A 72,089-nucleotide genomic window follows, 5' to 3' on the forward strand; every position below is an offset into this window, starting at 1 on the left:
ATTACCAAGACAGTTTCAGCAGCCATTACACTGTCCGTTAAACCTTCAGCTTTAACAAATTAATAGTCTCTCACTGACCCCGGTCAGTATCACACAGACACCTGTCCGTTACCTGTTGGTCTCGGCCACACAGGTTCCCGGATGCCTCTTATCTTCAGAGGTATCCAGTAAACATAGCACAAAATATAGTCTCTTCCTGACCCCGGTCAGTATAACTCGGACTCCATTCCGTTACCTGCTGGCCATGCAGGTTCCCGGATCCCTCTTACCCTCAGAGGTATCTTATAAGCACTTCTCACTGACCCCGGTCAGTATCACACGGTTTTCAAGACCGTCCGCTCCTTTAGGCTATGCGATGTCTGTTCCTGGAACATGGGAGCCCTATCCAGGCTGACAGACTCCTAACACACTCTGTCACATGTGCAACACACCTTCCTTAGATAGCTGTAACCACTCCCAGTTACCGATCACATGGCTAGTCACATGATCATGACCTCATCACAGGTCCTCCCAAATTTACAACCACACAAAATGGGGTACAGTGAGCCCCCCTCACCACGGAGTGAGGTACATGGGTAGCCAGACCCTCCCAACTCTCATAGCTACCCGTAGCCCAGACACAAATATGAACAACTACTGAAAAATTTATGTACACTTAAGAAAAACACTCCGGGCTACATCACAGGGCACTGCCATCCCTGTGATACATACCTCCTATTAACCACGTGACCACCAGTCACACCACAAATCGTATAGCATCAGTGTGTAATATACTAAGACATCAGCCAGAAGAGAATGCAGTCCATGCTGTCAGACCTTAGTAGAGGGTGGGGTAAATTATTTTATAAAGTGAGAGGATATTTTTGTGGTTACTGAAGATAATACTTGGATAATTACGCAAAATGCTTTATTAAGTCATGGAGCCTATGGAAGACATAGGCCTTATTCAGACAACCGTTTTTCACGCACATGTTCTGTCTCTAATTTTTATGGATAAAACATATACATCTTGTCCTCTATGGGGTTGTTCAGTGGGTTATTGGTTTTGCAAATGGAGTGTTCACAAAAACACTCTAAAAAAAGGGACATGTTTGTTTTTGATCCGTCTCAGATCAAACTTGACAACGTTCCCCGAGTGCTGTTCAGTTTTTTTCTGTTTAATGGGTAGAAGCTTGGAAACATTTTTTTTACATACCCAAAATCTGGATGCAAAAAGGATTGTAATAATGGACATAGCACCAAAACTGATGAGAATCTGATCCAAAAGATCGATGAAAGAAGGTCCATTTTTTTCATGCACAAAAAAAACAAAAAACAAATATCTGGATGAAGCATCATGGTCTAATAATCCGAACAAGAGGTGGTACCAGCGTAGTAGCAAAGTGACATTGCCTTTTTCTACTACATAATTACCTAATTCCATCGGTGGATGTCCTGAATCCTGATGCAATCAGAAACGCGCGTTGGGGTACATGCCGCACCTGTATGGTCTCAAGGTAATCCTGCATCTTTATTTCGCAGATATGCTGACTTCGGCCATATTATCACTGGTACACGTGTGATATGTTAATGTGTTGTTACTATCTTGTTCTGACTTTTACATGTATGCATTTTTTCAGTGTATCTTGCATACTTTGGCATGTGTCTACATCCATCCCTGGGTTCTTACATTTTACTGACGCTTCTTATCACAGCATCTGATGAGCATACACCATTTTTATACACATCTTTACATTTATTGATTATGGCTACTCAATATTTTGGTACACATTGGTACACCTTATACCAGAATCTTTTTGACACCTGACAAGTCTGACGCACTAGGTCCTCTATATATAATATTAGAATTTTCCATCCAACTACCAGCTCTACCTTTGGTGTATTCATTTACCTCTGTGTTGCATCTACTTCCTCCATGGGATGCTGTGTTGTACTTCTATGTTTCATTATCTGTATGTGCAGGCACCTCCGTTAGTTCTGCCACAATTTTACCAATTGTCCTAATAAAGGTGTTTTACTCTAATTTTTTTCTCTCATCTTTTCTTGACCTATATTTGGCCTCTCTCTGTTGAATTCTACTGTATTCATCCGAATGGTCTACCATTCCCTTATATGCACATATATCACTAATGATATGTATATAGAGAACACAAATTGGGATATATATGTACTGCTCTGGTTCAGTTTGTTCTGATCTTTATGCATTTTATTCCAGTACGTGTCACACGTGCTGCCTGAAAAAATAGACATGTCTATGTGTGGGTTACATCTAGGAGTGTGTCTCCAGTGTAAAAAAAAAAAATGTTACCATACCGAAAACACGGACATGTGAAGGGGCCTAAGGGAATTAATTAGAGAGGACATAGACTGTCACTGAGTGTCCTCTTTTACTCCATCACAGACTGCATCTGACCGGGGTGTTAAGAATTTGTCCAGTTTTCACCGTGGTTAGATTTGCTGACTGACCGTGTCAGAGGCGTATCTAGGCTATCTGGCACCCGGGGCAAGAATTCGGTTCGGCGCCCCCCCCCCCCCCCGCCCAAGTACATATGCGACTTGAACACTTAGCCATGTACCCACGAGCTGCTCTTCCTAATGCTCTCAATGTTCAGTAAAAAACTGAGAGAAGCAGGAAGAGAAGCTCGTTGTCACAGGACCATAACTATGAAAATCGCATATGAGTGAAGTGTCTATGTGATGACTACGGCAACCTGCAGAGCTGAATACTGACATTGCAGCTTCTGACTTCTCACAATGAATGCACTGCAGACTTTTAGGATTCTCCCTTGCTGATGTCAGCACAAGTATGTGGTTTATATACTTCTGGCCACACTCCGACTAGACGTGCCCGGCCTCGCTCTGTTCATTTTCATTGAGTGAGGCCACACATGTCTAGTCAGCATGTGACCGCATGTATGTAAATTACCGGCACAAGAGAATCCTAACAGCGTTCAGCGAGCACTGTGAGAATTCAGAAGTCTGCAGTCACATAGAATGACTGCAGACTCGGCACAAACCTGGACAACCCCTATAATGTTCCTAACAAATAAAAACATGAGAATTAGTCAGTATCACAAATAACATTTACATCCAAGTACCTTATAGATGACTTCGTCTCTGCAGTCAGTCACCTTTTCTTCTAGACCCCATGATGAGTTTTCTCATCCACATCTCGTCTCTGTAGACTTCCATCTTCTCCGGTCTTCTGCAGCAAATCTCGACACGATGCCCTTAAAGATAGAAGTATCATTATAATGCCCCTAAATACAAATATCTGCAATATACTGTCTCCTCACACTATTCCCCTCTAGCATCCCACCTGTTCACTATACTGTCTCCTCATATATTTACCCCCTCACTCTCTATACTGTCTGCTCACACATATCCCTGACTCCCCATACTGTGTCCACTTACATTAACCCATTCGCTCCCCATACTGTCTGCACCAATCCCCCATACTGTTTCCTCATACAGTGGGGCAAAAAAGTATTTAGTCAGTCAGCAATAGTGCAAGTTCCACCACTTAAAAAGATGAGAGGCGTCTGTAATTTACATCATAGGTAGACCTCAACTATGGGAGACAAACTGAGAAAAAAAAATCCAGAAAATCACATTGTCTGTTTTTTTTTCATTTTATTTGCATATTATGGTGGAAAATAAGTATTTGGTCAGAAACAAGCAATCAAGATTTCTGGCTCTCACAGACCTGTAACTTCTTCTTTAAGAGTCTCCTCTTTCCTCTACTCATTACCTGTAGTAATGGCACCTGTTTAAACTTGTTATCAGTATAAAAAGACACCTGTGCACACCCTCAAACAGTCTGACTCCAAACTCCACTATGGTGAAGACCAAAGAGCTGTCAAAGGACACCAGAAACAAAATTGTAGCCCTGCACCAGGCTGGGAAGACTGAATCTGCAATAGCCAACCAGCTTGGAGTGAAGAAATCAACTGTGGGAGCAATAATTAGAAAATGGAAGACATACAAGACCACTGATAATCTCCCTCAATCTGGTGCTCCACGCAAAATCCCACCCCGTGGGGTCAGAATGATCACAAGAACGGTGAGCAAAAATCCCAGAACCACGCAGGGGGACCTAGTGAATGAACTGCAGAGAGCTGGGACCAATGTAACAAGGCCTACCATAAGTAACACACTACGCCACCATGGACTCAGATCCTGCAGTGCCAGACGTGTCCCACTGCTTAAGCCTGTACATGTCCGGGCCCGTCTGAAGTTTGCTAGAGAGCATTTGGATGATCCAGAGGAGTTTTGGGAGAATGTCCTATGGTCTGATGAAACCAAACTGGAACTGTTTGGTAGAAACACAACTTGTCGTGTTTGGAGGAAAAAGAATACTGAGTTGCATCCATCAAACACCATACCTACTGTAAAGCATGGTGGTGGAAACATCATGCTTTGGGGCTGTTTCTCTGCAAAGGGGCCAGGACGACTGATCCGGGTACATGAAAGAATGAATGGGGCCATGTATCGTGAGATTTTGAGTGCAAACCTCCTTCCATCAGCAAGGGCATTGAATATGAAACGTGGCTGGGTCTTTCAACATGACAATGATCCAAAGCACACCACCAGGGCAACGAAGGAGTGGCTTCGTAAGAAGCATTTCAAGGTCCTGGAGTGGCCTAGCCAGTCTCCAGATCTCAACCCTATAGAAAACCTTTGGAGGGAGTTGAAAGTCCGTGTTGCCAAGCGAAAAGCCAAAAACATCACTGCTCTAGAGGAGATCTGCATGGAGGAATGGGCCAACATACCAACAACAGTGTGTGGCAACCTTGTGAAGACTTACAAAAAACGTTTGACCTCTGTCATTGCCAACAAAGCATATATCACAAAGTATTGAGATGAAATTTTGTTTCTGACCAAATACTTATTTTCCACCATAATATGCAAATAAAATGAAAAAAAAACAGACAATGTGATTTTCTGGATTTTTTTTCTCAGTTTGTCTCCCATAGTTGAGGTCTACCTATGATGTAAATTACAGACGCCTCTCATCTTTTTAAGTGGTGGAACTTGCACTATTGCTGACTGACTAAATACTTTTTTGCCCCACTGTACATACTCTTTATTTTGTGTCCTCAAATCTCCCCACACATTAAATCCCCCCATCCCCAACACACATTAAGTACCCCCATCCCCAATCCCCCCCACACATTAAATAACCCCCCATCCCCACTCCAAATCCCCCCACACATTAACCCAATCCCCACTCATTAACCCCCATCAGCACTCCAAATCCCCCACCCCTACTCCAAATACACCCACACATTAACCCCAACCCCACTCATTAACGCCCCCATACATTAACCCCCATCCCCATTCATTAACCCCCGCACACATTAACCCAATCCCCACTCATTAACCCCATCACCACTCCAAATCCCCCCACACATTAAATAACCATCTCCACTCCAAATACCCCCACAGATTAACCCCCATCCCCATTCATTAACCCCCACACACATTAACCCCCATCCCCACTCATTAACGCCCCCACACATTAACCCCCATCCCCATTCATTAACACCCGCACACATTAACCCAATCCCCACTCATTAAATAACCCCCATTTCCACTCCAAATCCCCCCACACATTAACCCCATGGCATCCCCACTCATTAACCCCCACACACATTAACCCCCATCCCCACTCTAAATACCCCCACACATTAACCGCCATCCCCTCTACAAATCCCCCCCATCTCCATTCATTAACTCCCCCTCAGCTCCACAGAGCACACTTACCACCAGCGTTTGCTTTGGGCGCCGGGGAGTGACGTCAGCAGCGTGATCACATGACCTGATCACACTGCTGACGTCGCTCTGGCCCGGCGGTCAGAGCTTCAATTGTACTGGCGTCTGTATAGACGCCAGTACAATTGTTCCCTGGGAGCCGGCACGCACTCCTTCTCTGCGCCGGCTGTCAGCTTGACAGCTGACAAAGAGAACCGCCGACTCTCAGGCCGGGGGGGCGGCAGAACACAGCCGCCAAGGAGGACACTGCGGACCGCTGCATTAGGCGGCCCGACTGCGCCCCCCTGCTGGCTGCACCCGGGGCAACTGCCCCGGCTGCCCCCCCCTAGATACGCCCCTGGACCGTGTGACATCTAACTATAGGTTTGGTTCACATGACTGAAAGGGTTTTCCACCCCTGAATTTGCCAAAAAAATGCAGCAGACTCTAAAAAAATAAAATAACTAAAGAAATCATACTAATGCACCTCTCCTCTTCTCTCATGTAACCACTGCAGCCAGTTACTGGCCGCAGCCTTCCACAACTAACCCAACGTGGTGGGTTGCAGTGCACAATTGAAACATGCTATATAAGGCTAGTTTCATACTAGCGTTTTTGAGCGCAGCAACAGCCTGCGCACGGCCGCCGCTAAGCCCCGCCCCCTGCCGCGCCTCCGCCGGTAGCTCCGCCTACCGGTGCATGACGCTGCATGCGCCCTGCGTCCCCTATCTTTATCACTGGGGGCGCAGGCCGTGCGCAGTATGCGTTTGGCGGCGCATGCGCCTTTTTGACGGTGCGCCGGCGCAACCAAACTGCAGCAGGTTGCGTTTGGCGCAGGTTGGCGCACCGTCAAAAGGACGCATGCGCCGCCAAACGCATACTGCGCCCCCAGTGATAAAGATAGGGGACGCAGGGCGCATGCAGCGTCATGCGCCGGTAGGCGGAGCTACCGGCGGAGGCGCGGCAGGGGGCGGTGCTTAGCGACGGCCGTGCGCAGGCCGTCGCTGCGCTCAAAAACGCTAGTGTGAAACTAGCCTTAGAATGCTGCTCGCCCTACCATTCCCTCGTGGTCCTCTTTTCATGCTGTACTGCTAAACACAGGGTTTTTTTTTAGCTTGGACAAAATGTGAACACTGCGGCCAATCAGGGGCTACTGACAGCCTGCAGCGTTCACATGAAAACCCAGCGAGCTGTTGATCACAGCAGACCAGCACACTGACTATAGAGAGGCATTTTTCTTCTGGTCAGGGTCTCCCATACAGGACAACCCCTTTAAAGGGAATCTGTCACCCCTTTTTTCGACTATGAGCTGCCGGCACCGACATCAGGGGCTTATCTACAGCATTCTGTAATGCTGTAGATAAGCCCCTGATGTAACCTGAAAGAGAAGAAAAAAGAGGTAAGGCCCCGTCTCACATAGCGAGATCGCTAGCAAGATCGCTAATGTGTCACCGATTTTGTGACGCAACAGCGATCTCGCCACATGTGACACGCAGCAGAGACCGGCCCCTCTGCTGGATATCGCTGATCGTGCAGGAATGTCCTGGGCCATTTTTTCACCGTCGGCGTCCTGCTGGCCAGCATGCATCGGTTTTTGATCGCTGGATCGTTGCTGCGTCGCTGAAGAGATCTGCCTGTTTGGCAGCTTACTAGCGATCATTTAGCGACGCACCAGGTCGTATCGTTTTCGGGATCGCTGGTGCATCGCTAAGTGACACAGGACCTTTAGATTATACTCACCCGGGGATATGGTGCCTCCCATCTTCTAACGGTGACGTCCTCTTCTTTGCTGCCTGTCGTGGTTCCGGCAGAGGTGCACTGCTCTGCCCTATTGAGCACAGCGCAGCGTCCTGCAGGGCGCAGGCTCCGGAAGAGGTATGGCGCCTGCGCACTGCAGTATTCTGCTCTGCCCTTAACATGAAAGAGCCGTGCGCCTGCGCAGGAGCAACGACAGGTAGCAAAGAAGAGGACGTCACCGTTAGAAGATGGGAAGTGCTGGACCGCAACACCCATCGGACCAAGACAGGACCGCGCCCCCCGATGAGTATAATCTAACTCGTTTTTCTTCTGTTTCAGGTTACATCGGGGGCTTATCTACAGCATGACAGAATGCTGTAGATAAGCCCCTGATGTCGGTGCCAGCAACTCATAGTCGAAAAAAGGGGTGACAGAGTCCCTTCAAGGCATTGTCAGGCGCCACAGGTGAGATATTAGATGCCATTTTTTTGCTTCTATACCGCTACAGAAACATGTAATTCCTAAACCCAGGTGTGAACCCTGCCCTCTCCCAACAAATCAGAAAATAGCAGAAAAAGTGCAATCTTGTTGCCTCTAAACTACAACGCTAAGCAGCCAGCTCTGCAAACTACAAGTCCCAGCATGCTGTGCGAGCGGCAACGTGTGATACCATTCCGACCGGGGCTCACAGCAATGAAACAAAAAGAATGAACGTCGGGATGAGCGTGTGTGGTGGAAGCCAAGCCAGCAGACGAGTCACGTGAGCGGCGGGGAGGCACCATGAGATGCGGAAAACTACAATTCCCGACATCCTTTGAGAAGTTGTTTTCCTCTGGTCGGTACATTCAGGAAGCATTTCTAATGAGTAGTACACCTAGGTGGACGTTGTTATGGAAACTGGAGCAGCCCTCATCACTGCGCCGGCTGCCCTGAGGGGCCCTGTAATCGGAGACATCGGTAGGAGCACGTATCTCTGTAATTGCGGGCGCAGTGCTGTCATGATGGAGCCGAGTGCGCATGTGCGGTCTTTGCTAGTAAACATGGCGCTGGCTAGGGCTTGGGGATAGCTCTGGTTTAGTCCTCTACCTGCAGCGCTTCCTGACGCTGACCATAGTAATTACTATTGCAGGTTTCTATGGTCTCAGTTTCTATTTGTGGCTGGACAACAAGAATCACTAAGTGCAGATAATAAACCGCAGTGATCATCCCCCTTCCCACAAACGTTATCATTACTGTCAGTTTGTATCTTCACACTTTGGTTTTTCCCCTCCTTTCTCCCAAGAGCCATCATATTATTATTTTTCTTCCATCGCCATACTGTAGATCCACTGCTTTATAACTTACCCCTCTATAGAGCTGTGTGCGGGCCTACATGCAAAACTGCAGTTTTCATAGGTGCCATGTTTTGATTGCATTTTTTGAGAGAGGTGCAAAAGAAAAATAGTTTTTGTGTGTTTTTTTATATGCTTTATTGTGTTTTTGATGCAGCGTTTGTTCTCTTTGGTGCATCAGGCTTTAAATAAAGCTGCTTTATTATTGACACTTTATGGTATTTGGCTTTGCCAAAACCTTATTGATAGAGTCATGTTTGGATTTTACCTGCTGATTTTCTGAATCTAATGCAAGTTTATGGGGAAAATCCACACATAAAACTCTACTCCTAAGAGATATTGACTTTGCTGGAACTGTAAGACACTGCGTTTTTGATAAAGCGAAAATATGCAGCGTAAACAAAAAAAATCACCAAAAATTCATCGTGGGCACACGGAGTTGGACTTGTGATTCATTGATACCTTGTACTATAAATGGCGTATATTGTCCAAATAACTATCTCTTCTGAAGTGTGGTCTGTGGCTTCACAGAGGCACCTAGATGGCAGCGACTGGGGGTATCAGCAGGCCCCCGATTGTCAAGGCAACCCACCGGCATCGATACTGATCCATGCTTTCCAATCTTGTTCTTCATACATCTGAATTGCCTGCTCAGCCAAGTAATGGCAGTTTTGGATCACTTCTTTTCCACACTTTTTTTTTTTTTTTTAACCTTGGCTCTAGTGGTATTTGGCAGGAGACAAAAAAGCTCACTGATTGGCTACTGTGATCATTTGGGGTATATGGGATTCTTCCACAGCTATATCCAAGGTAAACAGAAGACCAGTGTTCTGCCCATTTATGTGCAGCAAGTAATTTATAAGTGCTGCTCCAGCTATTGCCATTAGATGTCTGGAAACCCTGTCTTATGAGGAAAGGTTGCAGGATTTGGGAATGTTTAGTTTGCAAAAGAGAAGACTGAGAGGAGACTTAATAGCTGTCTACAAATATCTAAAGGGCTGTCACATTGTAGAAGGATCAACTTTATTCTCATTTGCACAAGGAAAGACTAGAAGCAATGGGATGAAACTGAATGGTAGGAGACACAGATTAGATATTAGAAAAAACTTTTTCACAGAGTGATCAATGAGTGGAACAGGCTGCCACGAGAAGTGGTGAGTTCTCCTTCAATGGAAGTCTTCAAACAGAGGCTGGACAGACATCTGACTGGGATGATTTAGCGAATCCTGCTTTGAGCAGGGGGTTGGACCAGATGGCCCAGGAGGTCCCTTCCAACTCTACGATTCTATGATTCTATGATGTCATAGTTGTCGTCTTTTTTCTGTTCTTGGATTTATGATCCTCTCCCCTTAATAGCTTGTTCTGATGAGAACCACCCCTTCAGTTTTCCCAGGTTAGGAAACTTGTAGCCATTTTTTGCCCAGATCTCTGAGTTATTCACACACTTGTTTTTGGCTCTCCCTACAAATCGCTGCTTCTGTCAAGTGGATTCCGGTGAGGGTTTAATACAGTTATGTGTTTGTGCAATGTATCTGTGCTAGCTAGCCATTCTTATGAGATGGGTATAATGTGCAATGTATTCTCCAGCTAGTTGTGATGTTCTTTGCACTGCATGTGGATAGATGCTTCTCTGTTTAAGGTAGTGCAGTGCTGACAGCCTAAGTTTGCCTTAGATGTCCCTCTTGACTGCATTGTGTGTTGTATTGTTCAACCTCTGTAATGCTCCTGTTACTGATGCAATAGCACCCTGTATTATTGTCTGTTACTAATGTAATAGCACTTTGTATCATGCTGTTATCTGCCAGTACTGATATACTGTCTGTTTCTTTGTAGTTTTTACCTGATTTCATCCACTATATCATCCGATCTCATCCACTATATCATCTGATTTCATCCACCATTGATGTTCACTGTTACTAAGTTCATCATCTCAATAAACATAAACTTAAGCACCCATACAGTCTTTTTACTGAGAGTGGATGAAGGGTTTAGCCGTATGGTGGAATACACACAGCGTCATACGTGGAGGAAGGCAGAACAACCAGCGAGGAGGGTAGGGCATGAGCCACTGGATCACTGGGGAAAATATGGCGGAGTATACATTAACCTATTTTGCTTTATTGGTTTTTGTGTGTAAAGTTGAAAAATCCATTTAAGACACCTGGAAATACTAGAATTGTGGCACAGCGATCCCTGGCAGCACCATGGCTGAAATACTCCTTTGTATTTCTGTGCAACTGGTAACTAGAGCTGCTGGAACTATAGAGAGAGATTCGGCTGCGTCCTGTAAGGGCCTGCTAGAGTGAATTTATTAGAAGGGTTGTTCACTGGTTGGATAATGCCTTCTTAAAAGCTGTAATCCTTATATTCACATCCCTCACTCGTCGGGTCTTCAAGGGCTCACGTGGCGTAACAATCAGGGACCGCTAATGGGCAGCAATGTTCACAGATCTCCTGGACGTTCGAGTTTCATATGAACGAAGTGTCAGTGAAGCAGTCACGGACCGTCTGCAGCCCTCTCGCGACATAACAGTGTAGCGTAAGTGCTGAAATCACTTGACCGGCACCAGTGTGCCAAGTGAGTACAAGGTTTTTTATTTTGCTTAGGAGTACAGCATTTAAAAGGATAGTATGACATGCAAAGTACTTTATAATTAATAAATGTTGGAATAATAATTTCCACATTTGGATGTGTTAAATAAAATGTTCCTGTGCTGGGATAATCTTATAAATGTGCCCCTGCTGTGTACTGTGTAATGGCTGTGTCAGACTGTGCAGGAGTATAGTCTGATCATACCACAGCTCCTGGGCAGGGGAGAATGAAAGGAGTATACAGATACTAGGATCGCAAATGATTGTTGCTGTGAGGTAAAACATATTTTTAAACAGGCAGGGAAATGTTTTACCTCACAAAAAAATCAGTTGCAATCCCCTGGTGTAATGTCTGTATACTTTTTTGCTTCCTCCCCTGCCCAGGAGCTGTGGTATGATCAGACCATGTTCCTGTATGGTCAGACACAGCCATTACACAGTACACAGCAGGGGCACATTTATAAGATTATCTCAGCACAGGAAGATTTTATTAACATATCTAATGATGGAAATTATTTTATATCAAGATCTGTTGATTAAAATGTACCTCTAAGATATTAGACAACCCATTTAAGTTTTGGTACAATATTTCTTAAGGGCCTGTCACACTAAGCGATATCTCTATAACTTGTGACGTTATAGCGATATTGCTAGCGATATCGCTGTGTGTGATACTTACCTACGACCCGCTCCCCCGCTGGTTATCGCTGATCGCGTGAGAACGTTCAGGACCGTTTCTCGTCGTCAGCTTGCTGCGGCGCTTCCTGTGGAGAGACGAGCATGGAGCCGGGCGGGAGGACGCAGGATCGCCTAGTGTGACAGGTAAATAGCGACCCCCGTCCCCAGCGATGTCGCTGGTGAGATCTGCCTGTGTGGCAGCTCACTAGCGACCACTTAGCGATGTACCAGCGATCCTGACCGCGTCATATCGCTGGTACATCGCTAAGTGTGACAGTACAGTCATGGCCAAAAGTTTTGAGAATGTCACAAATATTAATTTTTACAAAGTCTACTGCTTCATTTTTTCTAATGGCAATTTGCATATACTCCAGAATGTTATAAAGGGTGATCAGCTTAACAGCAATTACTTGCAAAGTCAATATTTGCCTAGAAAATTAACTTTATCCCCCAAAACACATTTCAACATCATTGCAGCCCTGCCTTAAAAGGACCAGCTAACATCGTTTCAGTGATTGCTCCATTAACACAGGTGTGGGTGTTGATGAGGACAGGGCTGGAGATCAATCTGTCATGATTAAGTAAGAATGACACCACTGGACACTTTAAAAGGAGGCTGGTGCTTGACATCATTGTTTCTCTTCTGTTAACCATGGTTATCTCTAAAGAAACACATGCAGTCATCATTGCACTGCACAAAAATGGCCTAACAGGGAAGAGTATCGCAGCTAGAAAGATTGCACCTCAGTCAACAATCTATCGCATCATCAAGAACTTCAAGGAGAGAGGTTCCCTTGTTGCGAAAAAGGCTCCAGGGCGCCCAAGAAAGACCAGCAAGCGCCAGGACCGTCTCTTAAAAGTGTTTCAGCTGCGGGATCGGGCTACCAGCAGTGCAGAGCTTGCTCAGGAATGGCAGCAGGCAGGTGTGAGTGCATCTGCACCAGGGCTGTGGAGTCGGTAAGCCAAACCTGTGACTCCGACTCCGACTCCTCAATTTCCCTTACACCGACTCCGACTCCACGACTCCGACTCCAACTCCCACACATATTGCTTATATTTAAGTGAAAAATTTATTGTAGTACAATGTGAACCTCAGACATTTAATCATTTTTATGATCCAATAATCAAGATATTTAGATAGAACAGAATATATATTGGTGTACTACCCGGTTTTCATTCTTTTTGGTACAGATACGATATGGATAGACAGATATGGATAAATGGATAGATAGAGCAGATTTCTAATCTGCTTTTGCTATTGAAAACATTATCTATGAGCTCAAAAACCTTTCAGGTGATGCAGTTTTTTAAAAAGATGATCAGCTTTTGCAGCTGAAAAACGTATCCTCAAAAAACACAGGAAAAACGCTGTGTGTGAATGTAGCCTTAGATCAGGAATATAACAGCCATTTATAGGACATTTCATAACTTTCCCAAACTCCTATGAAAAAATATTCAGCACATCCTGCATTGAATTACTGTACCCAATTTATTATATATTTTAGGAGTCGGAGTCGGTCCATTTTATACCGACTCCAACTCCGACTCCGACTCCACCAAAATGAGCACCGACTCCGACTCCACGACTCCGACTCCGACTCCACAGCCCTGATCTGCACGCACTGTGAGGCGGAGACTCTTGGAGCAAGGCCTGGTCTCAAGGAGGGCAGCAAAGAAGCCACTTCTCTGCAGAAAAAACATCATGGACAGACTGATATTCTGCAAGAGGTACAGGGAGTGGACTGCTGAGGACTGGGGTAAAGTCATTTTCTCTGATGAATCCCCTTTTCGATTGTTTGGGACATCTGGAAAATGGCTTATTCGGAGAAGACCAGGTGAGCGCTACCACCAGTCTTGTCTCATGCCAACTGTCAAGCATCCTGAAACCATTCATGTGTGGGGTTGCTTCTCAGCCAAGGGAATGGGCTCTCTCTCAGTCTTGCCTAAAAACACAGCCATGAATAAAGAATGGTACCAGAATGTCCTCCAAGAGCAACTTCTCCCAACCGTCCAAGAGCAGTTTGGCGATCAACAATGCCTTTTTCAACATGATGGAGCACCTTGCCATAAAGCAAAGGTGATAACTAAATGGCTCAAGGAACAAAACATAGAGAATTTGGGACCATGGCCTGGAAACTCCCCAGATCTTAATCCCATTGAGAACTTGTGGTCAATCATCAAGAGACGGGTGGACAAACAAAAACCTTCAAATTCAGACAAAATAAAAGCATTGATTTTGCAAGAATGGACTGCTATCAGTCAGGATTTGATCCAGAAGTTGATTGAGAGCATGCCAGGGAGAATTGCTGAGGTCCTGAAGAAGAAGGGTCAACACTGCAAATATTGACTTGCTGCATTAACTCATTCTAACTGTCAATATAACCTTTTGTTACTCATAATATGATTGCAATTATATTTCTGTATGTGATAAAAACATCTGACAAACACACATAAAAACCAGAGGGCAGCAGATCATGTGAAAATATAATATTTGTGTCATTCTCAAAACTTTTGGCCATGACTGTACCTTTACAGTCTAGAAGTATGCCAGTATATTATTATTAAGTCTCAAAGTCCAATTATGAGATGTTACAAAAAATAATGTGCGGCAGGAAAGCCTTTCGCCATTAAGGCCTCTTTCAGACATCAAATTTTCATATATGATTGCTATCCTTGGCCTTTACTGTGGGAAATTGCAGAGACATGTCAGATTTTGATTCAAATTTGCAATGCAAGTCTATTGGTCTGTGAAAAAATCAGACCGCAGTCATATTCTGTCTGTGACATAAGGAAAAGGTGAAATCCATGGATGAGGAAAAATAATGACACAGACTGCACTCACTCTAGATTCTGATCAAAGTCTAATAAAAATAATTTGACCATTTTTTCTCATACCTGAGAAAAACGGACGTCTGAATGGGGCCTAAGGGTATGTGCACACATTTTATTATTCAAGGACATTCTGCTCTGAAAACCACCTGGAAAGTGGTAATTAAACTTTCAAAAGCAGTGCTGTGGAGTTGATATAAAGTGGACCAGCTCCACAGGATGTGCTGTAAATTTTTTCATAAGAATTTGGGAAAGTTCTGAAATGTCCTATAAATGTCTGTTCTGTTCCTGATCTAAGGATCTTGAGTTTTAGTGGAGATGAATCTGTGCTGCACTTTATTCACATAGTGACCAGTGCTGTGGAGTCGTAGATGAGATGAATCTATGCTGCACTTTATGTACATGCTCAGTAGTGACCAGTGCTGTGGAGTCGTACATGAGATGAATCTATGCTGCACTTTATGTGCATGCTCAGTAGTGACCAGTGCTGTGGAGTCGTAGATGAGATGAATCTGTGTTGCACTTTATGCACATGCTCAGTAGTGACCAGTGCTGCAGAGTCATAGAAGAGATGAATCTGTGCTGCACTTTATGTACATGCTCAGTAGTGACCAGTGCTGTGGAGTCGTAGATGAGATGAATCTGTGTTGCACTTTATGCACATGCTCAGTAGTGACCAGTGCTGCAGAGTCATAGATGAGATGAATCTGTGCTGCACTTTATGTACATGCTCAGTAGTGACCAGTGCTGTGGAGTCGTAGATGAGATGAATCTGTGCTGCACTTTATGTGCATGCTCAGTAGTGACCAGTGCTGTGGAGTCGTAGATGAGATGAATCTATGCTGCACTTTATGTGCATGCTCAGTAGTGACCAGTGCTGTGGAGTCGTAGATGAGATGAATCTGTGTTGCACTTTATGCACATGCTCAGTAGTGACCAGTGCTGCAGAGTCATAGATGAGATGAATCTGTGCTGCACTTTATGTACATGCTCAGTACTGACCAGGGCAGTGGGGTCGTGGTTAAGATGAATCTGTGCTGCACTTTATGCACATGCTCAGTAGTGACCAGGGCTGTGGATTTTGAGTCTATTTTCGTTTGTAATGTTACTGATTTCTGTTTCACAGGAAACTGGGCGGAGAGGACTCCCATTCACGATGCGTCGAGACAAGGTCAAGCTCTACAGCTGAGACAACTGATCGAAAGTGGAGTCTGTGTGAATCTGGTTACAGTGGACTCCATAACACCACTGCACGAAGCCTGTCTTCAGGGCCACATTCATTGTGTTAAGCTGCTGCTTGCTGCTGGTGCACAGGTTTGTAACTCTGTGGATTATTAAGGAGCTGGTTCATCAAAGCAACATCATCAGAATTATGGCTTAACCCCTTCACTACCAAGGGTGGTTTGCACGTTAACTCCCGGGCCAATTTTTACAATTCTGACCACTGTCCCTTTATGAGGCGATAACTCTGGAACGCTTTCATGGATCCCGGTGATTCTGACATTGTTTTCTCGTGAAATATTGTACTTCATGTTAGTGGTAAAATTTCATTCATATAACTTGCGTTTATTTGTGAAAAAAACGGAAATTTAGCGAAAATTTTGAAAATTTCGCAATTTTCCAACTTTGAATTTTTATGCCCTTAAATCACAGAGATACGGCACACAAAAAACTTTAATAAGTAACATTTCCCACATGTTTACATCAGCACAATTTTGGAACCAAAATTTTTTTTTTGTTAGGAAGTTATAAGGGTTAAAAGTTGACCAGCGATTTCTCATTTTTGCAACACCATTTTATTTTTATGGACCACATCACATTTGAAGTCACTTTGAAGGGTCTATATGATAGAAAATACCCAAAAGTGACACCATTCTAAAAACTGCACCCCTTAAGGTGCTCAAAACCACATTCGAGGAGTTTATTAACCCTTCAGGTGCTTCATAGGAATTTTTTGAATATTTAAAAAAAAAAATGAACATTTTAACTTTTTTTCACAAAAAATACCTCGGGTTCAATTTTTTTTTATTTTACCAAGGGTAACAGGAGAAATTGGTCTGCAAAAATTATTGTGCAATTTGTCCTGAGTACGCTGATACCTGATATGTGGGGGGAACCACTGTTTCGGCGCATGGCAGAGCTCAGAAGGGAAGGAGCGCCGTTTGACTTTTACAATGCAAAATTGGCTGGAATTCAGATCGGACGCCATGTCACGTTTGGAGAGCCCCTGATGTACCCAAACAGTGGAAACCCCCCACAAGTGACCCCATTTTGGAAACTAGACCCCCCCCCCCAAGGAACTTATCTAGATATGTGGTGAGAACTTTGAACCCACAAGGGCTTCACAGAAGTTTATAACGTACAGCGGTACAATTAAAAAATCATATTTTTTCCACAAAATGATCTTTTCACCCCCAATTTTTATTTTCGCAAGGGTAACAGGACCCTAAAAGTTATTGTGTAATTTGTCCTGAGTACGCTGATACCCCATGTGTGGGTGTAAACGACTATTTGGGTGCATGGCAGAGCTCGGAAGGGAAGCAGCGCCATTTGACTTTTTTTGGCTGGAATTGAGATCGGACACCATGTCGCGTTTCGAAAGCTCCTGATGTACCAAAACAGTGGAATCCCCCCCACAAATGACACCATTTTGGAAACTAGACCCCCCCTAGGAACTTATCTAGATGTGTGGTGAGAACTTTGAACCCCCAAGTGCTTCACAGAAGTTTATAACGCCCAGACGTGAAAATAAAAAAAATCATATTTTTTTCCACAAAAATGATATTTTTGCCCCCATTTTTTTATTTTCCTAAGGGCAACAGGAGAAATAGGACTCCAAAAGTTGTTTTGCAAATTGTCCTGAGTAGGCTGATGCCCCATATGAGGGAGTAAAACACTGTTTGGGTGCAAGGCAGAGCTTGGAAGGGAAGGAGCACCATTTGACTTTTTCAATACAGAATTGGCTGGAATTGAGATCAGACGCCATGTTGCGTTTGGAGAGCACCTGATGTGCGCAAATAGTGGAAACCCCCAATTCTAACTCCAACCCTAACCCCAACACACCCCAAACCCCAACACACCCCTAGCACTAGCCCTAGCCCTAACCCTAACCCTAATGGGAAAATGGAAATAAATACTTTTTTTTTTAATTGTATTATTTTTCCCTAACTAAGGGGGTGATAACGGGGGGTTTGATTTACTATTTATGGCGGTTTTTATGTTTGGCAGCTGTCGCACGCTAAAAGACGCTTTTTATTGTAAAAATAGTTTTTGCATCACCACATATTGAGAGCTATAATTTTTTCATATTTTGACCCACCGAGTCATGTGAGATCTTATTTTTTGCGGGACGAGTTGACGTTTTTATTTGTTCCATGTTCGGGCAGGTGACATTTTTTGATCGCTTTTTATTTTGTTTTTTGGGACGCAGAATCTACAAAAACCAGCATTTCATGAATTTCTTTTGGGGGGTGCGTTTACGCCGTTCCGCATGCGATAAAATTGATAAAGCGGTTTTCTTCTTCGGGTCAGTACGGTTTCAGCGATACCTCATTTGTCATTTTTTTATGTTTTGGCGCTTTTATGCGATGAAAACAATTTTATATAAAAAATAATAATTTTTGCATCGCTTTATTCTGCGAGCTATAACTTTTTTATTTTTTCGCTGATGATACTGTATGATGGCTCTTTTTTGCGGGAGAAGATGACATTTTCAGTGGTACCATGGATATTTATATGCGTCTTTTTGATCGCGCGTTATTGCACTTTTTGTTCGGCGGTATGATAATAAATCATTATTTTTTGCTGCGTTTTTTTTTTTTTAATTTTTTAAGGGGTTCGCTTAAGGGGTTAACTAATGGGATAGTTTTATAGGGTGGGTCGTTACGGACGCGGCGATACCAAATGTGTACTTTTATTGTTTGTTTTTTTTATTTCCAAAAAATGAATTTATTGGGGAAAAAATATATATATATATATATATATATATATATATATATATATATATTTATTATTATTTTTTTTTTTTTTAATTATTTTTACACTTTTTTTTTTTTTACTTTATTACAATGTCCCAGGGGGAACATAACTGTCATGTGACAGATCGCTGATCTGTCACATCACAGATCGCTGTGACAGATCATCGATCTGTCACAGGCACTGCTGCAGGCTTCCTGCAGGCCCCGGGAGGTCCCCGCCATCATATTAGATCCGGGGACCTGCAGGAAAGGAGCCCCCCACAGCAGCGCTGCACATTGCGCTGCCGTGGGGGGTTCAGGGAAGAACGGAGGGAGCCCCCTCCCTGCCGATGCTTCCCTTTAACCCCCGGTACACCGCGATCGTGTTTGATCGCGGTGCACAAGGGGTTAACGTGTCGGGGGCGGTCTGTGACCGCCCCTGACCCATTGTGCCGGGTGTCAGCTATGATAATTAGCTGACACCCGGCCGCGATAAGCGGCGCTCACCACTATGACATAATATTCCGTCCATGGTAGTTAGGGCCCAGGTCACATGGACGGAATATTACGTCCAATGAAGGAAAGGGGTTAAATTTCTTTGAAAAGTCACAAAATTTTGGGTCAACTTTGAGTTTCACGAAAATGTTGCGACTTTTAGCATTTTCATGCCGGTTTCTCGCGACTCTGCCAAAATGGACTGCGCTGGGACAGGACGAGAGCTTGATGTGGAAATGATGCCACAGCTCGTCTAATTCATGACATGATTTGGTGGACACACCAATGGTGCAACCTATGCAGTTGCACTAGGGCCAAGAGGTAATGGGACCCATTTTCCCTCGAAAGCAGGTGGAATTTTACATTATGATGAACTATTGTATAGCATAAGGTCCACATACTCTTCTTGCACAGAAGCCCTTTTCTGTCTTTGTCCTCCAGTGGTGGCTTTTCTTACTTCTGTCAGGGACTGGAGAACAATTTCTGTAGTGGCAATACTGGATGTATGGGCGCACTGCTGGTACAAACCACAAATAACCAATATAGATAGCGGGGGTGCAAATCAGTGGTCACATGAATATAAAGTCAAAACCAAGGCGAAAGAAGGACCACTAAAGAGAAGCACACCACCAAAAATCATATGCAAGGAAAAGCTTTATTGGCAACAATATTAAAAACATGTAAAAACAGTGAAAACACACCCCACTACATTACCCTACATCTGTACAAATAGGAATAATAGAAATGTGGATGACGCACCTGCAAGTGGGAGACAATATAAGACCATTACAATATACAGGATATAGAGCTACAATATGCTGAGTATTGTCCCACCACAAAACAGCCAGTTATAAAAATCCAAATATATGTGTATGGTCCTCAGTAGGAAAAATTCAAAACTCATAATATACAATATGATAAGGATTAACTTATCCACCAACGCAATAAATAATGTCAAAAATTGCCCAAGAAGATCAGGGCTAGACATAAGAAAAATACCTGATTGCCGAAATGTATGCACCAATTATGCACAAATATGGCCTGAATGCCACCATGGGTGAATGGAATAAAGCACATAGAAAAATGCACTAATAAATCAAACCACGGTTGTGGCAAAGGAAAATGCCATAAGGACGTATGAACGTGCACATAACCAGTGCATATAAGTTATACCAAACAGCCCAGGGCTAAAGAGGGAGACAGGTGCTGGTGGAACCAAAAATTACATACAGAATCCATACCAAATACCAGTACAGGAAGGGTAAATGAGCGGGGCGACCCAACGTGTGTCACCGTTACACGGACGGCTTCGTCAGGGGAATTGTGCATAATGTTGCTTTAGAGAGCTTTACCTGTATCTAATACCTGTATCCAGAGTACTTAGCGTTGCCACCTGTGAGGTAGTGTTCTCGGCCGAAAGAGGAAGTGACGCGGGAGGCTGGAAGAGCCTGGCAGACGTCTCTGCCCATAGATGTCCAGTGCACACGCGCTGGTACGTGAAACCAGCGCGACGTATGGGACCAGAAGAAATGACAGAAGGAGCGCATGCGCGGCTCCCGGGAGCCTGGAGGAGAGCAATGAAAGTTGAAAACAGAATAAAGGCCATTAGTACATGAAATATAAGGATTAGAATGAACAAACAATGCACAGAAAATGTGTATTGAATGGTAGAGTAGCTGGGAGAAGGTTGAAACATGCGGGGAATATATCCAAATAGCAGAATCACTAAAGAAATAAAGAAACAATGTCTTTCTTTCTTTTCTAATGATAATGAGAATGCTTATAAGAAATGCGAACCAAAAATGAAATATGAAATGTGTAAAAAAACAAAACAGAAAAAATAATAAGGAATAAAATAATATAAGTGCAATAAAGTAATATAAATGAGAAAACACAAAATAATAAATAAAAAATAAACAAATAAAAATTTTTTTTTTAAAATAAAAAACTACCAAAATAATAAAAAAATAAATATAATAAATGAAAAATATATAGAAAATGAAAAGTTATATAAATAGAAAATATGAAAAATAAATAAAAATAAAAAAAGAGTACAATAATAACTGAATAAAGAAAGACGAAGGGGTGCTATTGAGCAAAAGACTGCGTTACCCAATAACCCTGATGTTTGAATATCTCAAAAAATAGGCAAATGCCATATCATATCCCTGGACCCCAAAATATATAAATTAGGTCCTGGTATACAAGAGGAGATATTGTGGAAATGTAGGATGTCACCTGCAAAAGCACCCACAAAAGAAATAAAATAAGTGAGCCATGCCCAAACTCATTAAATAATTGCAAAGATGGACAGGCCCCGCCACCCAGCCAATAGCATGTACCCATATGCTTCATGTGCCAAACGAAATATAGGGGCCAAAAGTAAAATAAGAACAATATTAGACAAAAAAAAACCCATACAGAAAAACCTTCATAATCAACCTGTACATAGCTCAGAAGCAAAATTTAATTAAGATAAGTAGAAGAAACCACAAGTCATCTACATAAGGTAAATAGATATAGATACAGTATAAAAGTGTCTCCATAAGGATGGTCCAATAGTCTTCCAGATGAGCCAACAGCAAGTCCAGTGAAATAAAGGTCAGGCAATCCCATGAGGGTGAAAGAGACAACTGCACAATCCATTGTTCAAGCAGGGAACATGTCAATCAAAAAGATTGAAGGTAGTATCCATCTTAGGAATCAACCAAGGAAACCTGTGAATAAGACATCCTCGTTGATATCAGAAGGCGCCATGGAATTTAACAAGAAAATCCATCGTGACTCCGCTTGTAATAATTTTCTATTTAAGGAGCCCCCCTTTCCAGAAGTTTTTATGTGTTCTAAGCCCAAGACCATAGTGTTGCGATAGCTACCCCATGATGGGTTAAATAGTGGGAAGCCACCGAGGTAATAGCCTTAGGGCCCCGTCACACATAGCGACGCACCAGCGATCCCGACAACGATATGACCTTGTCAGGATCGCTGGTGTGTCGCTACATGATCGCTGGTGAGCTGCCAAACAGGCAGATCTCAGCAGCGATCAGGACAGCGACGACGCGGGTAACAAGCGCGCACGTCGCTTAGTTACCCGCTGTGTACCTTAGTTACCAGCGTGCTGGTGCAGGGAGCTGGTAACCAAGGTAAACAGCGGGTTTCTAAGCGCTGCGCGGCACTTAGAAACCCGCTGTTTACCTTGGTTACCAGCTCCCTGCACCAGTGCGCTGTTAACGAAGGTACACAGCGGGTAACTAAGTGACGCGTGCCCTTAGTTACCCGCGGTTTACATTGGAAACCAGCGTCCAGATCGCTGGTCTCCCGCCGCCTGCCACACGCAGCGATGCGTGCTGGCCAGCGGGAGAACAACGATCAAAAGAAGGTCCAGGCCATTCGAGCACGATCAGCGATACCTGGGGGGGGGGGGGTGGTCGCTGATGCCTGTCACACACAGCGATGTCGCTGGTGAGATCGCTGTTGCGTCACAAAACTTGTGACTCGGCAGCGATCTCGCTAGCGATCTCTCTGTGTGTGACGGGGGCTTTACCTTTGTGGACATCCACCGAGGCTGTATTGATGGTAGAAAGATGCCTTTGTATTCTGCGACGCAATTCTTGTGAAGTATGACCCACATAAATCTGTGGGCAAGGGCACACAATGGCATAGATGACATTAGCCGTTTTGCAATTGATATATGCTTTATAACTATGCCGCACCTGATCAATGGGATTGCAAAAAACATCACGCGTGGGATGCATAAATGAGCAAATGCTGCAATCCCCACAAGGGAAAGAGCCCTTCAAGACAATGCCCCTATTTAATCTATTGGTGGGTCTAGTATAATGACTAGTGGTAAGAATGTCTTTTAGGTTGGGCGCTCTCTTGGCAGTGACCAATGGCTGTTTGCTCACAACCTGAGATGTCTGTAGATCGGTTGTCAATATCATCCAATGTTTCTGTAAGATCTTTCTTACCAGTGTCCAATGAGAATTAAAACTTGTGATAAAGCAAACATTGTTGTTTGCAGGCCTCTTCGTAGGAGTTAATAATAAAGTTTGTGATATCTCTGGTACGCCCGAGATATGCACTTGCTGGGATAGTTCCTCTTCTTAAATCTCTGTGAGATCAGGGGCCTCCCTCCGGAAATCTGAGTCTTTAGTGCAATTTCTCCTAACCCTCATGAATTGCCCAACTAGAATACCCCTCCTGGTGTGTAATGGATGGAAACTTCCATATTCAAGCAAGCAGTTGGCTTGCGATAGAGGCAGGTAGACAACACACCATCTTGACGGCTAATGCTGAGATCCAAAAAGTTCACTGAAAGGGAAAAGATAGTGTGGGTCAAATGAATGTTAAAGGGGTTGTCATTTAGAAAATTCAAAAATGACACGCATTCCTCTGAGGAGCCAGACCAGATGAAAAAGACATCGTCAATGAATCTCAACCAATGTCGTACCTTGTCCTGAAACAATCTTGAGGGGAAAACAACTGTCGCCTCCCACCATCCTAAAAACAGGTTTGCGAAGGCCGGGGCACATCACCCCCCCATTGCCACACCCGAGGTTTGTAGGAAGAACGTCCTGTCGAACAAGAACAAGGAAAAAGAGCACCGCCTGCATACCGTCATCATGGTTGATGTTTGAATACAAGGATTCGACATCACACGTGACCTTGATGTCATCCGGTGACAAGGTAACACCCTGCTACGTTGTAATGAAATGTCGAATCCTTGATGTAAGCAGGTAATACCAGAGGCTGCAAGAAGAAGTCAATATATATGCATGCTTTTCACAGAGGCTGCCAATGCTAGAAACGATCGGCCTGCCAGGTGGTCTGTGAAGGTCCTTGTGAACTTTGGTCAGCATATAAAAAGTAGAAATGATAGGATGCTCTACCCAAATGAAATCACGTTCTCCTGAATTAATAATGCCCAATTCGAAAGCCTTATCAACTAAGGACCTCAATCTGATGGAATATACCCCAGTGGGAGCTTGCGGTAAAATTTGTGATCGTCCAATTGCCTGTGTGCCTCTTCCTGATATAGATCGTGGGGCCATAAAACTATGTTGCCCCCCTTATCTGCTTCCCGAATAATAAAGTCACTGTTGGATTTAAAAAGAACACGTTTAACAGATGGATTTAAATTCGGCTTAACAGGACTAATTGGAGACAATGCTTCAATGTCCTTTTTAACCATTTCGAAAAAAAATCCTCAGTGGGAACAATGGAAAAGGGGGGGGGGAGACACTGGACCTATTTCTGTGTGGAAACCTAGGCTTACCTGTGTCCATTTCACCCTCACGTAGGAGATCCATGAGCTCTTGGAAAACCCTTTGATCAGTATTGTTAAGAAAAGGAGACATCTGCGGCTTGTTATGCAGTACCTGGAGGATAATTTTCCTACAGGACAAAAACAAATCTTTAATTAAAGTAAATTTGTCCATCTGATGGACTGGCGAAAAGGTTAAACCCTTGCTCAGGACAGAAATCTCAATAAGTGACAGAATATTGCGACAAATTAATAATTTGCAGTGTGTCAGATACACAGGGCATATTACACTCACCGGTACCCGAGGGCAATGATGGTATTACTTCCGATATTGCCTCCGTTGATTGTAACGTGGGGTTCTGTATCCCTTGTTCCTGGTAATCCGAGTGAAGAGCCCTGTGCCGCCTGCGCGCTCGCCTGGTCCTGGATCTGACTCGCTTTCTGCCGAGGATAAAAAATCACTTGAAGTGTGTCCTTCAGTTGCTTATGTATCTTTAGTAGTCCCCATGGGACCACATTTGTTGGTAGGACCCCTTCGCCTATTTCCTTGATGTGTCCATCTAAAAATGTTTTTTTGATCAAAATCCAGCTTGTCCTTCAAGAATTTGGATCTTTTCTTATTCATTATTTCTTGATCATATTTGTCAAGCCTCTAAAAGGTTGAACCTGTGATGTCTCATCAAAATTCTTAAGTTTAGCTTCCAAGTCCTTAATGTCAGATTTAACAGTAAATAAAAGCTCTCTGTCATGTGTGATGAGCATATTAATTAAAATTTGGTAACAACGGAGCAACCCATGCTCCCAATTTCTGTAGTGGGACACAGGTTAGATGCTCCTGATTCATAGATATGCGTGTGCCTCTTGCTCAGGAACACCTGACTCCCACATGCTGTTTTGTCAAGAATAGTGAGAAAATCAGGGAGCTGGTCATGGGATGTGCTTGGTCTTTAGAAAATTATGATGTTTCCAGCTTTCAGGATATCTTTGCCCCTGGAGGTCCCAGGTGGAAAATATTGTGGTCAAGTTTCCTATCATGGCTTAATCTTTATATAGAAATGAAACATGGCTTGGTTGGGATCATCCATCATCAGCCGGTCTTATGGTGATGTGAGTTGAATGTGTTATATTTTCGGCGACATGCTGAAGTTATGAACATATCTCCCATAAATATCGGATCATTGTAAACGCCAGTGTTCATCACTGACCACTAGCTCTAGAGTTCCAAAGACAAGAAGGAAAGGCTGATGGCACTCACTAAGTTGGACAATCGTTCAAAAGTCCAAGGAACCACTTGGAGGATTAACCCCTTAGTGACAGAGCCAATTTGGTACTTAATGACCAAGCCAATTTTTACAATTCTGACCACTGTCCCTTTATGAGGTTATAGCTTTGGAACGCTTCAATGTATCCTACTGATTCTGAGTGTTTTTTGTGACATATAGTACTTCATGTCAGTGGTAAAATTTGTTCGATATAACTTGCTTTTTTTTATGAAAAAAGAAATTTGGAAAATGTAGCAAATTTCAAACTTTTAATTTTGTACACTTAACCCCTTCACCCCCAAGGGTGGTTTGCACGTTCATGACGGGCCAATTTTTACAATTCTGACCACTGTACCTTTATGAGGTCATAACTCTGGAACGCTTCCATGGATCCCGGTGATTCTGACATTGTTTTCTCGTGACATATTGTACTTCATGTTAGTGGTAAAATTTCATTCAAATAACTTGCATTTATTTGTGAGAAAAACGGAAATTTGGCGAAAATTTTGAAAATTTCGCAATTTTCCAACTTTGAATTTTTTGCCCTTAAATCACAGAGATACGGCACACAAAAAACTTGTTAACTAACATTTCCCACATGTTTACTTTACATCAGCACAATTTTGGAACCAAAACTTTTTTTTGTTAGGAAGTTATAAGGGTTAAAAGTTGACCAGCGATTTCTCATTTTTACAACACCATTTTATTTTTAGGACCACATCACATTTGAAGCCACTTTGAGGGGTCTATATGATAGAAAATACCCAAAAGTGACACCATTCTAAAAACTGCACCCCTTAAGGTGCTCAAAACCACATTCAAGAAGTTTATTAACCCTAGCATTCACATGGTATGTCCATCCACCCAGCTCTCCTGCTCTCCTGCTGTCTGTCTATGAAGGACACACAGTGCGTCACCCAGCTTTGCACATAGACTTGCCTCTGCACCTAGCATTCACATGGTATGTCCATCCACCCAGCTCTCCTGCTCTCCTGCTGTCTGTCTATGAAGGACACACAGTGCGTCACCCAGCTTTGCACATAGACTTGCCTCTGCACCTAGCATTCACATGGTATGCCTTTCAGCTAACCCCAGCTTACCCCAGTGTTATTTATGACCTTGTTTACTCTGGCTTGATCATATACATCTGGTCCACTCTTAATTGTCTGGCCAAGATGAGCAGAGACCACTCCTCTCTGCTTCACACCTGACTGCACTTAGTTGTACATATATTGCAGAGTACAAGTCTGCATAGACTTCAGTCTGCATTGTGATTGCTATAAGTGTGTGCTAGAAGTGTGAAGATTAATTTAAGAATTAAAACCAGAATTGAACCAGAAGGGAACTGAAGGGAACTGGACACAGTCACTGTAAACAATGTTTCTGTTTGTTTTCACTTTCACCCCAATAATCCTTCACTTTCTGCTAATTCCCCTAATCCCTACTCCTAGTAAGGAACTGTTCATCTCTTCTTCAATCCTCCCCATCCACCTCACCTCCGCCTCAAAACTGTTCCTTAACATACAATCCTCTGTCTCCAAACACAGACAGCCCCCTCATGCCCTCTCCTGCTCCCACCTGCTAACACTTTCTCTGCTCCTTCTCACTGCTGGTGATATCTCTCCAAATCCTGGTCCTCCTCACCACATTCCCACAGTCATTTCTACCTCCCATCCACGCTCTATCACAACCTTCCGTAACCTCTCCAACCTTATACCCATTCACCCAGCCCCCGCTTCCCCAGTCCCACTAACAGGAGCTCTGTGGAACGCTCGCTCTGTCTGCAACAAGCTTTCCTACATCCATGATCTTTTTGTTACTACCAAACTCTCCTTCCTCGCCATCACCGAAACCTGGCTCACCCCTTCTGACACAGCCTCTCCTGCTGCACTTTCGTATGGCGGCTTCCACCTTTCTCACACCCCCCGCCCCAGCAGCAAACATGGTGGAGGAGTTGGTTTTCTCCTGTCAGATACCTGCTCCTTCACCCCAATCCCACTGCCACCCTCTGTTACCCTCCCTTCCTTTGAGGTGCACTCTGTGTGCATCTACTCCCCCTCCAACCTCCAACTGGCTGTCATCTACCGCCCCCCAGGGCCAGCCACCACCTTCTTTGACCACTTCACCACCTGGTTACTTCATTTCCTTTCCGCGGACATCCCTACTATCATCATGGGCGACTTCAACATCCCCATTGACACTTCCCTCTCAGCTGCCACTAAACTTCTATCTCTCACTTCCTCCTTCGGCCTCACTCAATGGTCTTCTACAGCCACCCACAAAGATGGCCACACACTGGACCTCATCTTCACCCGCCTCTGCTCCCTATCTAACCTCTCTAACTCACCTCTTCCTCTCTCTGACCACAACCTGCTCACATTCTCTTCCCTCTTCACTCCATGTCTACAATCCCCACCCCACAAACTTTCACACCCTCGCAGGAATCTTAAACACCTTGACCTACACTCATTCTCCGAATCCCTCCTCCCTCTTACAGATATAAGTTCCTTACACAATGCGGATGACGCTGCCGCTCTATATAACACCACAATAGCTGTAGCTTTGGAATCCGCTGCCCCACTTACACATACCAAAACTCGCAAAATCAACAGACAGCCCTGGCACACCAGCCTGACCAAAGAGCTGAGGCGAGCTTCCAGGGCTGCTGAGCGCAGATGGAAAAGATCCCACTCCAACGAGCATTTCATCGCATTCAAACAGTCCCTCACTACTTTCAAGACCACACTCGCCACAGCTAAACAAACCTACTTCTCATCTCTCATATCCTCCCTGTCTCACAACCCTAAACAGTTATTCAACACCTTCAATTCTCTCCTCCGCCCCCCAGCACCTCCTCCCTCCCCACTCATCTCAGCTGAAGACTTTGCCTCATTTTTCAAGCAGAAAATTGATAACATCAGGGACAGTTTTGGTCAACAACCCCCAGAGCCCTTCCTCCCGACTTCCCAGCCCTCCACCTTCAAAACCAACTTCTCCACCATTACAGAAGATCGACTCTCCACTCTACTCTCAAGATCACATCTCACCACCTGTGCACTCGACCCGATCCCATCCCACTTCATCCCAAACCTCACCACAGTCTTCATCCCAACCCTAACCCATCTCTTCAACCTATCACTAACAACTGGTGTTTTCCCCTCAAGCTTTAAACATGCCTCCATCACACCTATCCTCAAAAAGCCCTCTCTTGACCCATCCTCTGCATCAAGCTATCGCCCTATATCACTTCTCCCATACGCCTCCAAGCTACTGGAACAACACGTCTACCTTGAACTGTCCTCCCATCTCTCTTCTTGCTCCCTCTTCGACCGCTTACAATCTGGCTTCCGGTCACACCACTCCACTGAAACTGCCCTTACTAAGGTCACCAATGACCTCTTAACTGCCAAGAGCAAGCGACACTACTCTGTCCTCCTCCTCCTGGACCTGTCGGCTGCCTTTGACACAGTGGACCATTCCCTATTATTACAGACCCTCTCATCCCTCGGCATCACAGACTTGGCCCTCTCCTGGATCTCATCATACCTAACAGACCGGACATTCAGCGTCTCCCACTCACACACCACCTCCTCACCTCGCCCCCTATCTGTCGGAGTCCCACAAGGTTCAGTCCTAGGGCCCCTGCTGTTCTCTATTTACACCTTTGGCCTGGGACAGCTCATAGAATCTCATGGCTTTCAGTATCATCTTTATGCTGATGACACACAGATCTACATCTCTGGACCAGATATCACCTCCCTACTAACCAGAATCCCTCAATGTCTGTCCACTATTTCATCCTTCTTCTCCACTAGATATCTGAAACTCAACATGGACAAAACAGAATTCATCATCTTTCCCCCATCTCACGTGACCCCCCCTACGAACCTATCAATTACAGTAAATGACTGCCCACTCTCCCCAGTCCCACAAGCTCGCTGCCTCGGAGTAATCCTTGATGCTGATCTCTCCTTCAAACCACATATCCAAACCCTTTCCACTTCCTGCCGACTTCAACTCAAAAATATTTCACGCATCCGTTCATTCCTCACCCAAGAATCTGCAAAAACCCTAGTCCATGCCCTCATCATCTCTCGCCTTGACTACTGCAACCTCATGCTCTGCGGCCTCCCCTCAAACACTCTCGCACCCCTCCAATCTATTCTAAACTCTGCTGCCCGACTAATCCACCTGTCCCCCCGCTATTCCCCAGCTTCTCCCCTCTGTCAATCCCTTCACTGGCTCCCAATTGCCCAGAGACTCCATTACAAAACCCTAACCATGACATACAAAGCCATCCACAACTTGTCTCCTCCATACATCTGTGACCTCGTCTCCCGGTACTTTCCTGCACGCAACCTCCGATCCTCACAAGATCTCCTTCTCTACTCCCCTCTTATCTCCTCTTCCCACAATCGCATACAAGATTTCTCTCGCGCATCACCCCTACTCTGGAACTCTCTACCACAACATATCAGACTCTCACCTACCATCGAAACCTTCAAAAAGAGCCTGAAGACCCACCTCTTCCGACAAGCCTATAACCTGCAGTAACCACCGATCGACCAAACCGCTGCACGACCAGCTCTACCCTCGCCTACTGTATTATCACCCATCCCTTGAAGATTGTGAGCCCTCGCGGGCAGGGTCCTCTCTCCTCCTGTACCAGTTATGACTTGTATTGTTTAAGATTATTGTACTTGTTTTTATGTATACCCCCCTCACATGTAAAGCGCCATGGAATAAATGGCGCTATAACAATAAATAATAATAATAATAATAATAATAATAATAATAATAACCCTTTAGGTGCGTCACAGGAATTTTTTTGAATATTTAAAAAAAAATGAACATCTAACTTTTTTTCATAAAAAAAATACTTCAGGTTCAATTTTTTTTATTTTACCAAGGGTAACAGGAGAAATTGAACTGCAAAAGTTATTGTGCAATTTGTCCTGAGTACGCAGATACCTGATATGTGGGGGGGAACGACTGTTTCGGCGCATGGCAGAGCTCAGAATGGAAGGAGCGCCGTTTGACTTTTTCAATGCAAAATTGGCTGGAATTCAGATTGGACGCCATGTCACGTTTGGAGAGTCCCTGATGTACCTAAACAGTGGAAACCCCTACAAGTGACCCCATTTTGGAAACTAGACCCCCCCAAGGAACTTATCTAGATATGTGGTGAGAACTTTGAACCCACAAGGGCTTTACAGAAGTTTATAACGTACAGCGGTACAATTAAAAAATCATTTTTTTCCACAAAAATGATATTTTTGCCCCCAATTTTTTATTTTCCTAAGGGTAACAGGAGAAATTGGACCCCAAAAATTGTTTTGCAATTTGTCCTGAGTAGGCTGATACCCTACATGTGGGGGTAAAACACTGTTTGGGCGCATAGCAGAGCTTGAAAGGGAAGGAGCACCATTTGACTTTTTCAACTCAGAATTGGCTGGAATTGAGATCAGACGCCATGTTGCATTTGGAGAGCCCCTGATGTGCCCAAACAGTGGAAACCCCCAATTCTAACTCCAACCCGAACCCCAACACGCCCCTAGCCCTAACCCTAGCCCTAACCCTAGCCCTAACCCTAACCCTAATGGAAAAATGGAAATAAATACATTTTTTTTATTTTATTATTTTTCCCTAACTAAGGGGGTGATAACGGGGGGTTTGATTTACTATTTATGGCGGTTTTTATGTTTGGCGGCTGTCGCACGCTAAAAGACGCTTTTTATTGTAAAAATAGTTTTTGCATCACCACATATTGAGAGCTATAATTTTTCCGTATTTTGACCCACCGAGTCATGTTAGGTCTTATTTTTTTGCGGGACGAGTTGACGTTTTTATTGGTACCATTTTCGGGCATGTGGAATTTTTTGATCGCTTTTTATTCCGATTTTTGGGACGCAGAATGAACAAAAACCAGCGTTTCATGAATTTCTTTTGGGGGGGTGCGTTTACACCGTTCCGCGTGCGGTAAAATTGATAAAGAGGTTTTATTCTTCACGTCAGTACGGTTACAGTGATACCTCATTTAGGTCTTTTTTTATGTTTTTGTCGGTTTTATGCAATGAAAACTATTTTATATAAAAAATAATTATTTTTGCATCGCTTTATTCAGCGAGCTATAACTTTTTTATTTTTTCGCTGATGATGCTGTGTGGCGGCTCGTTTTTTGCGGGACAAGATGACGTTTTTAGCGGTACCATGGATATTTATATGCGTCTTTTTGATCACGTGTTATTACACTTTTTGTTTGGCAGTATGATAATAAATCATTATTTTTTGCTTCGTTTTTTATAGGGCGGGTCGTTACGGACGCGGCGATACCTAATATGTGTACTTTTATTGTTTTTTTTTTTATTATTATTTCCAAAAAATGGATTTATTGGGGGAATATTTTTTTTTTTTCTAATATATTTGGCGATTTTTTTTTTAAATTATTTTTACACTTTTTTTTATTTTTTTTTTTACTTTATTAAATAGTCCCAGGTGGGACATCACTGTCCTGTGACAGATCGCTGATCTGTCACATCACAGATCACTGTGACAGATCAGCGATCTGACACAGGCACTGCAGAAGGCTTCCTCATGCCTGCGCTTTGCAGGCACTGAGGAAGCCAGCTTCCTCAGGCCCCCGAAGGCCCCCGTCGCCATCTTGGATTCGGGGGCCTGGAGGAAAGGAGCCCCCCCGCAGCAGCGCTGCACATTGCGCTGCCGTGAGGGGCTCAGGGAAGCACGGAGGGAGCCCCCTCCCTTCCAATGCTTCCCTTTAACCCCCGGTACACCACGATCGTGTTTGATCGCGGTGTGCAAGGGGTTAACGTGTCGGGGGCGGTCCGTGACCGCCCCTGACACATTGTGCCGGGTGTCAGCTGTGATAATCAGCTGACACCCGGCCGCGATCAGCGGTGCTCACCACGTGGGCGCCGCTGATCGCGGTAGACGTACTATCCCGTCCACGGTCATACGGGCCCGGGTACCGTGGACGGGATAGAACGTCGGATGTCAGGAAGGGGTTAAAGGTGGTGTCACACTATTTTGGAAACATAATTTTTTTGTTAGGATGTTATAAGGGTTAAAATTTGACCAGCGACTTCTTATTTTTCCAACAAGTTTACAAAACCATTATTATTATTATTTTTTTTTTTTTTATGAACCACCTCACATTTGAAGTGAGTTTGGTGGCGTCAATATAACAGAAAATACCCAAAAGTGATACCATTCTAAAAACTGCACCCCTAAAGGTGCGCAAAGCCACATTCAAGAAGTTTATTAACCCTTCACTTACTTCACGAGAACTAAAGCAATGTGGAAGGAAAAAATTAACATTTTACTTTTATCACAAAAATTTACTTTGGAACCAATTTTTTTTTTTTTTTTTTTTTATCTTCACAAGGGTATTGGGAGAAAATGGACCACAAACTTTGTTGTACAATTTCTCCTGAGTACGCCGATACCCCCTGTGAGGGATCTCACAGGGGAAGGGGGGGGCATCGACTTCGCTCACCTTGGGGGAGGGGAGAGAAGGACCCATGGGGATCGGCTCTCTGACGCCACCATTTGTTACAGGTCAGTCAGGGAACTGCACCGAGGGCAAATAGTCGGCCGGTAAGGCTTCCCTTATAGGTACGAGTTAGTAAGGCGCTCCCAGTGAGGGGGGGTTATAAATTACCCAGTCGAGGCTGGGGATATATATTTAATACTCCTGGCCGTCACTATTAGAGTTCCTCACTAAAACAAAATGGTATTCTGCCACCAGTTCCTCGTCCGACAACAGGCTTATATCGGGTCAGAAACCAACCCGTGTAGCGTACAATTGACCATCTGAGGGTGCGGATGTGAAAATTCATGAATCGAGATAAAAGAGCATCCCAAGATTAATTTTATATTTAATCGCTGAAAAGGTGCACTAGAAATATTTAGATATGTATTTACAAGAACAATTTACAGGTGTATAGTCGCAAGTGTTGTACAAGGATAGGGTGGATCACAGGTCCAAATCTTAGTTACAGGGTTTCCTGGCTGCATTGGCTGTTTCCTCACACACTCTGCTGCCACCCCTGGGTTGGGCCGCCTCCCTCCTCCCATGTCCTGAGAATAAGATTTTCTGTCCAGAATCATGGATGACCCATTACTTTGCGCCCAAAGTTATGAATGGGTTGGTTGTGTCGCAACTGGGTTCCGCTGGATTTTATCTGCGCATAGAGACCAAACATGCCTACCTTATGTAATTCCTGTTAGCTATGCTTTATAACTCCATTATGCGGGGTTCTGGAGGTGGCAAAATAATATGGGTGCATGGGGAAAGGAATGCCGATTCCGATACGTGCTCGGCTGAGCTCAGAGATATTGCATTCTATTATTATAGGTCATTTTCCAGATTCAATACCTCAAAGCCTGCTGTGACTAGTTGTACGCGCTGTCTCCTTGTGCTTCGTTAGCACAAAGAGTCAGCTGGCTGCAGCTGCAACAAAAGTTTGCGCCCTTGTGTTAAGAACTTCGAAGAGTTTCTTCCTAGCTCTTTTAATTAAAGCAAAACATTGCATTGCCTTTTATGGCCTGGGGGGACACAAGGGTTGGGGGCACATTCCAGGAGTAGACAGAGATGTCCTGAACTTATAATACAAAATGGATTCTCTCTCATCCCTCACACCCCCGTATTTTGGGAAAAGCCACTGTTTGGGAGCATGACCGGTCTCAAGGGAGGGTGCACCGTTTGACTTTTTGAACACAAAATTGGCTGGAATCGGTGGCGCCATGTCGCATTTGGAGACCCCCTGATGTACCTAAACAGTGGAACCCCCGCCAGTTCTAACTCCAACCCTAACTGTAATCCCAGCCCTCATTTTAGCCCAGCTCACTTTAGCCCAACTCTAAGCCTAATGGGAAAATGGAAATAAATACATTTTTTTATTTTTCCCTAACTAAGGGGGTGATAAAGGAGGGGTTGATTTACTATTTCTTTTTATTTTGATCACCCCAGAGAGATTCCGACTCGGGGGTGGGGGGGCGCTATACCCTTATTCCTCAGCTCCGGCTGTGGTTTAAGTACCCTTAACTACTGCCGTTAAAAGGCGTATTGGCAGTTGTTGAGGGGTTAACAGGGTAGAGGCAAATAAACAGCATCCAGTCCAGGACGATGCATTCCAAGAGTTGGAGTTTATTCTGCCATCATATAACGTTTTGACCTATCATAGGCCTTTATCAAGTGATAAAAACTTGTTGAAGACCTATGATAGGTTGAAGCGTTGTTATATGATGGCCGAATAAACTAAAACTCTTTTTATGCATCACACTGGATTGGACGCTGTGTATTTGCCTTTAAACTAGCTCTACAGTGTCTGTGATATTTTCTTTGAACAGAGGAAGCTCTTGCCTTGTAAGTGTACTTCTCTGCCTCTGAGTATCCGATTCCTAGACTTTGTGGCTGTCTCTCAGCAGATCCCCTGTTGTAATTATCTGTTCACAACAGGAGGTCCTACTTCAATGGAGGTTGAAGTGTCAGCTCTTTCACACTTCCCTAGTTATAATTAATCCCATATGCTCAATGTGAGGGTGATATATCCACTATCCGGAAATGTCTTAATGGATTTTACAGTTTTTCTCTACGATGGTAATGATGATCTTAAAATTCTATAATTTTCACATCTCTATTGTCTTGTTCACATAGGTGGATGCCAGAAATATTGATGGAAGTACTCCTCTCTGTGATGCCTCTGCTTCTGGCAGTTTAGAGTGTATGAAGGTGCTTTTGGACTATGGAGCCAAAGTGAACCCTCCACTCTATACTGCATCTCCTCTTCATGAAGCGTGCATGAGTGGTGAGTGTTTCTTCAAATATTGATAGATGCACTATAGTTACTGTCATAATTTGTTTTCTTTTTTTTTTTTTTGGGGTGGGGGATGCTTCTCCATTATTTTAGCCCTTTCAGGACTGACTAATTTTGGATTTTCAGGATGTATCGCTTCCTCTTTCCCTCTTCCTTTCCTTCCTCTTAGGTCGGGATCACACATACGAGAAACACGGCCGAGTCTCGCATGTTAATACCCGGCACTGCCGCTGGCACTCGCGAAGGGAGCGTGCGGCCGCATAGCAATACATGGAACTGCGCGCTCCTCTCCTGAGTGCCGGCGGCAGTGTTGGGTATTAACATGCGAGACTCGGCCATGTTTCTTTCGTGTTATCCCGGCCTTACCTTCTAGGTGTATACAGGCTGGCGGTACAGGGCATTCTGGTGCTCAGGGCAGTTAAGGCCAATGGCTCCCTGACACCCACCCCCTCCTCAAATGGGTCAGGTAACAAGCTCTGATGACCGCTTACACTAGAATTGTTACCTTTTTTAATGGAAAATTCTGGCAAAATTATAAACTAGTGGTGTACTTTAGGGGTGAGGCTTAACAGGGGGTGCAATTTTACAGTTAGATATAGTAATCACTTATGGTTTGTGGACCGTTTACACAATCCTGGGGACAAATGGAGCCATTCTATATTTTAAATGCGAAACCCAAATCGTTATGGAACTAATATCGCTCATCTATAATGAGAGCTATTTGTTTTTAATAAAGGTGTCCAGCATTTGCAAAAAAACTTCATCACTGAGGCCCAAGCACATGTGTGAATCTTGCCTAAGCATTTTGAGTGATACTGTCTGCTGAAAAACAATAGCTAAGCCACATGACATAATGAAATCATGCGGGTTCCAGAAAACCAGGCCTTGAATGATGTCAAGCCGAGTTTATATGGTGGAACATATCGAGATTGAGAAGGGGTTGGCCAAGGCCTTTAACCCCTTCACACTGCGGCCCTTTTTCGTTTTTGCTTTTGTTTTTTCGCTTCCCTTTCTATTTTTTCTGTTAGTAAGGCCATGTGAGGGCTTGTTTTTTTGTGAGACGAGTTGTTCTTTTGAATGACACCATTGGTTTTACAATGTCGTGTACTCGAAAACAGGAAAAAAATTCCAAGTACGGTGAAAACAAAAAGTTTTCTTTACCATGTTCACCAAATATTAAAACTAACTTGCCATTATGATTCACCAGGTCATTACGAGTTCCTAGATACCAAATATTTATAGGTTGTTTTTCATTTAAATGTTGAAAAAAAAAAAATCCAAAGTTTGTTTAAAAAAAAAAAAAATTGTGTAATTTTCCGAGACCCGTAGTGTCTACATTTTTCACGATCTGGTGCTAGATGTGGGCTTATTTTTTGCATACCGAGCTGACGTTTTTAATGATACCATTTTGGTGTGGACACAATCTTTTGATTGCCCGTTATTACATTTTAATGCAATGTTGTGGTAAACAAAAAAAGTAATTCTGGCGTTTTGATTTTTTCGCTATGCTGTTTACCGAACGGATCTCTTATCTCTTGATAGATCGGGCGATTCTGAACGCGGCGATACCAAATATGTGTATTTTATTTTGAATGGGGGGGTGGTTTGAATATGAATGAATGAATGAATGAATGAATGAATGAAAATATATATATATATATATATATATATATATATATATATATATATATATATATATAAAATATATTTTTAAACTTTTATTTTTTTTTTACTTTTTGCATGCTTCAAGAGTTTCCATGGGAGACTACAAGCTGTGATAACCCAATCGCCTCTGCTATACATAGGCAATGATCAAATCGCCTGTATGTAGCAGAAATGATCACTTGCTATGAGCGCCTACCACTGGCAATGACAACCATAGAGATCTGCTGTAGACCCCTGGTTGTCATGCCAACCCATCGGTGACCCGCAGTCATGTGACAGGGTCACCGATGAGCGGGAATAGTGACGCACTTCTGGCGCGATCACATTAAATGCCGCTGTCAGTGATTGACAGCAGCATTTAACGGGTTAATCGAGATTCCACCCGCGGCTGTTAGGGGCACATGTCAGCTGTTCAAAACAGCTGACATGTGCCAGAAAAGTTGTGGGCTCAATGCTAGAGCCCACATCAAAGGGTGGGACATAGTACTAGTACGGCGCATGTCATGAAGGGGTTAGTTGTGCTGTAGCTATTCTTTTAAAGTCTCAGTCCCATTTGCAGTTTTCTAATGCAGCAGCAATACTCACTCAGTTTGAAATAATAGGTGTACGTTTGTTTTTTTGTTTTTCACTTAGCGCTTACGTTATTATCATTACATTTGTATTTTTAACTATAGGTAAATCTGAATGTGTGAAACTTCTAATTGATGTTGGGGCAAATCTCGAAGCTCACGATTGTCATTTCGGTACCCCGTTACATGTAGCTTGTGCAAGAGAGCATTTGGATTGTGCTAAAGTATTACTCAGTGCAGGTACGTAAATAACTTTGAACTCATGTCTGTATATGAAACTACAATTGAGCTAAGCAAATTAAATTTTGCTCTATTTGTACGAAATAAAAGTCATGTAACATAAAAAAAAATGTATTAATATGCTAAAGAAATTCAGCAACTAAAAAAGTGAAATAAATGGTCAGATACAAATCTTGTGACTGCAGTGCCTAAGCAAAGAAACCCCAAACATCTTGCTGCACCCAGGGCTGTGGAGTCAGTCGTGTAGTCGGAGTTGGTGTCCATTTTGGTGGAGTTGGAATCGGTATAAAAAGGACCGACTCTGACTCCTAAAATAATATAATAAATTGAGATCATTGCAGCATGTGCTATAAATGTTTTTAGAATTTGAGAAAGTTATGAAATGTCCTATATTTCGGCTTTTAGTGGAGATGAATCTGTGCTGCACTTTATGTATGTGCTCAGTAGTGAGGCAGTGCTGTGGAGTCGGAAGTCAGGGAAATTGAGGAATGGTTTTGGCTTATTGACTCCACATGACTGGCTGCACCCTGTCAGCCTAAAAGAATGTTTTCTATTTTGTAAAAGTAAGAAAATATAACAAAACAATATAATTTTTATATCACCGTAACATTATTGACCCACAGATTAAGCAAGTTGTAAAAACATAACCCCAAAAAATACCCCAAAATTGCTGTATTTTTTTTTTTTTCCATTATGCTCAACAAAATTTTTTGTACAAGCCGTCACCAAAAATGTCTGACACCAAGGGGGTTAAAAAGTAACATAGTAAGCAAGGCCGAAAAAAGACATGTGTCCATCCAGTTTAGCCTATATTCCATCAGAATAAATCCCCAGATCTACGACCTTCTAAACAATCTAATAACTGTAAGATACAATATTGTTACGCTCCAGGAAGACATCCAGGCCTCTCTTCACCTGAGGCAAGGAATTCCAGATTCTCACTGCCCTAACAGTAAAGAATCCTCTTCTATGTTGGTGGAAAAACCTTCTCTCATGCAGAGAATGCCCCCTTGTGACCATCGCCTTCCTTGGTATAAACAGATCCTCGGAGAGATATTTGTATTGTCCACTTATATACTTATACGTGGTTATTAGATCGCCCCTCAGTCTTTTTTCTAGACTAAATAATCCTAATTTTGCTAATCTCTCTGGGTATTGTAGTTCCCCCATCCCCTTTATTAATTTTTTTGCCCTCCTTTGTACCCGCTCTAGTTCCATTATATCCTTCCTGAGCACCAGTGCCCAAAACTGTACACAGTACTCCATGTGCGGTCTAACCAGGGATTTGTACAGAGGCAGTATAATGCTCTCATCATGTGTAGCCAGACCTCTTTTAATGCACCCCATGATCCTGTTTGCCTTGGCAGCCAATGCCTGGCACTGTCTGCTCCAGGTAAGTTTATCATTAACTGGGATCCCCAAGTCATTCTCCGTGTCAGATTTACCCAGTAGTTTCCCGTTCAGTGTATAATGGTGATATTGATTCCTTCTTCCCATGTGTATAACCTTACATTTATCATTGCTAAACGCATCTGCCACCATTCGGCCCAACTTTCCAACTTATCCAGATCCATCTGACTCTCCTTGGTCCAGTCTATAGCTTACCTCTTCATAAAAACTGATGTAGATTGGTTTGACAGGAGCGATTCCTCATAAACCCATGCTGATATGGCGTTAAACAGTTATTCTCATTGAGATAATCCAGAATAACATCCCTCAGAAACCCTTCAAATATTTTACCAACAATAGAGGTTAGACTTGCTGACCTATAATTTTTAGGTTCACTTTTAGAGCTCGTTTTGAATATTGGTACCACATTTGCTATGCGCCAGTCCTGTGGAACAGACCCCGTCGCTATAGAGTCTCTAAATATAAGAAATAATGGCTTGTCTATTATATTACTTAGTTCTCATAGTACTCGTGGGTGTATGCCATCCGGACCAGGCGACTTATCTATTTTAATCTTATTTAGCCTGTTTCGCACCTCTTCTTGGGTTAGATTGGTGACCCTTAACCCCTTCATGACCGGAGCTTTTTTCGATTTTTCGTTTTAGTTTTTCGCTCCCCTCCTTCCCAGAGCCATAACTCTTTTTTATTTTTCCGTCAATATGGCCATGTGAGGGCTTATTTTTTGCGGGACGAGTTGTACTTTTGAATGACATCATTGGTTTTAGCATGTCTTGTACTCGAAAACGGGAAAAAAATTCCAAATGCGATGAAATTGCAAAAAAGTGCAATCCCACACTTGTTTTTTGCTTGGCATTTTTGCTAGGTACAATAAATGCAGAAACTAACCTGCCATTATGATTCTCCAGGTCATTACGAGTTCATACAAAACACAAGCCGCGGAGACACCATCACGTGTTTCTCAACGCAAGCAATGACTAGCCAGGTCTTTCCCCGGGAAGGAACAACCACGGGAAGGGCAGTCTCCAATGAAGGAAACCACCTATGCCAAAACATGGTATCCATCCACAGACAGCTGTTTCGGGGTATTGCCCCTCATCAGTGTGGAGTAGGAAACTGGCTAGTAGGAGCAATGCCTAGTAAAAGACTATGAAAATGAGGATGAGTGACCTCGTGGAGATCAAACATCCAACACTGCGGAGACACCATCACATGTTTCTCAACGCAGTGATCTAGAGCAATGCCCCCATCCCTTATGGGAAATATGCAAAAACATGCAAAACACAAGCCGCGGAGACACCATCACGTGTTTCTCAACGCAAGCAATGACTAGCCAGGTCTTTCCCCGGGAAGGAACAACCACAGGAAGGGCAGGTCTCCAATGAAGGAAACCACCTATGCCAAAACATGGTATCCATCCACAGACAGCTGTTTCGGGGTATTGCCCCTCATCAGTGTGGAGTAGGAAACTGGCTAGTAGGAGCAATGCCTAGTAAAAGACTATGAAAATGAGGATGAGTGACCTCGTGGAGATCAAACATCCAACACTGCAGAGACACCATCACATGTTTCTCAACGCAGTGATCTAGAGCAATGCCCCCATCCCTTATGGGAAATATGCAAAAACATGCAAAACACAAGCCGCGGAGACACCATCACGTGTTTCTCAACGCAAGCAATGACTAGCCATCCTCATTTTCATAGTCTTTTACTAGGCATTGCTCCTACTAGCCAGTTTCCTACTCCATACTGATGAGGGGCAATACCCCGAAACAGCTGTCTGTGGATGGATACCATGTTTTGGCATAGGTGGTTTCCTTCATTGGAGACTGCCCTTCCCGTGGTTGTTCCTTCCCGGGGAAAGACCTGGCTAGTCATTGCTTGCGTTGAGAAACACGTGATGGTGTCTCCGCGGCTTGTGTTTTGCATGTTTTTGCATATTTCCCATAAGGGATGGGGGCATTGCTCTAGATAACTGCGTTGAGAAACATGTGATGGTGTCTCCGCAGTGTTGGATGTTTGATCTCCACGAGGTCACTCATCCTCATTTTCACATTACGAGTTCATAGACACCAAACATTATCTAAGTGGTGAAAAAAAATGCGCAATATTCCGAGACCCGTAGCGTCTCCATTTTTTGTGATCTGGGGTTGGGTGAGGGCTTATTTTTTGCGGGCTGAGGTGACGTTTTTAATGATACCGCATTTCTGCAGATACTTTCTTTTGATCGCCTGTTATTGCATTTTAATGCAATGTCGCAGCGACCAAAAAAACGTAATTCTGGCGTTTAGATTTTTTTTTCTCGCTACGCCGTTTAGCGATTGTGTTAATGTTTTTTTTTTTTTTATTGGTCGGGCGATTCTGAACCCGGCGATACCTAATATGTGTCTGTGTGATTTTTTATTTATTTTTTATTTATTTTTTTTTTTTTTTAATTTTATTTTGATTGGGGCGAAAGGGGGGTGATTTGAAGACATATATAATTTTTTTTTTTTTTTTTTTCTACTTTTGACATGCTTCAATAGCCTCCATTGGAGGCTTGAAGCATACACAACTCGATCGGCTCTGCTACATATGGGCAATGAGCAGATCGCCCATATGTAGCAGATTTACTGCTGTGCTTTGATCTGCCTGGAACAACCATAGAGGTCTCTATGAGACCTCTGGTTGTCCAAGCAACACATCGCCGACCCTCGATCGCGTGGCCGGAAGCACTAGTTAAATGCCAGCGCTTGAGAGCGGGATTTAACTAGTTAATAGGCGCTGGCGGACGGCGATTCCGCTTTCGCCTATTGCGGGCACATGTCAGCTGTTTATAACAGCTGACATGTCGCGGCTTTGAGGTAGGCTCACCGCCCGAGCCACTTCAAAGCAGGGGAGTCTGACCGCTGACGTACTATCCCGTCAGCGGACAGAAAGGGTTTAATATAGGGTTTTCGTTGTCTCTCGGCATTCCACCTAGCATTTCATTTTCCATCATGAATATTCTTTCCTCACAATTTTTTAATGGGCCTACACTTTCACTTTTGATTCTTCTACTGTTGATATAGTTGAACAGTTTGGGATTAGTTTTACTCTCCTTAGCAATGTGCTTCTCTGTTTCCTTTTTGGCAGCTTTAATTAGTTTTTTAGATAAAGTATATTTCTCCCTATAGTTTTTAGAGCTTTAATGGTGCCATCCTGATTTAGTAGTTTAAATGCTTTCTTTTTACTGTTAATTGCCTCTCTTCTTTGTTTAGCCACATTGGGCTTTTCCTATTTCTTGTCCTTTTATTCCCACAAGGTATAAACCGCTTACAGTGCCTATTTAGGATGTTCTTAAACATTTCCCATTTATTATCTATATTCTTATTTCTGAGGACATTGTCCCAGTCAACCAGATTAAGGGCATCTCTAAGCTGGTCAAGCTTTGCCTTCCTAAAGTTCAGTGTTTTTGTGACTCCCTGACAAATCCCCCTAGTGAAAGACAAATGAAACTGTACAATATTGAGGTCGCTATTTCCTAGATACCCAGCGACCTGCAGATTTGTTATTCTGTCAGATCTATTAGATAGTATTAGGTCTAAAAGTGCTGTTCTTCTGGTTGGATTCTGCACAAATGGTGAAAGATAATATTGCTTGGTTATTAGCAGAAACCTGTTGCCTTTATGGGTTAGTAACACGTTGCATTTCAGAAGCAAAGCTTCCCTTCTGAGAATTAGAAACTATGCCACAGATTGTTAAATGGTGGATTATTTTGTTAAAGGAGCTAATGTGAATGCAGCAAAACTTCATGAAACAGCCCTACATCATGCTGCCAAGGTGAAGAACAAAGATCTTATTGAAATGCTAGTGGAATTTGGAGGAAATGTATATGCTAGGGACAATCGTGGAAAACGACCATCAGATTATTCCTGGCCGAACAGTCCTACTGCAAAATGCTTTGAATATCATGAAAGTAAGTTTTCTCTTCTATTTACAGACTTAATAAGGTGATATATATTCATGTAAGGTATATGTTTGTTGGTTGATGTAAGATGCTTCTTTTTATATGTTTCCCAATGGTCCTTCCCTTTAAACCAGATACATACTGTATTACCCATAAAAGTTTGGTTTGGAAGGATAAAGCGAATGGAGGATAAGAATTAGTGAGACATCCTCTCCACCCTCACTCAGCTCTGTTAGCAGAAAAAGGAAAAAGTTACAGCTGTCAGAATAAGGAAGTGCAAAAATATTTTTTTCCTTAACCCCTTCACGACCTGACATGTCCCTGCCTTTGATATGGGCTCACACGCTGAGCCCGCATCTTTCCCTGCCTCTAACAGCCGCAAGTGGATCAGAGTTCCACCCGCAGCTGCTAACCAGTTACATTGCTGACAACGGCATTTAACACGCGCCGCTGTAAGTACTTCATTGATCCAGCCCATCTGCGCCCCTGTGACATGATCGCGGTGCATCGATGGGCTGTCATGACAGCTGGGGATCTGCTGAACACCGGCCTGTGGCTGGCGTACAAAGGAAATCGTATTTTTGCTGAAGCCCTGCAAAGTATTGCATAGGTGACCGGACGATCGCAGCTTCAAATTTCCTAAGGGGACTATTTAAAAAAAAAAAAAAAACTTTTTAAGTTTTAAAAAAGATTACAAAAATAAAAAAGTACAAAAGTTCACATCACCCCCCCCCCCATTGCCTCATTAAAAATAGAACAATAAAAAAAGAACACATGGTATAGGTGCGTTCAGAAATGTCCAATCTATCAAAATATAAAATAATCAGATCGGTAAATGGCGTAATGAGAAGAAAAATCAAAACATCAGAATTTGTTTTTCCTTTTTTTTTTTTTTTGGGTGTGTGCACACGCTGCGGAATGCTCTGCGGATTTAGTAAAATCCGCAGGTCAGAAGAACTGCTGTTTATCTGCAGATTAGCCTGGGGTTTTGCCCTGCGGTTTATCATCTCTACAATGGAGCCAGATGGCAAACCGCAGCGGAATCCGCAGAAAGAATTGACATGTTAATTCATTCTGCGGATTTGAAACCGCAGCAAATCCGCTCGGAAAATTCCACACCATCTGCACTGTGCTTTTCATTTTGCGTAGAAAATAAAGGTACTGTACAACGCAGCAGAAACTGTTGCGGATCCTCAGGGCCAAATCCGCTGCGGATCCGCAGCAGAATCCACAGCGTATGCACACACCCTCATTATCTCAACATGGCAATAAAAGGCGATCAAAGCAACAGATCTACCCCAAAATGGTATCAATAAAAACATCAGCTCAGGGTGCAAAAAATAAGTGTCCAAAAATTATTGTAGAAAAATTGGTGCTCCAAAAATCAAATAGTGCTCCAAAAATCAAATAGTGCTCCTTCCATCCTGAGCCCCGCGCTGTTTTGCCAAACTAATATTGGGGGTATTGCTGCGTTTATGAAGCATTGTGAAACAATTTATGAGGCCATTTTCGTGTATTTCCCTTTGTGAAAATGTAAAATCTGGAGCTAAAAAAAACGTTTTAGTGGTAAATATGTAATTATTTTTTCTTCAACACTCAATAGTATAAAATTCTGGGTGTTCAAACTTTTGGTGTTAACATGCTCGCTGCAGAACCAAATCAATTCAGTGAGTGGTGTAGATGGGCTCACACGGGTGGAGTCTGCTGTTCTGGCACCTCAGGGCCACTACTAATGTGACATGGCACTCGTAAAGAATCCCAGAAAAACGTGCACTCCATTATTGCACTTTTTCATTTCTGAGCTTTACACTGTGCCTGAGCAGAAGCTTCTGACAACATATGGGTATTGGCGAACTCAGGGGAAATTGTGTAACAAATTATATGGTCCATTAACTCAAGTTATCCTTGTGAAAATTAGAAATTTGTGACAAAATTTTGAAAGCAAAACCTTGTAATATTACATTTTCATGGACCGATGCCATAAAATCCTCTGGATGCACCTGTCGCCTCATGATGCTCGTCACAGCCGTCCATGAATTCCTTGAGTGGTGTAGTTTAGCACTGACATAAAGTACTATTTGTCAGGAAAAAAGTTTCAGAACCGCTGAGATATTTGGAAGCATCCCAGAGTTATAACCACATGAAGTTACACATGTCTAATATTAAAAATTTGGCCTGATCATGTGAGAACTGGCTTCATCGGTAAAGGGTTAAAGTCACATATAGTTATATATTTTGCATCCCACCACAAAAATATAAGATAATTTTGTGGTGGGACACAACCCTTAGAATTACATTTTTCTTTTTCTTTTTTTTTTTCAGAGACTCCTAGAGATTTGCTACAGCTCTGCAGGCTTCGTCTTAGAAAAGCACTCGGCCAAGGAGCAGTGAAGAAGGTTTATCAACTAAATATTCCACAAAGACTTATAGAATACCTTGCATATAACTGACTCAAACCAACTGAAATGCATGTTACCCTACTCTCGATATTGTTTGTAAAGTGTGGTCCTACATACAAGTACTTGCCAATCGTACCTTATATTAAAACTACCTGCGTAATATTGTAAAGGTCCGCCTCAGACCACAAAAATACAGCTCTAGCCTGTAAAGGTATGGATTCCACAAGGCTACAAGTGTCCTGTGGTATTTGCCACCACAAGTTATGAGGTGCAGCCCCATGCACCCGAGTGCTTTCTTTCTCGCTTCATTGGGGGACACAGGTTACCATGGGTGTATGCTGCTGTCGCTAAGAGGCTGACACTATGCAAATAAGAAAAAGTTAGCTCCTCCTCAGCAGTATACACCTACCGACAGGCCCAAATTACCTAAGTTTTTGCTTAGTGTCTGAAGGAGGCGGACCTGGATCTAACACCAGATCCGCGGTATTTTTTCTTTTTTACAGGTTTTGTGTGTGATATTAATCTTTTCACCTTTATTTTCCAGATACAGATCGTCGGGTAGCAGGGTGCAGAATGCTCACCCTGTTTTCCCACATTTAAGTGACTGAGAGAGCAGTATGGTGTCACTCACATCGCCTTCTCTCGGACCCGCTGGCAGGACTCTGTCCCCTGTCCCCCGTAAGGGTGTTTCAGGGCGACTCTCGGTGGCCAGTCTTTGCCTATTCCCCTCCTCACCTCTCTCCTCGGAGAGTGCTGAGAGGAAGACTGTGGTCACCGGTGGTGACCTTCCCCCTTATTCTTAAGGAGTGACACCGTCTTCTGCGCCGTCGGGACACGGTGCGGAGAGGAGGATTGTTTTCCCAGGACCCTCTTCCTCGAAGGGCTCCTGATGTCATCCTCAGCTATGAAGAGGAGCCGGATTCAAGAGACAGGTAGTAGGCCTCCTCCCCCGACCACTAAGCCCCTGCAGCACCCACCAGTAAGCCACTGAGGCCCCTGCTTCTCCTCCATTCAGATTCAAATTCCGCGCCTTTTTCTTCACATAGCGCGCGCTGTCCGACTTTTTTTCTTACATCTTCTTCCTCTGGGATGTTCTCCGGTTAGGCCATGCCCCCTCCGGCCCTTCGGGCATGCCTCCTGGCCGGCGTCAGCCAGTCGGCGCCTTCCTTTCACTCTCCAGCGCCGGGCCCGTCCCCCTGCCTGTTCCTATGTCCCGTCTCTCCCTTTACTTTCATAGCACGCTGGCCACGCTCCCTCCGGCGGGCCAGCCTATCAGGACGCCACTTTCGATTTCTCCGGCCGAACACGCCCCATTCTTTTTGGCACTCTCGGCCTGTCTGGCCAATTACTAGAGGTGCCTAGGTTGTTAACCCCTCCCTCCGTCCTGCTCTTCTCGTGGCTGAGTGCACAGCCTCCATCTTGTGCTCCTGCAGCGCTTTTCTCTCTGGGACCTCAGATCCGGCGGGGGACTCGGTTACCTGCGCTACTGCTGCTGCATCGCTGGGTGTCTGGTAGGCTCTTCTTTTCTTACCCTGACCGACTGTTAACTCTCCTCAGCAGTATCACCTCCATAGCGTTCTGCTTGTGCCCGCTGTAAGAGAAAGTGGGCTTCAGGCCAGCCGTCCTCTTTCTGCTAGTCCTGCAGTCGTTCCACCATGTCGGCGCCTCAGGACTCCTCTAACGCCCGGGATAAGAGCACTCCCCCACCTCCTGAGTGGGCCGTTGCCATGTCCCAGTCGGTTTCAGGTCTGACATTTGCCATGTCTCAATCGGTTTCAGACCTCACCAAAGTCTCACAGTCCCTGGTACAGGTCCTGGAACGTATGCCACATCCCTCTGCTGCCACCAGTGCTCCGAACACCTCTCACGGTGATTCGCACGCACCTGACCATGACCTTCCCAGGGACAGATCAGAAGAAAGGACTAGGAAGCGGACTCTGTCTAGCTCTTCCTCAGATTCGGCAGCACCAAGGGTGCCCCTTCTCCCTCCTCGGAGGCGGATGTCGGGTCAGATGTAGCCTCTCTGTCAGAGTCTGACTCTGACGCAGATCACACCTCTAGAACGCAGGACATGGTAGATAGCCTTATTTCGGCTATTGAACAAACGCTCGAAATTAAGGAGGAAAATGCTACTACTCAGGACCAAACCGTTTCTTTCAAACAGGTAAAACGCCCTTCCAAGCTTTTTCCCAATCACAACGAGTTTGACATCACTACCTCTAGAAACTGGGAAAATCCCGGTAAACGCTTCCCTGGAAGAAAACATCTGGACATCCTTTACCCCTTTAGTCCTGACCTCGTTAGCAAATGGTCAGAATCTCCTAAGGTGTACCCGCCGGTTTCACGTTTAGCTTCTCAAACAGTCCTGTCCATTCCCGATGCGGCATCTCTCAAGGACACTACCGATAGACAGATTTAGGCCTTAGCCAAGTCAGCCTTTGAGGCATCAGAACACTTCCTTTTGCCCTAACTTTGCCTCCTCATGGGTGGCGAAAGCAATATCTGCCTGGGCCAAGATACTCCGTCGAGGCATTGTGGCAGCAGCTCCCCCAGAGGAGCTAGCAGATTTAGCAGATCAAATTGCCCTTGAATGCCTCCCTGGATGCTGCTGCTTGCTCAGCAAGAGCTAACAGCAACATTATTGCTAATCGCCGCATCCTTTGGTTGAAGGCGTGGAACGCAGATCCAGCTTCCAAAAAATCTCTCACTGGCCTTCCTTTCCAGGGCGCCAGACTCTTTGGAGCCAAGCTAGACCAGATCATTTCGGATGCCACCGGAGGCAAAAGTACTGCTCTGCCCCAATCCAGGCCAAGACGCACCTTCAACAGAAAGGGCCCTCGGCCCTTTCGGCCTTTCTCTTCCTCAGGCGGATCCTCTCAACAGGACTGTCTGTCCGCTCAGGGAGAAAGAAGAAAACCTTCCTTCAAACCTGCCCCTCGCTGGAGATCTAGGAGCCGACCCTCTAAGCCCTCCGGTTCTCGCGGCCACAGATTTTCCTCTAAATGACGAGTCACCCCCACCTGGGAATCTTTCCAGGGAGGGAGGCAGGCTTCTTCTTTTCAAGGAAACTTGGTTGGCGGCAGTTGACGACGCCTGGGTCAGGGAGGTTGTCACATCAGGCTACAAAATAGAATTTTCTTCGCCCCCAAAGGGACGTTTCTTCCTTTCTCATCCACCAAAACGGCCCTCTCATTCCCCAGGGCTTTCCCAGGCTGTCTCGTCTCTCCTAAACTCAGGAGTGATCGTACCCGTTCCTTGGCACAAACGTTTTTCCGGGTTTAACTCAAACCTGTTTGTAGTCCCAAAAACGGACGGCGCCCTTCGACCTATCTTGGACCTCAAGCAGTTGAATCGTCACCTTCGAGTTCGCCATTTTCAAATGGAGTGCTTGCGCTCAGTGATTGCCTCCATGGAATCGGGGGAATATCTTTGCTCTGTGAACATTCAGGACGCTTACTTGCATGTTCCTGTTTGTGTGCAACATCAGAAGTTCCTCAGATTTGCCATACAGGAGTGCCATTATCAGTTCACAGCTCTCCCATTCGGTCTGGCGTCCGCTCTTCACGAAGTTCATGGCAGCGGTCATGGCCATCCTTCGTTCAAAGGGGATTCTTATAATCCCTTATCTCGACGATCTCCTGATCAAGGGCCCATCTCACCGTGACTGCAATCAGAGCCTCCAGATCACTCTGGACACGCTGCATCGCCTCGTCTGGATAGTCAACAAAGAGAAGTCTACCCTGATCCCAACTTAGCGTCTCGTATTTCTGGGCATGGAATTCGACACCAGCCAAGCTCGAGTCTTCCTTCCAAAGAAGAAAATTTCTTCCCTCCGACAGGAGATCAAAGCCCTAAAGCGCCCGGTCCCTCTTCCCATTCGGCTCTGCATGAGAGTCCTAGGGAAGATGATTGCTTCCTTCGAAGCAGTGCCATATGCCCAGTTTCACTCCCGCCCTCTCCAGCTGGCCCTACTGTCTGCTTGGGACAAGACGACATCCTCCCTGGACCGCCCAGTGCTTCTGCCTCTCAAGGTGAGGCTATCCCTAACCTGGCGGATGTTTCCCACCTCGGTTCTACGCGGGAGATCCTTCCTTCCCATTGGATGGCAGGTCATCACCACCGATGCCAGTCTCATGGGTTGGGGAGCGGTTTTTCTCCACCTCACGGCGCAGGGCCGCTGGGATGCTCAGGAAGCTCTCCTACCAATCAAAACCACCAAGGAGGAACTCGCAGCAAGCAGATCATGCTGGAGGTGGCAAAGATTCTGCGTTGGGCGGAAAGCCATGTTCCCGCCATATCAGCCGTACACATTCCAGGAGTGGACAAATGGGAAGCCGATTTCCTGAGCCGTCAAGGGCTCGTGTCAGGCGAGTGGGCTCTCAACCCCGACGTCTTTCACCAAATTTGTCTGAGGTGGGGCGTTCCGGACGTCGACCTCATGGCATCTCGAGCAAACCACAAGGTTCCCCAGTACGTAGCCAGGTCTTGGGATCCGATGGCTATCGATTGCGACGCTCTGGTATTCCCGTGGTCCCAGTTTCGCATGCTTTATCTGTTCCCACCTCTTCCCCTGATCCCAAGAATCGTGAAAAAGATAAAGGCAGAAGGGGTTCCCGTTCTGTTAGTATCTTCAGATTGGCCGTGAAGGACCTTGTATGCGGAGCTAGTAAACATGCTTTCGGGCGTCCCCTGGAGGCTTCCAGACCGTCCGGATCTTCTATCACAGGGGCCCCTATTCCACCCGAATTCTCGGTCTCTGAATTTAATGGCATGGCCGTTGAGGCCGCAGTCCTGAGAGACGCAGGTTTTTCCCACAAGGTCATCCAGACGATGATTAAGGCAAGGAAGCCGGCGACATTTCGCATCTATCACAGATGTTGGAAAGCCTTTTTTCGCTCGTGTGAAGACGGTGTGTTTCCTATGACTTTTTCTCTTCCTTCTGTTCTGGGTTTTCTGCAGACTGGTCTCGACTCCGGCCTTTCCCTCAGTACCTTTTAAAGGGTCAGGTGTCCGCTCTAGCTATCCTTTTCCAAAGAGACCTGGCTTCTTTTCCCCAGGTGAAGACTTTTCTTCAGGGCGTCGCTCACATAGCGCCTCTTTACCAGTCTCCTGTCGATCCATGGGATTTAAATCTTGTTTTAAGCGCTCTACAGCGTGCGCCTTTCGAGCCAATTCAGGACATTTCTCTTTCCCTCCTCTCGTGGAAGGTCGGCTTCCTAGTCGCTATCACTTTTATTTGGAGGGTCTCGGAGTTGGCAGCATTGTCCTGCCGTTCCCCTTTCCTGGTTTTGCACCAGGATAAGGTAGTGCTCAGACCGGTTCTGGCCTTTCTGCCTAAGGTGGTCTCTGCTTTTCACATCAATGAGGACATCATCCTGCCCTCTCTGTGTCCCTCTCCAACTCATCCCTTGGAAAGATCCCTGCACAAGTTGGACTTTGTCAGAGCAATTCGAATCTACCTTGCTAGGACTGCGCCTTTCCGTCAGTCTGACTCCCTGTTTGTCGTCTCGGATGGTCACCGAAAAGGGTTCCCAGCCTCCAAATCCACCATTGCTCGTTGGATTAGTTCAGCGGTTCTGGAGGCATACCGCGTCGAGGACAAACAGCCTCTTCTGGGGGTGAGGGCTCACTCTACCAGGGCTGTAGGAGCTTTCTGGGCCGTTCGTCACCAGGCTTCGGCTTTGCAGGTTTGCAAGGCCGCTACCTGGTCTTCACTCCATACCTTCATGAAATTCTACAAGGTAGATACTCACGCTTCTGCTGATGCAGGCTTAGGAAGGAAGATACTGAAGGCGGCAGTCTCACACCTGCCGACCTAAGTTCCTATCTCTCAGCATTTCTTTCCCACCCTAGGGACTGCTTTTGGACGTCCCATGGTAACCTGTGTCCCCCAATGAATCGAGAAAGAAAGGGGGATTTTTGGTACTTACCGTAAAATTTCTTTCTTGGAGCCTTCATTGGGGGACACAGCACCCTCCCTTAATGTTGGACCGTGTTGGCTAATGTGCCTTGTTTTGTTGGTAAATAGGTTGAGTTCTTACGGGTGAGTTTCTTATAGTAGCTCCTTATCCTGCTGTAGCACCAACTGAGGTAATTTGGGCCGGTCGGTAGGTGTATACTGCTGGGGAGGAGCTAACTTTTTCTTATTTGCATAGTGTCAGCCTCCTAGCGACAGCAGCATACACGAATGGTAACCTGTGTCCCCCAATGAAGGTTCCAAGAAAGAGATTTTATGGCAAGTACCAAAAATCCCCCTTTTTCCACAGAAGCTTGGTCAGATTAACTACTTCTGGACCACCAATAGATTTTAATCGTCTGGGCAGTCCACATTTTAATTTGTAGTGATGATCTATAACATCACTGCGTATAGGAGCTGCACAAGACCATGATGTTTTTGGATGGGGAGTTGTCTGTCAAACACAGCTGGACCTCCCCGCATAGAGAAGGCAAAAAGGATTTATTGCTGTGTCTGCTTTCCAGATCGCAGAACCAGTATTCATTGTCGAAATATATGGAAAATAACTAAAACAGAAAATTAAAAAACGTGTCTCTTATAGGATAACAACTAGATGGAGGCCCGATGCTATCGCATCGGGAGGGTGGTAATGTCACGATAGGGGCCAGCTTTGCAGCATTGAGAATCTCCCCCCCCCCCCATGTGCTCACCCACCTATCCACTCTCTCTTTCCCCATGTGCTGACTTCTCCCGTCTGCTCTCTTCTTTGACCTGTCTACCTCATGTGCTATCCCCCTTGTCTGCTGTCTCTCTCCTTCCTGTGCTTTGTACTCCCCTCATGTGCTGTCCCGTTTGGGCTGTCTCCCCCCTGTGCTCTGTCTCTCACCCCTCTCTCACCCCTGTGTCTGACCGTGTACAGAACATAGCAAAGCTCCTGGGCAGGGTAGGACGCTTAGGACAATACTGACATTACAGCAGAAGATGTCAGAGGATACATTTTGTGAGGTAAAATATTGTTTAAAAACAGTCCGTGAAATATTTTACCTCACAAAATGAATCCTCTGTGATCCCCTGCTGTATACAATGTCAGTATTGTCTTTTGCTTCCTTCCCTGCCCAGGAGCTGTGGTATGCTCCGTACACGGTCAGACACAGACAATTTTTAAAATGAACTTTTGTTCATGGGAAAACCCCTTTAATGTGGCTGGCTTCCTCTGCCTGTAGACACGTTGCGCATCTGCCGCCGGGACCAGCCAAATGATTCACTGCACCTGCGTGGAATTCGTGCAGGTGCAGTGTGACGGTGTTCCGCTGGTAGTACCGCGTGAGAGTGTGTGTAAGCCGTATAGAGTGTGTGTGTGGTGTGACGGTGTTCCACTGGTGGTACTGCGCAATAGGTTGGTACCAGCAGCAGTTTTCATATTGAGACACCCATCACTTGGGTGTCCCAATATGGCGGTCGGTGAACTTCCTCCGCTTGGAATTCTGGGATACGGTTACATCTGGACAGAACAGGAAATGAAAACATTACAAGGCAATAGTAACAAAACGTAAAATATGTTTTAGTAGTCCTTTTGTGGTCATTAAAAATGGGACAAACCGTGACGTATTTCCTTTATTTTCCCACTGATCTCGACTAATATTGGTAATAAAAAGAATGTGAAAATAACCTAAAAATTAGGCCTCCTGTATCATGAAAAGCAGATGAAAAATTATTTGGCTATCCCAAGTGAGGAAAAATTTTACAGCTATTTAAACACAAAAATGTGTTTGGTCAGGAGCAGAGAAAATGGCTTGATCTGGAACTGGTAAAGATTTAGGAAATTTGTAAGTCAAGTCTACGCCATGTACTCTTTCCTCTAGCAACTCCTGAACAATTTTTGTAGTGTAAACAGGGTGCAGTAACTGCTGGAAGAGGTTGAATAACTGGATTGCAGCAATGTTTAAGTAGGTGATATGTGCCAAAGTAGCTTTCACATGAATGCCCGAACCAAAGGTTTCCAGCAGAATATTGCTCACAGAGACTCAAGATGTCACTGCCATCTTCCTGTAATGCTTGCCAGTTCCATCAGTTTTACCTAGGTAAGTGATGCACACTCTCTCAGACATTCACATCAGACCTAGCTACCTTTTTCAATTAAGTCATGTCCTGTTCTGATGGTCTTGTGCCCATTGGAAGCATTTTCCTTAGTGGACATTAGTCATCATGCACACTTTCACAAATCTGTGGCTAAGCAGCCCAATATACAGCCAGCTGTGATGCACTTGTGTTCTGATACTTTTCTACTCTAGCCAGCTTTTACTCTTTCAGCAATATGTGGCAAGGTAGCTTTTCTGTGGGAGCGGACTAGACAGCTTGTCTTAATTCCCCACGAAAGTTACTTATCACTTCATACTGAGAATCAGGTACATGGCTGGCCTATTTAGAGATGCTCAGGCAAATTCTTCAGCTAGTCCCAAGTCACTCAGATTGTTTTCACTTGCTCATTTATTTTCTGCTTCCAACACCTCAACTTCAAGAACTGACTGTTCACTTGTTGCCTAATATACCCCACTGCTTGAAATGGGCCATTGTTAGGCTTTTAGTGTTAGTCATTCTCCTGCCTGTGTTTTTTAATGTTTTAGCTTATTGGTGTAGACTCATATACATTAAAAGGAATCTGCTAGTAGGTTTTAGTTACCCCATCTGAGAGCAGCATGATGTAGCAACAGAGACACTGATTCTAGCACTATGTCACTTACTGAGCTCTGTGTTATATATTTTTTATAATATAACTGTTCTTTGCTGCAGAAGTTGCAGTTCTCTGAATGGTGAGTTCTGTATAATCTCTCCCACACCACTAATTGGCAGCTTTTGGTGTACACTATGCATAGGCAGAAAGCTGCCAAAAAGTGGTGGGGCAGAGCTCATGACGATGGAGGACTACATGGTAGGAGTACTACATGGCAGAAGGTCTACTAGATCTCTAATAAGTTACTGATAAAATACTGATTAGTATTAAAAAATTCAGGTGACACATCTCATTGTAGGTGACACATCAGTGGAATTGTGGTCTCCATCGCTACGTCATGCTGCTCTGAGATCAGGTGGCAAAAACCTGGTGACAGATTCCTTTAAAAGAAAGACATTCTTCCATAGGCACATTTTGAAGAAATGATCTACAGATTCTTTAAGTGTTACACAAAATACAGATTGTGCTTCTCAAAAGCATCATTTGCGGCGATTATATTGTTGGCATTAGTGCTTTTTTTGTCAAGTAATGTTTCATTTCTGTATATTTGTTTGTAAAATATATAATTTATTGGAAAAATGAGTGGTCTTCTTCCAGTGTGTAATCTGCACAGTGGTATGTGCAACTTTAGTTAAAGAATTTGCATTGAATGTTGTGTTTCTTATGGATACCTGTCATACAGTTTTTATATGGTAATACATGAAGTTCTTATTTTCTTGCAGTAAATGGTGAATTGCTCCAGAAGTTTTCGCTACAAAATTATTTAACTGGAAACTATTAATTTGAAGAACTTGCTGTTAAATCCGGAATAGTTCTTCATTGGCTCTCGATTGGGGACAGAGGACCATGCGATTCTCCGCAATATTGCTTATTGTACATTACTCTCTGGGTATCGGTGGTTCAGCTTCAGACAACCACAGCATTAGCTGAAAAAATGAACTTGTCCACAGGCATGCTCGGACAAAAAGAAAAAAACAAAACAGCCTTACCACCTGCAGCTCCAGTGATGCCTTTTTGCTGCTGCACCTCATTTTGTTGACTTGGCTGAAGACTGAAGCAGTAACGTCACGATATGATAGAATAGTACCTTTGCAGCAAATTATTAGGCTTAGTTGTCTTGTGGCATCGACCTTAGCAATCACCGCTGAGATCACATTTATTCTACTTCCAACAAAAGACATTGTCCTGAGAAGATGGAGAATTTAAGTTCTCCATCTTTTCCGCACCTGTGCTCTCATTCTCTCATGCAAGAGAATCTGATCAGAGTAAGATGACAGTTTTATTCAAGTTTCGTTAGCATAATCAGTCCGATTCTCATCATCGGCCTTGTAACCCCAGCCTTAGAATGAGTATATGAGCCAGAAATCGGGATCTGAAAATGACACAGAATGGGAGCAAGTAAGGAATAAAAAAAAAACAAGCAGTACGATGTGTGAGGTATAGCCAGAATAGTAGTTGAAGGTTTCCTGTCAACCATAGATTGTTTTCATCTTGGGTATATAACATTCTATATACCACAGTCATAATTTCCTTGTATTGCTTAATAGGTGCAGTGTCTGTCTAATCTTGGTTATTACATATGCAGAAGAAATGTAACACTAATCTTTTGGCAGAAGGGAACAGTTCTGCAATGGTCTGGGTTCTGAGCATAGCAGAAATTAGCTAAGTAGAGCATTATGCTCCAGTTTTTTTTATTAGTCTCTGAACATTTAATGGTCTAAAGATTAAAAACCACATGCATGACTTCTTTCTGGAAAGTGCTGCAATTTAAGAGAGTTATAAACATAAAGGAAAAAATCTATGCGTGTAATGCAGATAATAACCCTCAGACCCTTGCATAATTGTCATTTAACTGAATGAAATAGTAGGAGTTAAGGCCCCGTCACACATAGCGACTTACCAGCGATCCCGACAACGATATCAAGGTGTCAGGATCGCTGGTGAATCGCTATGTGATCGCTGGTCAGCTGTCAAACAGACAGCTTCACCAGCGATTAGCACAGCGACTATTCATGTCAAAAATAGAATTAAAATAAAAAATATTGTTATTCTCACCTTCCGACGTCCCGCGCAGCATTCCCGCCTCTCTCCACGCTCCGGTCCCAGTAATCCTTTGCGAGAATTACCGCGATGACGTCCGTTCTCGCTGGTGAGATCGCTGTTGTGTCACAAAACTTGTGACGGGGCCTTAAGTCCTACCAGTAATAATGTTTCCAGGAGTCCATCATGAAAGCACCACCAGGACGTAGTCCTTCTTATCCTTCATAGGTAAAGGAACACAGAAGAGATTAAATAGCTCCCCCCCAGTGATTTTTCAAGTACCACACCAGGATGGATGCAACAATGTGTTTATTGAATTTCCTTCTGCATACGTTTACCTCACATAGCAGATAGGAAATTCAAGGGAGGGAATATAAAAGGTGTTGTCACGATGGACTCCTGGAAACTTAACTACTGGTAGGACTAATTCCTATTTTCCAGGACGTCCCTCCTGACAGCACCTTCAGGAGAAATACGGAATCACTCCTTTAGGGCGAGATCACTGCTTGGAGGACTTTCCTCCCAAAGTCCGTCTGTTAGTGTGACAGAACGTTCAATTTACAATGTCTGCAAAAAGTATTTAACTTTGACCAGATTGTTGCTCAGCAGATCTGATCTACTGAGACACCTACTCACTCTGCCTATGAAGTCGATACTGCTCTCATCAAATGAGCTCTGATGTTCTCCGGCGGAGATTGTCCTGTTGATTGTTGATTTTATCCACCTAGCAAGTGTAGATTTTGATGCCTTCTTCCCTTTGTTTTTTTTCCCAAAATTGGATGAAGAGGACTGAGGCAATTCTACAATTTTCTGTGTCACTCATGTATTGTAGGATCGCTCTCCTTGCATCCAAGGAGTGGAATGAAAACTTCTGTTAATTGTTATAGTTTTGGCAAAAGGAAGACAAGATAATCTCTTGGCTCCTGTGTAAGTCAGTGACCACCTTAAGTAGAAATGCTGGATCCAATCTCAGAATGAAACAATCTTCCAGAATTTCCAAGTACTGATCTTTAATAGAAAGGGCCTGAATTTCACCTATGCATCTTGCTGACTTTATTGCTACTAGGAAAACTGTCTTAAGGGAAGTGAACTTTAAGTCAGCTTGATCGAGAGGTTTGTGGGTTTTTTTTTTTGTTTTTTTTTTTGCATAAGGCGTTTAAAATTAGACAGAGGTCCCATGGGCCAATGAGCACCTTTATTGTAGGTTTAAGCCGAAGGATAACTTTAATGAATTTCATTATCCAAGGATGACTGGGCAGCGGATAATCAAAGAACAACCCTAGGGCTAATAGCTGTACTTTTAAAGTACTGGGTTTTAGTCCCTTGCCCAACTCCAGACTGAAGAAAATCTGATATTTTAGGAATATCTGGGCCCGAAGTAATGGAAACTGTTGTGAGTTCATTTTTCCCTTCACCATTGAGGTCTGATGAACTCCCTCCTCTGGTGAAGGAAGGTAGTGAGGCTGATTACCAAACACATGGGCAGCTAGATGATGACTGGGTGGCTGGAATTGAGGACTGGATATAAGGCTGCCGACGCCCTTCTTCCTGGCTGGTGATTTTCCTGCTGGATTCTTGGAGACCAGTCTGATTCCTGCATCTCTAAGCTAAGTTTTTCTGCTCTGCTTTGTACTCTTCAGTTTTGTTTTTGTTTTGCCTTGTTTTTTGGGAGTTCTGCCATCCCCGGCCGGGGGTGAGCTGAACTCCATTTTTGTCTCTGATCTGTTGATATTTTGCTCTGCCTTCAGAATATACCTGAGTGCTGATATAGTCTTTTGAAGCCTAGCGACTTCAGGGCCTGTTTTTCCTATCAGTCGGTTGGCTCATTTTGATAGGGTTTTTGCGGATGGCAGACAGCAGCTTTCCTATCCTGTCCTATGTAGTTAGCTTGGGCCCCATTATTTGCTCAACCTATCTTTCTATCTGTGTTAGTGTTTTCATCTTGCTTCACCGTCATTATATGTTGGGGGCTGCCTATTGCTTTGGGGTCTGCTCTGGGGCAGTTTAGTTTTTCCCCTTTCTGTCTTTAGGCTATATAGTTCTCCGGCTGTGATCGAGGGGTCTAGGGCACCGTAGGAACCCCCCACGGCTACTGCTAGTTGTTGTGGATAGGTTCAGGGGTCTGCAATCCGATAGCTGCCAACCTCTCTGGTTTTTCTGGACTTAGCTGGTATTTTGTTTTTTCCTCCTTCGGTGACTCATCATAACAGAATCATCAGCCATACCGCAGATCCTAGGGTACTCAATAGCAGGAGAGAATTGTAAAAAAAAAAAAAAAAAAGTGTCAGAATTTTTTTTTTTTTTTTTTTGTGTGCATATTTTTTCCTCTATATCTCTGAGGCCGTAGGAGGAATTTTTCTCTCAATGGAGATGAAGCAATTGTCTGATCGTGTGGAGCAGCTCGCTGCTGAAGTGCGGGAAATTTCCGCCTATCTTGCTCATTCACATGCTGCTCAACCAAAGATTCCTACTCCTGAGGTATTTTTGGGGGATCGGTCTAAATTCTTGAATTTCAAGAATAATTGTAAATTATTTTTTGCCTTGAAGCCTAACTCGTCGGGGAACTCCGCGCAGCAGGTTAAAATTGTCATCTCTTTGCTGCGCGGCGATCCCCAGGATTGGGCGTTTTCTTTGAAACCTGATGATCCTATTCTGAATAATGTGAACGCATTTTTTCAAGCCTTGGGGTTGTTGTATGATGAACCTAATGCTATTGATCAGGCTGAAAAGACCCTGTTGGCATTAAGCCAGGGTCGGGATTCGGCAGAGTTGTACTATCAAAAATTCCGAAAGTGGGCGGTCCTTACTACCTGGAATGATGGTGCCTTGTCAGCCCTCGTTCGGAAGGGTTTGTCAGAAACTGTAAAAGATACTATGGTGGGATTTCCTGTTCCCTCTGGTCTTGGCGATTCAATGTCATTAGCCATTCAGGTGGATCGGCGTTTACGTGAACACAAAACTACACGAGAGATGTTGCCACCTGTTGAACAAATGTCTGAACCTATGCAATGTGATAGAGTTTTGTCTAGGGCGCAATGTCAGGAGTTCAGAAGGCGTAATAAGCTGTGTTTTTTTTTTTTTTGTGGAGATGCCTCGCATATTATTTCTGTCTGCCCTAAACGAGAGAAACGTTGTGCGCACACGTTTTCTGTGGGTGGTGTTCAACCCAAGTTTCTTCTGGCAATTACTCTGATCTGCTCCCTGTCCACATTTTCCGCCAAGGCTTTTGTGGATTCAGGAGCAGCTCTTAACCTGATGGACTTGGATTTTGCTAAACGTTGTGGATTTCCTATGACACCTCTGCGGATGCCTATCCCTTTGAGGGGTATTGATGCTACTCCTTTGGCGAAGAATAAACCTCAGTTTTGGACCCAGGTGGTAATGCGGGTCGCCCCAGACCATCAAGAAAATTGCAGATTTTTGGTGTTGCATAATTGGCATGATACCATTGTTCTGGGGTTTCCCTGGTTGCAAATTCATAATCCAGTTCTGGATTGGAAATCTTTGTCTGTGGTGAGTTGGGGTTGTCGGTGTGCCCTTAGTGATGCTCCTGTTTTCTCCACCTCTCCCCAGTCGCATGATGTTCCTGACTATTTGGCTGACTTTTATGATGTATTTAGTGAGAATGAGTCTGCGTCTTTGCCTCCTCATAGGAGTTATGACTGTGCAATTGAGCTGAACCCGGGGTGTAAATTCCCCAAGGGTCGGCTTTTCAATTTATCTGTACCCGAGCACGAGGCTATGCGATCCTATATTAAGGAGGCATTGGAGAAGGGTCATATTAGACCATCCTCTTCACCCTTAGGTGCTGGGTTTTTTTTCGTGGCCAAAAAGGATGGTACATTGAGGCCTTGTATTGACTATCGTGCCCTCAACAAAATTACTGTTAAATATCAGTATCCGTTACCCCTGATTTCTGATCTATTTTCCAGAGTTAAAGGTGCTTGCTGGTTTACCAAGCTTGACCTCAGGGGGGCGTATAATCTTATTTGCATTAAGCATGGGGATGAATGGAAGACGGCGTTTAATACTCCGGAGGGACATTTTGAGTACCTGATGATGCCTTTTGGGCTCACTAATGCCCCTTCTGTCTTCCAGTGCTTCATGAACGATATATTCCGAGACTTTGTGGATAAATTTTTGATTATCTATCTGGATGATATTTTGATCTTCTCCAAGAATTGGGACTCTCATGTGGAACATGTTCGGACTGTGTTCCGGATTTTGAGGGCGAATTCCCTGTATGTCAAGGGATCGAAATGCCTTTTTGGGGTACAGAGGATTTCATTTTTGGGATTTATTTTGTCTCCGTCAACTATTGAAATGGACCCGGCCATTTATGATTGGGTTCAGCCCACTTCTTTGAAGGCCCTCCAGAAGTTTTTGGGTTTTGCTAATTTTTATCGGAAATTTATAGCTAATTTTTCTGGTATTGCCAAGCCATTGACAGATTTGACTAGGAAGGGTGCTGATGTGCTGAATTGGTCTCCGGAGGCTGTTTCTTTCTTTCAGGAGCTGAAGCGAAGATTCACTTCTGCTCCGGTTTTGCGGCAACCTGATGTCTCACTCCCGTTTCAGGTGGAGGTGGACGCTTCTGAGATTGGTGCAGAAGCGGTGTTGTCCCAAAAAGATCCTGTGACATCTAAATTGAATCCTTGTGCTTTCTTTTCCCGAAACTTCTCCCCATCCGAACGTAACTATGATGTGGGGAATCGGGAACTGTTGGCCATGAAGTGGGCATTTGAGGAGTGGAGACATTGGTTGGAGGGAGCCAAACACCAAGTCGTGGTCCTTACTGACCACAAGAATTTGATTTACCTGGAGTCGGCCAAGCGCTTGAATCCTAGACAGACTAGGTGGGCCTTGTTTTTCACACGTTTTGATTTTGTGGTCTCTTTTCTTTCGGGCACTAAGAATGTCAAGACAGACACCCTCTCTAGGAGTTTCCTTGTTGATTCTCCTGTTGTGACTAAGCCTGCTACCATTTTAGGCGAGGGGGTAGTTCTTTCTGCCATCTCGCCCGATTTGAGACGTGCTCTGGAAGAGTTTCAGGAGGACAAACCTGAGCGTTGTCCCAGTGGAAAGTTGTATGTTCCTGACCAGTGGAGGAAGAGAGTGATGTCTGAAGTTCATTGCTCTGCATTGGCTGGTCATCCAGGTATTTTTGGTACTAGAGATCTGGTCTTTTTGGTGGCCCGCCTTGTCTCATGATGTCAGGAATTTTGTGCAGTCCTGTGGGTCTTGCTCCCGGTCTAAACCTTGTTCTCGCTCTAGTGGCTTGTTGATGCCTTTGCCGGTGCCCAGGAGGCCATGGACCCATATTTCAATGGATTTTATTTCTGATATGCCTGTCTCTCAGAGAATGACTGTTATTTGGATGATTTGTGATAGATTCTCTAAGATGGTCCATCTTGTACCACGCCCTAAGTTGCCATCTTTCTCTGAGTTGGTGCCCTTGTTTTTGCAACAGGTGGTTCGCTTGCACGGGATTCCTGAGAACATTGTATCTGACAGAGGAGTGCAGTTTGTGTCTAGATTTTGGAAGACTTTCTGTTCCAAGCTGGGAATTCAGTTGTCCATCTCCTCTGCGTTTCACCCTCAGACCAATGGGCAGACGGAGAGAACAAACCAGACTTTGGAGTCGTATTTGAGATGTTTTATTTCTGCCGATCAGGATGATTGGGTTTCATTTTTGCCTTTGGCCGAATTTGCTTTAAATAATAGAGCTAGTTCTGCCACTTTGATGTCACCTTTTTTTTGTAACTTTGGTTTTCACCCTCGATTTTCTTCAGGGCAGGTGGAGCCTTCTGCCTGCCCAGGTGTTGACACTGTGGTGGAGAGAATGCACCAGATCTGGGACCAAGTAGTGGATAAGTTGTCTCTCTCCCAGGAAAAGGCCCAGCGGTTTTCCAACCGGCGTAGGACCGTTGGTCCCCAGTTTAAGGTGGGTGATATGGTATGGTTGTCATCAAAAAATATCGCTATGAAGGTGGCTTCTCCTAAGTTTAAGCCTAGATTTATTGGACCTTACAAGATTTTGGAGATTATTAATCCGGTCTCTTTTCGGTTGGCTCTTCCTGTCACATTTAAAATTCATAATGTGTTTCATAAGTCCTTGTTGAAGAGGTTTGTTGAACCAGTAGTTCCTGTGGTGGCACTTCCTGACCCTATATTGGTTGAAGGTAACATGGAATATGAGGTAGAAAAGATACTGGATTCCCGTCTGGCTAGACGGATATTCCAGTATTTGGTTAAGTGGAAGGGTTATGGTCAGGAGGATAATTCCTGGGTCTCTGCCTCTGATATTCATGCCGAAAGATTGGTGCGTGCCTTTCATCGGGCTCACCCGGATCGCCCTGGTGGCATGGATGAGGGTTCGGTGACCCCTCCTCAAGGGGGAGGTACTGTTGTGAGTTCATTTTTCCCTTCACCATTGAGGTCTGATGAACTCCCTCCTCTGGTGAAGGATGGTAGTAAGGCTGATTACCAAACACATGGGCAGCTAGATGATGACTGGGTGGCTGGAACTGAGGACTGGATATAAGGCTGCCGACGCCCTTCTTCCTGGCTGGTGATTTTCCTGCTGGATTCTTGGAGACCAGTCTGATTCCTGCATCTCAAAGCTAAGTTTTTCTGCTCTGCTTTGTACTCTTCAGTTTTGTTTTTGTTTTGCCTTGTTTTTTGGGAGTTCTGCCATCCCCGGCCGGGGGTGAGCTGAACTCCATTTTTGTCTCTGATCTGTTGATATTTTGCTCTGCCTTCAGAATATACCTGAGTGCTGATATAGTCTTTTGAAGCCTAGCGACTTCAGGGCCTGTTTTTCCTATCAGTCGGTTGGCTCATTTTGATAGGGTTTTTGCGGATGGCAGACAGCAGCTTTCCTATCCTGTCCTATGTAGTTAGCTTGGGCCCCATTATTTGCTCAACCTATCTTTCTATCTGTGTTAGTGTTTTCATCTTGCTTCACCGTCATTATATGTTGGGGGCTGCCTATTGCTTTGGGGTCTGCTCTGGGGCAGTTTAGTTTTTCCCCTTTCTGTCTTTAGGCTATATAGTTCTCCGGCTGTGATCGAGGGGTCTAGGGCACCGTAGGAACCCCCCACGGCTACTGCTAGTTGTTGTGGATAGGTTCAGGGGTCTGCAAACCTCTCTGGTTTTTCTGGACTTAGCTGGTATTTTGTTTTTTCCTCCTTCTGTGACTCATCATAACAGGAAACTGAACCTTTTATTTACAGAACTTGTTCCAGATTGTGAGAGAGCCAAAGATACCGGCTTTCTGCTGCTCTGAATTGTAGAGATGATTGACTCTGAAAGTCCTTTTGAGCTCAGGATCGCTCTCTCAGGATCCAGGCTGATTGGTGTAGCATGTCCAGGTTCTGGTAGTATAGTGGACCCTGAAACAGAAGGTCATGTCTTGTTGGCAGGAGTACAGGATGTTCCAAAGACATCTGTCTTAACAGGGAAAACCAACTTACCTTGTGCCAATAGAGAACTATTAAAATCACTGTAGCCTGGCTTTCTCGGGATTAATGAGAATGGTGGGAAGGCATACTCTGGCTTCATTTCTCAGTTCTGAGATAAGGCCTCTATCCCGGATGGATTGTCTCCTGGGCTTAGTGAAAAGAACTCCTTTTGTTTTTGATCTTTCTGGAGGAAAGTAAGTCTATTCCCAAGGACGCCTGTCACGGGGGTGTCAGATTCTACAGACAGTCACTCTGCATCTGTCTGCAGAAGGTCTCTGCGTTTGACATTGCAGAAGCTTTCTTAATCCTTCTGACTTTTGGACCTAGTGGCAACCTCCCAACAGCTCTAATTATAAACACCCAGGTCCAGGTTTGTGAGACTCTCAGTACGCTTCAGGTAGTTGCCGGTGATATTCACATTTTCCCTTGTGAAGGTGTGGAGCTATAGCAGTCAGCTTACTTCCTCTTTGGTGCTGTTGGAGGACGTTTGGATGTCTGCTCAAGCTAAGTTGCTTCTCCCTTGTCTTTAGTGTACAGTGGGGACTGACCAGTCCTCATCCCTCCCACTTCCCTATTCAGGACCTAGCTCTAGGGATATACAGCGCTTATGTTCCTGCTCGGCGATTGGTGTGGAACCATTATAGGGACGGTAGGGGAGAAAGGGTGCTATTAGATCTGCCTTGGGGTCTCCACTCCCCCTTTTCCTAGCATTTGTGCTTCCTTCCCCTCGTGTTGCACTTAATCTTCCCACACTGTGCTTGACAACGCACCAGCACAGTGATAATTGGTGAAACACTTCTTTGCTTAGGGGTCACTCTGAAGGTTGAATTGCATACATAAATTGGGGGAACATATACTAGCAAGGGGGAGCATATACTAGGATTGGGGCACGGGGCTCCTGTCTGTGGCTGCTCTCTGCTGCCCTCCGCCTGATTTCTGCTGCCCTCCGCCTGCTTTCTGCTGCCCGGCCTGCTCTTTGCATGAGTCGTTTTTTTTAAACTAAAACCTCAGTATTCAGGTTAATTTGCCGTGTTGGCACTTTGGGATTAAATAAGTGGGTTTTGGGTTGCAGTTTGGGCACTTGGTCTCTAAAAGGTTCAATATCGCCAACGACATTAAAATAAATCCCAACATTTTTTATAAATATTTCAATGCCTAAAAGAAAAAAAAGATGGTATTGGCCCCTTTAAAAGATGACAATAACAAGATAATTACAGAAGATAAAGAAAAGGCTGAGATATTAGACAGGCACTTTTCATCTGTGTTCACCAATGAACTGTCTGCTACAGGAATCATTCAACAAGGCAAAAATCAAAATTCACAATCTGATATAACTAGTTTAACACAAAAAGTACATCTACCTCTGAGCAATTTAAACATTGACAAATCTCCTTGCCCAGATGGCATTCATCCACGGATACTGAGGGAATTGAGCTCAATAATTGACAGACCACTGTATCTCATATTCAAAGACTGTCTTGTAACAGGGGTGGTGCCACAGGATTGGAGGATGGCTCACATGGTATTAATATTTAAGAAAGGTAAGAAGGTGGATCCAGGCAACTACCGTCCGGTATGCCTGACAGCAGTAGTGTGCAAAATATTTGAGGGCATTATAAGAGATGACCTGCAGAACTATATTGTTGATAACAGAATAATAACTGACAACCAGCACAGATTCATGAAAAATAAGTCATGTCTAACTAACATGTTGGGTTTCTATGAAGAGGTACTGTAAGTGCAAATCTGGATGTTGGTTATGCAACTGATGTGATTTATCTGGACTTTGCAAAGGCATTTGAAACTGTTCCACACAACCGCTTTAAACTAAAGCTACAGAAGCAAGGACTGGGAGAAACTATATGCAGATGGGTAAGGAATTGGCTAACTGACAGGAAACAAAGTTGTCATAAATGGTACATTCTCTAAATGAGATATAGTCAGCAGTGGGGTACTGCAGGGATCTGTGCTAGGAGCAATTGTTTTTAACCTCTTTATTAATGACCTTGTCGGTGGGATTGAGAGTAAAGACTTTGCTGACGACACAAAACTATGTAGGATATTAAAATCTGACCTTGATATTACAATATTGCAAAACTAAAACGATCTGAATAAGATGACTGAATGGGCAAACACTTGTCAAATGAGATTTAATGTAGATAAATGTAAAGTAATGCACCTAAGACTGAGTAATCCTATTGCTGCATATACCGTATTTTTCAGACTATGAGACACAACAGTCCATAAGACGCACCCCAAATTTTGGGTTGGAAAATAGCAAAAAAAAAAAAATTTTTATAAGATGGGGGCTGTCTTATCGTCCGAATTTAAGGTATCTTACCTGAGGGCCAGCGGCGGTAGAGCGGGGTCACAGGAGACATGGTCCTTTCCTCACTAAGCCGGCAGCGGCAGAAGTGGGGCAATGGCGAAGTCCCGGGGTATCCCAGCGGTGCAATGCTGCGGGTCTGGTGTTGGTGGTGAGGCAGAGTACGTTGCATGGAGCAGGGTCCCTTCCTCTCGGCGGCCATTTTCCTGATGCCGAGGGCCGCTGAGATCTCAGTGTGTGCACGCGCGGCCTCTGGCGGCCATTTTCCTGAAGCCCACAGCCTTAGGAAAATGGAGCGCGAGAGGCCCAGCAGAGATCTCAATCCTCTCTCACACTGCCTCCGATGGCCCACGGCTTCAGGAAGATGGCCCGCAGGGAAACCATTGATGCACTTCTCACCGCCAACACCAAGCTTCAGCATTGCCACACTTCTGCTGCCAGTTCCCTGAGGAAGGGACGCTGCTACACCACTGCCGCAACCCCCTGGTAAACCTTTATTAGGACTATAAGAGGCACCCCCCATTTTCCTTCCAAATTTTTTTGGGAAAAAGTGCGTAGTATAGTCTGAAAAATACAGTACATTAAATGGCAGTATACTCTGGACTACAGAACAGGAGAAGGACTTGGATGTTCTTGTTGCAAGTAAGCTGAGCAGCAGTACTCACTGTAAAGCAGCGGCTGCAAAAGCAAACATGATTTTAGGATGTGTAAAAAGAGAGAAAATCCTGCGATCCCAACGTATTATTACCATTTTATAAATCACTGGTGAGGCCACATCTAGAATACAGGTTCCAGTTTTGGGCTCCACATTTTAAAAAGGATATTCAGAAGATAAGTCAGTTGCCCATCTTTGAACTGATTCTATTACAAGTGATGGAAGGCCTCTGATATGATGAGAGGTTGCAAAAGTTGGGCTTGGTTAGCTTCGGAAAAAGACGCCTCAGAGGAGATCTCATTTACATGTATAAATACATGTGTGACCAGTACAAAACACTGGCACATGACTTACTCCTTTCAAAGACCATACTGAGGACTATGAGGCATTCATGATGGATGAAAGAAAGGAGAGTCCGGCTGCTAAACAAGATAGGTGTCATGATCCAGGTTGGATCTGACAGATTAAATGTTGAAGTAACCTTTTTTTTTTTTTCTTCCTTTAGCTGTGCTAAAGGTGGTTTTGTCCACGGTGGTTATTAGGATTATTGGACTGTGGTGTGGTTTGTTCTAAGTTTTCCCCCCGGTGGTGGTGAGCGTCATTGCACTCTGTTTCTTTAGTTTAGTGCACATGATTAGAATGCAGGTGTGATTGCTGTCTCTGCTATAAAAGAGTCTCAGGTGTTGCAATCAGCATTGGTGATATTATTTGGCCTTTTACAACCATGCTGGGTGAAGGAAGCAGCTGAGGAGAGTCCAGGACAACTCGGTCAGAGTACTGGAGTAGCAGCTATGGTGTCAGCGAGGAGTTCGTGTAAAGCATGGTGGAGTGGCAGCTATGGTGTCAGTGAAGAATTCTTGCAAAGCTTGGTGGAGTGGCAGCTATGGTTAGAGCTGCACTCTTTTGCTGGACTCCATTGCTGGACAGCTGCACTCAGGTGCTGGACTCCGTTGCTGGACAGCTGCACTCAGGTGCTGGACTCCGTTGCTGGACAGCTGCACCCAGGTGTTGGACACGGGAGGAAGATGCACTCAGGTGTTGGACTCTGTTGCCTGGAGCAAGTGCATCAGAGCAAAGCTAAGTGTTTCCCTGTTTGTCACTTTTCCTCATGTTGGTGTTAGTGCAGCGGTGGGGCCAGTGCCTGCGCCACCCAGCTCCCTAGCGAGAGATAGGTGTAAGGTGTGCTAGGGCGACAGGTTCGTGATCGGCGCCTGGTGCGGAACCGGCATAGGGAACGTTTGGAGCGTTAGGGACACTGACTCGGGAGTGCAGGAGGTCACCACGTCCCCCGTTCCCTATCGCAGGGCCCACCGTTGTAAATGCTTCCCTATCCCCTGTGTCTGGTTGTATTAGTTACCGGCCTGCGGGCCGCGTCACACTGGACAATTACACGTGCCGTGTCCTGTTGTATTAGTTACCGGCCTGATGGCCGTGTCACACAGGACTGGGCACGTGACAATAGGGTTCTTTACAGTTAGGTCAGTCAGACTGTGGAATACCCTACCACAAAAGGGAGTAATGGCTGACACTATAACAGCTTTTAAAAAAGGGCTGAACGATTTCCTTGATGCATATAACATTGTTGTTTATAGTCAAATAAGTGTTGAAATGTGCATCTGGTGGAGAAAGGTTAAATTTGATAGACCTAAGTCTTTTTTCAACCTATATAACTAGCACTGCTCTGGGAAGTATTGAAGTCTCTCCTCAACGCGTCTGACATCATTGTCTTACTGTGCTAGATCCCTGGTTGAGAAAGGAGCCTCTTCCTCTATCACCCTTGGGGTGGCTCCACCTGCCTGATTTCCCTTCCCCTCTATAGCCATACATTTAATGATAGAGAGTTCTCCGAAAGGAAGGCATCTTCCCCATTTTTTTCTTCAGGGAACCCTTTTTTGGTATCTGAAGCCTACTCTAGCAGTTCATCCAGGACTGGCCCAGACACCTGCAGGCCTGAAAAAGGAATGGAGGATAGTTTATATTGTGAGTGGGTTTCTCCTGACCTCATTTTCAGCCATAGAGCCTGATCTTGCAGCATTGGACAGTGTGCCAAACATCCCCCAGAGGCTTCTGTCATAAAATCAATTCCCATTTTCAGCAAAGGTAATGATCTCAAAGCCTCTTCCCTAGTGGTTTTGTTCATTTTATGGTTTTCTGACTCTTCCACCCAGAGATTCATTGACCTTGCAACAGAAGTGGCAGCTATATATGTTTTATTGATGGCTGAGGAGGCCTCCCAGGTTTTTTCATTTTTTTTTTTAAGGAGGTCTTCTTATCAGTTATCCATTGGATCTTTAAGACTTGAGGAGTCTTAAAATGGAATAGAAGTCTTCCTACCAACTCTTGCTACCGGATGTCTTTTGGTTCAATGGAAAGGTGAGATTTAAAATCCCTTGGGATGACTAGCTTTTTCCCCACATCTTCCCATTCCTACAGAATTATTGTGGTTATGTGTTTAACGGAAAAAAAAACTTTATTTCTGTGGACTCTTTTTGGCCGCCTGTCATGGGTTTACCACGACCGAGAGGGGCCAGAAGACCGCAGAGTCTGATTTCTCCTACTTCTGCACTGATTAGAAGCACTTCAGCTTCATATTAAATGGTGTAAATTTATTTTAGCAGTGCAGGGGTTTATTTGCTCGCTTGAGAGCTCCTGGAAGCTTTCCTGTGTAAAGGCTCTCAACTGTGCACTGTTAGCCACTCCCATTTCCTATATAATCTGGGTCCCAGCTAGCACTCATTGTCATAGGTAGCCTATTCCATGGCTGGAAGTTGTTGCTGGTGGTTGTTATTGGAGAAGGCGTTTGGTGGATATATCTGTGACTATTGCTAGGTTTTGAGGATGTGATAATTCCCTTTCTTCTCCTACTTTGGTTTTACCCTATCCTCCACTCCCCAGTACATTCCTCTGTTGTCTGAGTGATTGTATTTGTATGTTTGGTATTTTTCGTTATCCCTGCTCATATTACCTTGTGAGTCTGATTGGTGCCTTACAGTACACTACTACTGCCCTCTTCCCTGGGGGAGGGAAGGGTACAGACTGAGGGCGGATTCAGGAGATAAGGCAAGGTACGTGGCCCCAGCGTCTTCACCATCAGAATAATCTGGGGAACAGGGTGAACTAGGGCGCCCCTATTTTTAAGGGCAGGGAAGGACACCGCCAAACATTTCATCCTGAATGGTCAATGGTTCACAGGGGTCCTCAATTTTCATGGTACCCCTGACAGCCTGCATCTGTGTTCTCTTAGGAAAATAAGTATTTCTTCCTTTCCTCAGGTAACAATGGTGTAGTGTTTTCTCCTTCACACAGTTCAGGGTCAGAATAGTAAGATAATTCCCATTCCTCTGAGCTTGAGTCCATATCCCACCTAGGTCATCTAGCCCAGTAGACTGAGGTGGCATAAGGGAAGAAACAGTATTCTGTACCTCTTCCCTCATTATTGCTTACAAGTCAGTTATGAATGTGGATTATTCGTATTTAAGTATTTTAGAAATACAATCCTCATTAAAGCTTTTTGTTGTAATTTCCTGGAAGTTTAATATTACAGGTGGCACATCTGGGAGCCCTCTTTAGTAGCTGAGGCTGATCGTTTAGGTGCTTTCTTGTCCTAGGGAAACAATATAGAACATATAGGATATGTACGGACAAGGACGATAAGGTGCCTCTTTTTGGGGCCTACTCACGTGATCCAGTGATGGTTTTATGGACTGAATGTCCGAACGGCTAGTGTTCTGACCCTCCATGGTAAGGTAAGTTGTTGTCAATAGCTGACTCCCTAGCTTTTAAATAGTTTACCTTACCTGACTTCAGATAATCTGATTTGTCAGATCCTTCTGATCCCCATCTGCTGCCAATCCTGCTGTTCTATCGAATCCTGAGGTTCACACTGGAACGCATGCGTCCCTCAGATGACGTGTCATCCCCCTGCCCCATGTGCGTTCCACACTGGAACGCACGTCGGGACACCAGAGGTCGCTGTACTGGTACTTCAGGACTGGAAGTACGTGTCATCCAGGAGCGTGTACACCCCTACCTGAAGTACGCGTCACCCTGGAGCGCGAGCCGGCCTTGTGGCTCCCGGCCTGCGAACGCACTCTTTCCGGAAGTACACCTCACCCTTGAGCACACACCGGCCTTGTGGTCTTTTACTCTTCCAGGCCTGCATGCACCTCCGTACTTGGCAACAGGAAGCCCACAGCCACCTAGAAAGGGATACAGCCGCCCCCAGGAGCATGCAGCTCAACTAGAATGCTGAGGAACCCCTTCAGAGGTGTCAGCATGACACCACCAGAGGAGGGAAGGTATGGAACTGTCCAAATCTCCAGAGCCCTCTCTAGGATCTTTAATCCATGGAGTATTCTTCTTCTGCGTCTCTTTGATAGGGACAGTAAAACTTTGGTGGGTGGTGGTGGGGAGGGGCTATTTAACCTGCTCTGTGTTTGTGTCCCTATCAAGGATAAGAAAGACTACTTCTTGGTGGTGCTGTCAGGAGGGACATCCTGGAAAAAAATCTTGAAAGTAGTACATGATTCACAAGTACAAAAGGTGCTTTTTGGAAACTTTAAAGAAATGAAGTGTGACACGATATAGGTTTTAAGTGTATTCTGGTTAAGATCTTGCCTTAAATGCAGAGTTAGTGGGCAGTACAGTGGTTAACACTATAGCTTTGCAGCTCTGGGGTCCTGGGTGCATATCCCACTAAGGACAATATCCGCATAGAGTATATTTTTCCCATGTTTGTGTGGGTTTCCTCTTGGGACTTAATTTTTCTTCCACACCTCATAGACATACTGATAGCAATTGTAATCTCAGTAGAAACAGTGACAGTGTCTGCAAACTGTTGTGGAATATGTTGCCTCTACTGTATGCAAGTATAGTAAATGTTAAATATGATACTTACCTGTTTATGCAGAAGATCAATTATCAGTAATGTTCACAAATCACCCTACAAAAAAAAATCATCTGCTCAAATTAAAT

General features: G+C 44.4%; 1 protein-coding gene across 2 annotated transcripts; it reads left to right on the forward strand.

Annotated features, from left to right (window-relative positions):
* Window positions 1-8,171: 8,171 nt before the first annotated feature.
* On the forward strand, window positions 8,172-46,113 carry ASB13 (ankyrin repeat and SOCS box containing 13). 2 transcript variants are annotated; one of them, XM_073589075.1, is made up of 6 exons: window positions 8,172-8,326; window positions 16,048-16,235; window positions 35,577-35,727; window positions 38,076-38,210; window positions 43,363-43,554; window positions 45,868-46,113. In XM_073589075.1, exons 1-6 carry the CDS (start codon window positions 8,272-8,274, stop codon window positions 45,993-45,995), a joined length of 849 nt encoding a protein of 282 aa, XP_073445176.1. In that variant the 5' UTR covers window positions 8,172-8,271; the 3' UTR covers window positions 45,996-46,113. The 2 variants fall into 2 exon arrangements, with proteins under 2 accessions (XP_073445176.1, XP_073445175.1); XM_073589074.1 differs by having other exon boundaries at window positions 8,215-8,448.
* Window positions 46,114-72,089: the final 25,976 nt, after the last annotated feature.

This window comes from Dendrobates tinctorius, unplaced genomic scaffold (genome assembly GCF_039654945.1).
Source record: "Dendrobates tinctorius isolate UK_male_01 unplaced genomic scaffold, ASM3965494v1 ptg000105l, whole genome shotgun sequence".
NCBI lineage: Eukaryota > Metazoa > Chordata > Amphibia > Anura > Dendrobatidae > Dendrobates > Dendrobates tinctorius.

What these genes read in the sequence shown, in the direction of transcription:
- ASB13 (XM_073589074.1), top strand. Translation starts at nt 8,382, where the DNA reads ATGGAAACTGGAGCAGCCCTCATCACTGCGCCGGCTGCCCTGAGGGGC. An exon ending in CCCTGTAATCGGAGACATCG is followed by an intron (nt 8,449 to 16,047) that starts GTAGGAGCACGT and finishes TCTGTTTCACAG; the next exon opens with GAAACTGGGCGGAGAGGACT. An exon ending in TCATGAAGCGTGCATGAGTG is followed by an intron (nt 35,728 to 38,075) that starts GTGAGTGTTTCT and finishes TTTTAACTATAG; the next exon opens with GTAAATCTGAATGTGTGAAA.